A 72,089-nucleotide genomic window follows, 5' to 3' on the forward strand; every position below is an offset into this window, starting at 1 on the left:
GGTGCCTTTAGAATCCTCTCTTTATCTTTAACCCTCGCCATTTTTATTATAATATGTCTTGGTGCAGGCCTGTTAGGGTTCAACTTGTTTGGGGCCCTCTGTGCCTCCTGTACCTTGATGTCAGTTTCCTTTAGATTTGGAAAGTTTTCAGCCATAATTTCTTCAAATATATTTTCAATCCCCTTTCCTTTTTCTTTTCCTTCTGGAATTCCTCTTATGCATAGATTGGTGTGCTTTATATGATCCCATAGGTCTCTTATATTGTTTTTCCATTTAGTTTTCTGTCTGCTGTCCTGATTGGGTGATTTCCATTTTTCTATCTTCTACATCACTCATTCCTTCCTTTGCATTATTCATTCTGGTCTTTATTGCCTTTTGCTCGGTTTGTATATCTGCAAATAAAATTTTCTGGGTTATTTTTGGCTCCTCCTTTTATTTTCCAGTTCCTTTCCGAGGGAATCTGCATTACTGTTCATATCCTCCCTTAATTCCTTCAGTATTTTCACAATCTCCCTTTTGAACTCAAAGTCTGTAAGACCACACAGGTCTGTTTTATTGTTGACTGCTTTAGGTGAGTTCTCTTGTTGCTTTAACTGGGAATGGTTTCTGAGCTTCTTCATCTTGCTTATGTTTTTCTTTTTCATAGTGGTGGTGCACTCCCCTTTGCTGGGCAGGCTTTGCCCTGGCACTGCTGTGGAGTGCTTCCTGAGGGCATTGGTGTTGGCCAGACTGCAATGAAGCAGTGGGACTTTTCCCAAGGGTGGGCAGCCCTAGCTGTGTCACTCCACAACAGAGGGTGCTTCCTGAGGGTGGGCAGGGCTACCAGCACTCTGAGGCAAAGGAGCACTTCTTGAAGGAGGGTGTTGCTTTGCTCCCCTGGAGTGGGGCGGTTCCCAAGGGTAGGCAGAGCTAGCTGGCTCATTCCAGGGCATAGAAGCACTTCCCAAGGGTGGGAGGGACTGGCAGGTGTGCACTGAGGTGGAGGTGCACTTACCATGGCTGGGCAAGGCTTACCCTGGTTCTCCTGGGACACAGAGCTCTTCCCAAAGGTGGGTTGTGCTAGGTGACTTGCTCTGCAGCAGTGGGGCATTTCCTGTGTGTGGGCAGGCTGGGCTAGTGAAAGCCATGTTGATGTTTGGTTTCCCACATGTAGTGAGGCCAATTTTCAGGATGGCAGGTGGCTTCTGGCCAGGTGTGTGTGGGGTGGGAGAGGGAGGATGTCCTAAGAAGCTCTGCTCTCTGTCAGCTGGCAGGCAAACTCCCACACTGGGGTGAAAGGAGTATTGTATGGTGGCCTGCCCCTCCTTCTCTCCCCTCCCCAAAACTAGTACCTTGTCTCTCCTGTGGGTCCAGACCTTCTCCCAGGTTCATTCAGTTGTGGCTTTCCACTCCCCAGTCCTTAGCCTATTGCTCCCTCCACCCACAACACACCACTTCCTACTCCCTCAGGCTGTTTCCACACCACCAACCCCAGCCTACTCCAAGGGACTAACCTCTGGAGCCTAGGTCTCAGTGTGCAGCCCCCACCTGAGCATCTCGGTTTTTGGTGTCTGTGCCAGTGGTTCAGATGATCTGTGTGGCTCTTACTCTGCTTTTCAGATCTCAGACCCACTGCTGAACTTTTCTCAGCATCTGGAGATCCTTCCTACTCAGTTGATTTTTCCATTGGTTAGGTGACTTTCCAGGGTGTGGGTTCCCTTTCTCCTTCACAGTTCCCACTCAGGAGTGCCAGTCCTGTCCTGATTCCCTTTCTCTCTCTCTCCTCTTTTCTCTTCTTTTACCCAGTTATGTCAAAAGGTTCTTGCTGTTTTTGGAGGTTTAAGTTCTTCTGCCAGCATTCAGTTGCTGTTCTGTGTGAGTCATTTTATGTGTAGATGTGTTTTTTGGTTGTGTTTGTGGGAGAGGGCAAGTGCATCCCCCTAATCTTTGGCCATCTTGCCTCCTCTCAAGAGTAAATAATTTTGTCATTTCTTAAAATTGGCTGATTTCTGCAAGACTGGCATATTTCTGATAGGGTTATTTTTTCAGAATTCCAAGATTTCTATTAAATTTTCCTTCTAGACATTAATGTCACCCCAAAGGCACAAAAATTTACCAAGAATAGAGTCAAACCTTTTATAAAACAAAAAAAAGTTACACAAGTAGAATATAGCAAATGTTCAATAAATGTTCATTATAAGCATATTCTATTATATGGAAATATTCTTAATAAATAAAGAGAATTACCCAAATTTTCTTGACATGAACCATCACTTTCTGTTAATTTGTTTATTCTACCCATCCATCTACCCACCCTATTCCAAATAATTCTATAGGGGAGGCAGTAGTGGAATTCCAGTGTAGAAAATACCTCAGTTTAACCTCCTATTAGAGAGAAAATACTGTGCATGGGAGAATAGCCTATATTATTTTATATTAGGTCTGGTATTAAACTAATAAGTAGAAAACAGACCCATTTCTACCAATATATGTCACTGTATTGAAAATAAAAAACAAATAAGTTACCTGAAGTACATCTATTTATCCTTGTCAATGACCAAAAAAGTCAGCATATTTTAACTATATTAACAATAAATTATGAATGTTTGTCAATTATAACTTTCATGTCCTTATCGGGAAGTTGGCATTTCATTTAGAATATCCTTGAGAATGAAAGTAAAAATGAATGGATTAACACCAAATTGCCTATATTTTAAAAACAGACACTATTCACCCTTCTTTATTAGAGATAACTCATCATAGGTTAAATTAACTATTACATTGTGAAAAAAGCAATAAGTACAAATATACTTTCTTTTTTTTAATAATCTTTAAATGGAATAGTCTGATTTACTATTGGAAAGAAAAACAATGGGCAACTAAACCTGATTCATTTCTTCTTCTTTTCTTAATGGCACTCTCAGCTTCTCCTCTCAGAAAGGCTAAAATAAAAAACTATTAATACTTGAACTGCAACCACAAATTTATAAGCAAGAATCTCTATCATATGGAAAACACAAAACTGAAGTAAATATCAGGTTAACAAAGTGTCTGCCAACTGGTCTTATATTTTTAAAGTTTGTTGAATAGATTAAACCTCCAGTGTTGAGTAGATTACATTAGGAGTATGAATGCTTTGATATTTGGAAAGCAGAACTGGAATTGAATATTCTAGGTAATATACCTGTAGATGTTTACTGCCTTAGGAAGGTTTCCCCCACAAAACATTATAAATCCAAAAATGTCAAATACTCTATGTCATTATGTCAATTAATATGGCTTACCCAAACCACAGATATGACATGGTTTCGGAGTTTCTTAAGGCAATATAGTAAAAAGATCTCATGTCTAAAATCTGTCCAGAAATTAATGTTTCATGAACTTATGAATGAGAAAATCTCCCTTGGAGGCAACTCTTCTGTATAATCTTTGTTACTGGAGGATGATGAGGCTTGAGGGTTCTAGTGAGGAAGCACAAGTTCATAATCATTCTCAGGGGTATAGGAAGAAAAACTTGGAGTGTAAGTCGTCCTGAGAAGGGCATATTCTGTTTCTGACCCTCCTCTTAATGGTCTCACTCTCTTTGTGACGTTCTCATAACCATCATCATTGGAGCTCAGGGAGGGTCTCCGATAGGGCCTGTGACTAATGACAGTGTAGCACACTTCTTCAGATCCACTGCCATTCTCATTTTCCTGTCAAGCACAAAGAAAATAGAAATCAAGGATCCAGGCTCAATCATCAAATTTGAGCTCTGTGACCCACCCCTTCTTTCTTCTTGTCTAATGATGATCTTACACCTCAGGTATTCAAAGTCCTTTCTCCAAGTCCTGATGTCTTAGAGATTACATTTTATTGACATTAACTCTGCTTCCAACTACTACTCATTCTGCTTTCATTTCATTTAATATAATAAAAGAGGAAGGAAAGACAATCTCATCTCCCTGAATATCTGGAGAAAAGCAATTGTATACTTTATGTAATACATTATGTGATGCAATGTATGCATCAGACCTCAATAAATAATTAACCAAGTTACAAAATAATAAATCTTCATAGGGTAAAATGCAATTAATAAAATTTATAGTTTAAGTAAACTTTCAATTGTATAGACAAAAAAATTAAAACATTGAAATACTGCATACTAAGTCCATAAAATGGTTGTAATGTACTATTAAAAAAATAAAGTTTTTGTCATATGTTTATTGATACCCACCATGTTTATAAATATAAATGCTAAGTCTTAGACAACAATTTTAAAATAATGCAGAAAACTGAAAAGAACTGATGCTTTATGGTGGTTAAATTTTAGCTGAACTTGATTTCACTTATTTTTGTTATAATAACTTTGAAAATTAAAACAATAGACTTCGGTACACTTGGGGAAGCAATAAAATCTTACCAATCACTTAAATCTGTTAAAATATTTTGATTTTTAAATTTCTTTCCACTTCTGCATTAAAATTGCCAAGAGTAAAATTTAAAACATGAAAGACTTTGATAAGTGTATTGAGAAGTTACAAGTAAAGGAAAACCCACAACTAGATTATATGAAATTTTATTTTGACATTTTCAGACAAATGCAATAATTTTGTGTTACCTGATTAGAAGTGGATGCATCATCTTTACCTGGAGGATAAAAATAAAAAGAAAGCAACCTAAGAGTTTTGGAAAATCATAAATTGGGAGTAAGGAGATGATGAAAAAGATAGAAAGCAATGCTAAAACTTCGGAGAGGCACACCATCTAAACATCTGACATTATTCTATGTTATTATTGAGGTTCTCAAGGCTGTATGGCAAGATCAGGGAAGAATATATATTCTGAGGCATCATCAATACTACATTTCTATGTAAATGATGCATACCAAGGCTAGTGAATAAAACTGAATTTTGGAATTGGTTAATAGAATTTTGTCCATAAACATGCTATGGCAATAGAGTATGGCAAGTATTTAAAAGGAATGATTATGTTTATAAATTTAAGATAAATTCTATAAAATTATAACAGGAAATTCATATAATTCTTAAGATAAGCATTTTAGAGATAGGTGCTAAAATTTAAAAAATAACTTGCAGGAGTTCCCATCATGGTTCAGTGGTTAATGAACCAGAGTAGCATCCCCAAGGACACGGGTTCAATCTCTGGCCTCATTCATTGGGTTAGGGCTCCGGCATTGTCACAAGCTCTGGTGTAGGTCACAGATGTGGCTTGGATCCCACAGTGCCACAGTTTTGGCATAGGCCAGAGGCTACAGCTCTGATTAGACCCCTAGCCTGAGAACCTCCACATGCCATGGCTGCAGCTCCAGAAAGACAAAAATGCAAAAAAAATTACATATACAGGTTGATTACAGCTATGAATACTGAAGCAAATTATACATGTGTTAATCACTACTAATATTTTTAATAAAGAAGTTAGAATTAGAGAGGTTGCAGAACCCTAAATACAGTTAAATCCCAATTTATAAAAGGAACATTGACTGATTCTTAAATCTACAACCTAATAAGTTTGAAAGTGATTCTGAGAAAAATCTTAGAATATGTTAAACAAGTTAAACAGACTCTGTATAACAGCAGTATGTTAATATTTAATACCTTTGTTCTTCACAAAAATGCCATGTTCAATGCACTAATTTAAAATATAAAATGTTATGTTTATTCATATGTCTTTATAACTATAACCATTTGTAATGACAGTTAAAATATATGTTTTAAAATTAATATTTTATAATCATAAACATAGAATTTGTAGCCTGAGAAGAAGTCAAGTATAGCATTAGAGATAATGATTTGGAGAATCAAATGTCATGATGGAGGATATAAAGAAATCAAACACCAGTGGGTGAGGAGGTCACAGTTTTTGATTCTGGAAATGTTAAAATATTTATGAACAAGTATATTTACTCTCAGACCAAAAATGTAAAATATTCCATCATCACACTAAAGGTCAGCTGAATTGATATCCTGAGTAGACTTGTTATTAGAAGTTAGGGCACTGATTGATTGGGAAAAAAATAGTAGCCTTAGAACCAGAATGGGAATATTGGAGAAAATTTCTGATGACTTTAACCTGAATTCCAAGCTGCAACAAGTGAGACTCTTCTGTGTGAGGAGGTATTCCCTCTGGTCCTGGAATATGGGACTCTTCCTTAATTGATTGGAAACCCTGAGTAAAATCATCTAGCAAAGGAAAGCCAGCCAATATCCTTCACAAGATCACGTCTGAAAGTAAAAATCAGACCTAAGCATGCCCTTTAAATGGAGTATATAATAACAGAAAGAGAATGTTTTCTTTTTTATTTGTTTTTCTAATATTTATTTTGAATTCAGCAGCATGGTGTTGCTATTGAATTGATTCTGTGAGTCCTGGATTATGAAAGAAAACACAAATATGTTATGGGAATGAATGGATGCCTGTGCACCAATAGGTACACCTTCCAGAAGATCTGGACTCCATACAGCAGCATAAAGAGTTGAGAGCACTTCTAATTATTAATTAGGGTCTCTACCTAGGAATTGATCTCAGTAATGGTCTATATAAGATAGCATTGCTGTTTCAGATTGTTTGTCTTATACTGCTGCTATTAACATAAAACTGATATTTTTTTTTAAAGTTCATTGCGATTTTTATTAGGACTGCATTGAATCTGCAGATCAATCTGGAAAAAAACTGACATACTAACAATGTATTTTCTGGTCCATGAAGATGTTATATTTCTCCAGAATATGTGGTAGTTTTTAATCTACAAGTTGTAGACATATTTTTTTAGTTGTGTAATGATAACAATTATGATCATAACAATTATGATCATTACACAACTAAAGAAAAAATGATGTCTTAAAACAAGGCCAGTATGTTATCTTGCACTTCAGGATGTCAAAATTCTTAAATAAGTCTCACTGGGCTAAAATCAAGATTGACCAGGTTGCATTCTTTTCTGGAGGCTCTAGAGGATACCCTAATTCTTTGCCTTTTCCAGCTTCTAGAGGCTTCCCTTATACCCTTGGTATGAATGCTCTCTCCAGTGCTTCAAACAGCAATGGCCGTTTTAGTTTTTCTCACTGTGACACTGCCCTTTCTGCTTTTCTCTTCTACATTTTAAGAAACTTTGTGTTTACATTGTGTTCACTTTGACAATCCAGGATACTCTCCCACCTCAAGGCCTTTAATCACCTCTACAAATTCCCTTTTGACATTAAAAAAAATTCAAACCTATATGGGGCCTATATTCTACTTACCACACTTGTATTCCTCATTATAAAGAAAAAAAAATGAAAATATCTAAATATTTAAGAACATAAGAATATTTAAGTAAATATATTAACATAACCTTCTCATCCTTGCCCCAGACATCCAGAAAATGGCAAATAAAACCTTCTTTTCTGCAAGTCCATGAGACAACATATGGTGAGTATTGCATTGTTTTCTGAAATGCAAATTTTTCTTGCTGTTTGTTTGGTAAATCTGGTAGCACCTTTTAATGATCTATAAGCCACTTGTACACTGTCATATCTTTTCTGAAATCCAATCCAATAATTATGACCAAACAGCAACTGTTGGTACCAGGAATGGTTAAAGCAACAAACACCCAAGGGTATGAGAATCTGGGCTTAGTTACATCACCTGGTTTAGCTTAGAAGCAGAATGGATCCCATGAGTACTAAAAAAATCAGATACAAGTGATACATTCATTGTACATGTGGCAAAAGACATAATAAAGTTTATCTGTGGTCACCTGAGTGGAAGACATTAGCCTAAATGACTGTTTTAACAGAACTTTAGGAAAAGACTAAGGAATATAAAGACTGATCCATGATCTTATTTTTTTCTGAAGCACATAAACAAAGAATATGACACAATCATCCTGTTAGATTTGTGGTTCAAGAGTTCATCAAAGAACCAAGGAAACTGTCCTGAAAGAATCTTCTTTATACCTTAGTTCACTAATTGGGGAAGGGTTTGTTTTTTAACTCTATCTATATCATAGTGTGCTGAAAGTGTCCATAAACACATACTATGAATTTCACCATGACTTGAAAACATTGGTGAAAAGAGGTATGTTACCCACTTGCAGCATCATCACATAGATTATCCTAACCTGTCAAGGGGGCATGGTCCAAATGGAAAGTAAACTCGAGAACTAACAGCAATACAACTTCCTTAAGGAAATCAGGAAATTATTGATTTGAATATCAAAAAATGCAGAGGTGGTCATTTTGATCACCTTTTCATTTAATTTCCCTTTATGACCTTATGAAAGGATGGCTGGGTCCTAGATATTTTCATAACTGCAACTAAGAGCTCTTGTGCAGCACATCCTGAGGGAGCTAAGCAGTATGAGGTGGTTTACAGTGGTGGGGAGAACCACCACACTTATCTCTAGCTCCAGTGGTGGCAGTATCCTGATACCAATAGGGGTCAGTGAACAGACACCACTTGCAGCCCCAATCACCTCAAGGGCATCACAGGTCTTTGCTTCTGTTGAGAACCCAATGACCAGGCAGTGATTGTTGGCATTACCCATTCCCTCTTTCTCCCTGACAACACACTGAGTATCCTGGGGTAACAACCTGCTGACACCAAAGAAAGAGACATCAAAGATCCAAACTACCACACCAAAAAAAAAGAGTAACCCCCTAAAAAAATAAAAAGGGGTATTATTGCATAGAAATAGATTTACAAGACTACAGTTTGGCTTCCCCAAACTCACAGAAAAAAAACACAAGCAAGGTGAAGAAGCTCAGAAACCATTCCCAGTTAAAGCAACAAGAGAACTCACCTAAAGCAGTCAACAATAAAACAGACCTGTTGCAGTCTTACAGACTTTGAGTTCAAAAGGGAGATTGTGAAAATACTGAAGGAATTAAGGGAGGATATGAACAGTAATGCAGATTCCCTCGGAAAGGAACTGGAAAATAAAAGGAGGAGCCAAAAATAACCCAGAAAATTTTATTTGCAGATATACAAACCGAGCAAAAGGCAATAAAGACCAGAATGAATAATGCAAAGGAAGGAATGAGTGATGTAGAAGATAGAAAAATGGAAATCACCCAATCAGGACAGCAGACAGAAAACTAAATGGAAAAACAATATAAGAGACCTATGGGATCATATAAAGCACACCAATCTATGCATAAGAGGAATTCCAGAAGGAAAAGAAAAAGGAAAGGGGATTGAAAATATATTTGAAGAAATTATGGCTGAAAACTTTCCAAATCTAAAGGAAACTGACATCAAGGTACAGGAGGCACAGAGGGCCCCAAACAAGTTGAACCCTAACAGGCCTGCACCAAGACATATTATAATAAAAATGGCGAGGGTTAAAGATAAAGAGAGGATTCTAAAGGCACCAAGAGAAAAGCAAAGCATTAAATATAAGGGAACCCCAATAAGGGTATCAGCTGATTTCTCTACAGACATACTGCAGGCCAGAAGGGAGTGGCAAGATATACTTAAAACACTGAAAGGAAAAAAAATGTGCAACCTAGATTACACTATCCAGCAAGAATATCAATTAAAATAGAAGGGGAAATAAAGAATATCTCCAACAAACAAAAGCTAAAAGAATACATCAGTACAAAACCCATTCTAAGAGAAATAATGAAAGGGTTTCTCTAAATTAAAAAAAGAGAGAGAGAAAGATCTAGGATGGAGGGAAACACAACCGGAAAGCAATCGCTTAAATAAGCCAGCATATAGATCTAAACATGAAGATGTTAAAAAAAAAAAAAAGAGACATCAAAATCATAAAATGTGGGCAAGGGAAGTGAGAAAAATTAGATTCTTTTTCATTTTTTTAAGGATGTGTTTGACCTATATGTTTATCAGGGTAAAGCAAGCTGATATAGGAAGGGGTTAACATACTTAAAAAACAGGACAACTGCAAATCAAAACCAAACATTATATTCACAAAAAATGAAACGAAAAGAATTCAAGCATAAAATAATTGGAGACCATCCAACCCAAAAAATAAAGGAAGCAAAGAGAAATATAGAATCAATTGGAAAACAAGGTTAAAATGGCAATAAATGCATATCTATCAATAATCATCTTAAAACTCAATGACTGAATGCTCCAGTCAAAAGACACAGAGGGGCAGATTGGATACAAAAGCAAAAACCTTCAATCTGCTGCCTACAAGAGACTCGCCTTAGGGTAAAGGACACATATAGATTGAAAGTGAGGGGATGGGAAAATATATTTCATGCCAATGGACAAGAGAGGAAGGCAGCAGTTGCAATCCTCATATCAGACAAAATAGACTTTAAAACAAAGGCCACAAAGAAAGACAAAGGACACTATTTAATGGTTAAAGGATCCATTCAAGAAGAGGATATTACAATCATCAATATATAAGCCCCTAATACAGGAGCACCAATATACATACAACAAATACTGACAGACATAAAAGGAGAAGTTGAGGGAATACAATAATAGTAGGAGACTTTAACACCTCAATCACATCAATGGACAGATCTCTAGGAAGAAAATCAACAAAGTAACTTCTCTCCTAAAAACAACAAAATTCACAACTAAAGGCTGAGCACCCTTCACCAAAATGGACTGGAAACCTTAAAAAAGTCATCCTACTCCAGAAGAAAGAGAGGAGGGGCATCAAGAGGTAGGAGGGGCGATTTCATGATATAAACAACCACATACCTCCCAGGTGGGAAGCTCCACAGACTGAAAACTAACTGGTTCACAGAGACTCACCTACAGGAGTGAGAGTTCTGAGACCCACATCAAACCCTCACCTGTGGGGATCTGGCACTGGGAGAAAGAGCCCCTGGAGCATCTGGCATTGAAGGCCAGTGGGGCTTGTGTGCAGGAGCTCCACAGGACTAGGGGAAATGGAGACCCCCTTCTTAAAAGGTACACACGGACTTTCACGTGCACTGGGTCCCAGGGCAGAGGGAGGTCTCCATAAGAATCTGGGTCAAACCTGACTGCAGTTCTTAGAGGACATCCTGGGAAAACAGGAGTGAATGTGGCTTGTTGTGAGGGAAGGGCATTGAAGGAAAAGCTCTCAGGAATATTCAGCTGCAGCATGCCTTTCTCTGGAGGTGGCCATTTTGGGAAAATCTGGCCCCACCCATCAGTCAGCACAGACAAGCCCCAGGGCAAACAACAACCCAGATGGGATCACAGCCCTGCCCCTCAGTAAACAGGCTCCTTAGAGACCCCTCAGGCACACAGCCCCCTCTAATCCCATCCAGAGACTAAGCCCCACCCACCAGAGGGATTAGGATCGGCTCCACCTACCAGTGGGCAGGCATCAGCCCCTCCCATCAGGAAGCCCCCCACACCGACTTCAGCCACAGGGGGCAGACATCAGAAGTAAGAGAGGCTACAATTCTACTCTCTGTAAAAAGGTCACCACACCAAAAACCTATAAAAATGAAAAGACAAAGAACTATAACTCAGATGAGGGAGAAAGGGAAAACCCCAGAAAACTAGCTAAGTGATGAGGAGATTCTCAGCCTCCAGGAAGAAAGGCTTTAGACTGTCGATGCTGAAGATGATGCAAGACATTGGAAGTAAACTTACAGGAAACACTGACCAAAGAGATACAAGATATAAAACCTAAACAAGAAGAGATGCAAAATACAATAACGGAAATAAAAAATTCCCTGGAAGCAGCTAACAGCAGAATACAGGAGGCAGAAGAACGAATAAGCGAGGTGGAGGACAGTTCAGTGGAAATTATGGCTGCAGAAGAGAAAAGAGAAAAAAGACTTAAAAGAAATGAAGAGAGTCTCAGAGAACTCTGGGACAACATTAAACGCTCCAACATCCATATTATAGGGGTGCCAGAAGGAGAAGATAAAGAGAAGGGGACAGAAAAAATATTCCAAGAGATAATAGCCGAAAATTTCCCTAACATGGGAAAGGAACCACTCACTCCAATCCAGGAAGCACAACGAGTACCATATAAAATAAACCCAAGCAGGAATACACTGAGACACATATTAATCAAAATGACCAAAATTAAAGACAAAGAGAAAATCTTGAAAACAGATAGGGAAAAGAAACAAGTAACATACAAGGGAACCCCAATAAGGTTATTGGCAGATTGTTCAGCAGAAACTCTGCAAGCCAGAAGGGAGTGGCATGATATACTTAACGTGATGAAAGGAAAAAGCCGCCAACCAAGATTACTCTACCCAGCAAGCCTCTCACTCAGATTTGAAGGAGAAATCAAAACCTTCACAGATAAGCAAAAGCTGAGAGAATTCAGCAATGCTAAACCAGCCTTACAACAGATACTAAAGGAACTTCTCTAGGCAGAAAAGAAAACACAGCAACAGGAAACAAAAATTCCACAAATGACAAGGCTCACCAGGAAAGGTCTATATGCAGTAAAGATACGAAATCATCCATGCACAATTATACCACCAAAATCAGAAATCATGAGAAGAGGTGGGTACAAATGCGGGACACTGGAGATGAACTTGCAGTTAAGAGAACAACAACTTAAAACAATCTCATATACATATAGACTCTTCTATCAAAACTTCAGAATAACTGCAATCCAAAAATCTACAATTGATACACAAACAAGGAATCTCTGAAGAAGAAATATATCTCATAGTAAATAAGTGCATAATCCACCATGAAGGGGGTCATTGACATCATTCTTGGAAGGCTAAAGTCTTCTTAGAAATGATTCTGATTTCCTCTCCATCAAAGAATTTATGATAATTATAATTAAACAATGCCACTGTACAATTAAATAATACAGTTCTACAATTGTATTATCAATAACCATTTCTCTCCATGGTACAATGTAAGGTCTGTAATGTCTTGTTTATCACATCACCTGGAATGGTGTAATGCCTATGTGGAAGAATCAATAAGATGTAACAAATTGTGAGGACAGATTTATATAGTTACATTGTTTTTTAACCAATTTATGCATTTTATATTTTACTTATTTTCAGAGGGTGTATTATTTTTGTTATTCTTACCAGTTAAGTTATTCTTTTTATTATGCTATATAAAATATTTAATGGTATATAAGGCTTTCTTCTTTATAAATTTTAGTTGCATAATATACACAATTTTAATACAATGCTAATTTTTAAAGAAAAATTGAAATGTAATAGATAATACTAAGTAGTAAAGATGAAAGCCATAAAAAAAATGGGGTAAAGTATAGAATAAATTTCCTGTTTGTCTAAGCATATTTTCCATTCCACTTCTCCAGTGGGAGTCACTTAATCTGTTTCTTAAGATCCATGATATAATAATCTGTTTGAATGTAATTGTGTTTAAATGTATGTATTTTATTCTGCAAAAAATAAAAACAAAATTTCAAAAATAAAAAAATAAAAATGTGTTTCCATTTGTAGAAAAAAAGGAAAGAAAAGAAAATTAACAAAGCAACAGAGATCCTAAAGGAAACAATAGAAAATTAGACAATATTTTCAGGACATTACATGCATAAAATTCAAATTACATATTTTTCCCAAATGCACATGAAACATTCTCAAGAACTGATCACAGAGCTAACCTCCACAAATTTAAGAGTACAGAAATTATTTCAATTATCTTCTCTGACCACAATGGCATGAAACTAGAAATCAACCATGGGGAAAAAAAAATGAGAAAAAACCGACAACATGGAGACTAAACAACATGCTACCAAAAAAACAATGGTTTTTGAGGGAATCAAGAAGGAAATTAAAAAATACCTTGAGACAAATGATAATGAAGGCACAGACTCTCAAAATCTATGGGATGCCACAAAAGAGGTGCTCAGAAAGAAGTTCATAGCAATACAGACCTTCCTCAAAAAAGAAGAAAGATCTAAAATCAACAACTTAACCCACCACCTGAATGAATTAGAAAAACAAGAACAAACAAAACCTAAAGTCAGCATAAGGAAGGAATACCTAAAGATCAAAGAGGAAATCAATAAAATAGGGATTCAAAAAACAATAGGCAAAATCAATCAAACCAAGAGCTGGTTCTTTGAAAAGGTAAACAAAATTGACAAACCTATGGCTAGACTCACCAAGAAGAGGAGAGGAAAAAACCAAAATAAACAAAATAAGAAATGAAAAAGGAGAAGTCAAAACAGAAACTACATAAATACATAAAACCATAAGAGAATACTATCAACAATTGTATGCCAACAAAATTGACAATCTAGAAGAAATGGACAACTTTCTAGAGTCTTAAAGCCTGCCAAAACAGAATCATGAATAAATAGATCACCTGAGTAGACTGATCACTAGAAATGAAATGCAATATGTCACAAAAGCACTCTCTACAAATAAAAGTCACAGACCAGATGGCTTCACAGGTGAATTCTAGCAAACATACAAAGAGGAAATTATACCCATCCTCCTTAAATTTCTTCAAAATGTTTCAGAAAATGGAACACACCTAAAGACATTCTATGACACCACCATCACCCTAATTCCAAAAGCAGATAAAGATACCACAAAAAAAAGCCAATAACTTCAATGATTTTAGATGCAAAAATTCTCAACAAAATTTTAGCCAACAGAATCCAACAACATATCAAAAAGATTGTACAACACAACCACATGGGATTCATCCCAGATGCACAAGGATGGTTCACTATTCACAAATCAATCAACATCATAAACCACATTAGCTAAAGAAAAGTTAAAAACCACATACTCATCTCAATAGATGCAGAAAAAGCATTTGACAATGTCCAACATCCATTCATGATCAAAACTCTCACCAAAGTGGGTATAGAGGGAACATTCCTAAACATAATCACAGCCATTTATGACAAACCCACAGCAAATATAATACTCAATGGAGAAAAGCTGAAAGCCTTCCCACTAAAATCTGCAACAAGACAAGAATGCCTACTGTCACAACTATTATTCAGCACAGTATTGGAAGTCCTAGCCACAGCAATCAGACAAACAAAAAGAATAAAAGGCATCCAAATAGGAAGAGCAGAGGTAAAACTGTCACTATATACAGATGAAATGATACTATATATAGAAAACCCTAAGGACTCAACCCAAAAACTACATGAACTGATCAAAAACTTCAGCAAAGTAGCAGGATATAAGATTAACATTCAGAAATCGGTTGCATTTCTGTATACTAACAATGAAATATTAGACAAGGAATACAAAAATACAATACCTTTAAAATTGCACCCAGAAAAAAATCAAATACCTGGGAATACACCTGACCAAGGAGGCAAAGGCCCTATGTGTTGAGAACTATAAAACCTTAATCAAGGAAATTAAAGAAGGTGTAAAGAAATGAAAAGATATTCCATGCTCCTGGGATGGAAACATTAATATTGTAAAAATGGCCATACTACCCAAAGCAATCTACAGATTCAATGCAATCCCTATCCAATTACCCAGGACATTTTTCACAGAACTGGAACAGATAATCCAAAAATTTATATGGGACCTCAAAAGACCCAGAATTGCCAAAAAAAATTCTGAAGAACAAAAACCAAGCAGGAGGCATAATTCTTCCAGTCTTCAAGCAATATTACAAAGCCACAGTCATCAAGACAGTGTGTTACTGGTACCAAAACCGACAGACTGACCAATGGAACAGAATAGAGAACCCAGAAATAAACACAGACACCTATGGCCAATTAATCTTTGACATAGGCAAGAATATAAAATGAGAAAAAGACAGACTTTGCAGCAAGAATTCCTGAGAAACCTGGACAGCTACATACAAATCAATGAAACTAGAAAACACCCTCACACCATGCATGAAAATAAACTCAAAATGGCTGAAAGACTTAAATATAGGAGAAGACACCATCAAACTCCTGGAAGAGAACATAGGCAAAACATTCACTGACATCAACCTTATGAATATTTTCTCAGGTCTGTCACCCAAAGCAACAGAAATAAGAGCAAAAATAAACCAATGGGACCTTATCAAACTGACAAGCTTTTGCACAGCAAAAGAAAGAAAAAATAAACAAAAATACAACTTATAGAATGGGAGAAAATAGTTTCAAATGATACAACTGACAAAGGGTTAATCTCTAGAATATACAAACGACTTACACAACTCAACAGCAAAAAAAGCCAACAACCCAGTGGAAGAATGGGCAAAAGACCTGAATAGACATTTTCCAACAGATACAGATACAGATGGCCAACAAGCACTCAAAACAATGCTCAACATTCCTGATAGTTAGAGAAATGCAACTCAAAACTACCACAAGATACCACCTCGCACCAGTCAGAATGGCCATCATTAATCAGTCCACAAATAACAAATGCTGGAGGGGGTGTGGAGAAAAGGGGATCCCCCTGCACTCTTAGTGGGAACATAAGCTGGTACAGCCACTATGGAGAATGGTATGGAGGTACCTTAGAAAACTATACATAGAACGACCATATGACCCAGCGATCCCACTCTTGGGCATACATCTGGACAAAGCTCTCCTTAAAAAATACACATGCATGTGCATGTTCATTGCAGCACTGTTCACAATAGCCGAGACAAGGAAACAACTCAAATGTCCATCAACAGACAGTTGGATTAGGAAGATGTGTTATATATACACAATGGAATACTACTCAGCCATAAAAAAGAACAAAACATACCATTTGCAGCAACATGATGGAACTAGAGACTCTCATCCTGAGTGAAGTAAATCAGAAAGAGAAAGACAAATATCGTATGATATCACATATCTGGAATATAATACACAGAACAAATGAACCTTTCCACAGAAAATAAATCATGGACTTGGAGAATAGACTTGTTGTTGCCAAGGGGGAGGGGGAGGGAGTGGGAGGACCTGGGAGCTTGGGGTAAATAGATTCAGAATGTTGCCTTCAGGATGGATTAGCAATGGGATTCTGCTGTGTAGCACTGGGAACTCTGTCTAGTCACTTAATGGAACATGTAGTGTGAGAAAAAAAGAATGTATACATGTAAGTGTAACTGGGTTACCATACTGTACAGTAGAAAAAAATTTATGTAAATAAAAGACTAAAAAAGATACATGCACCCCTATGTTAATAGCAGCACAATTCAAAACAACCAAGCCATGGAAACACTGAAAATGTCCATTCACAGATGAATGGATTAAGATATGGTACATATACATAATGGAATATTACTCAGCCATAAAAATTAATGAAATAATGTCATTTGCAGCAACATTGATGGAAGTAGAGATTCTCATAGTGAATGAAGTAAATCAGAAAGAGAAAGACAATTACAATATGATATCACCTATACATAGAATCTAAAATATGGCACTAATAAACCTATCTACAAAGCAAAATAGAGTCACAGACACAGCAGAATTGTGGTTGCCAAGGGAGAGGTGTGATGGAGTGGGATACACCAAAAATTTGGGGTTAATAGATTCAAATTATTACATTTAGAATGGAGAGTCAATGAGGCCCCACTGAATAGCACAGGGAACTTTGTCCATTCTCTTGGACTAGAACATTATGGAGGACCACATGAGAAAAAGAATGTATATATATTCATTATAAATGACTAGGTCATTTTGCTGTACACAGAGATTGATATAATAATGTAAATCAACTATACTTTAATAAAAAGTGAAGAAAATATGAAATTTTATTCCATAAGAATATTTTTGAAATAAATGAATTTTAGTAAAAGTTATTGACCAAATAGTAGATAGAAAGGGTTCTCTCTTGCTCTTTCTCTCCCCAGCCCCTTCAATAGCAATGTTAGGAATAAAAAAGAGGGCATCACTATAGATCCTGAAAACATTAACCCTAGACAAGGATGTGATTAACAATTTTAAGTTTAGCACCTTGGAATCTTAATAGAAAAGGACAAATTTTATGAGAAATGTAACGTGATCTGAAAAGACGAAACATAATACATAAATAGTATAACTACAAAAGCATTTGAATCTGCGTGTAAGAAAAGTTATTTACTGTGAGCTTGGGGCGGGGGGCAGGTGGGGAAGAATTGCCACCAAGATCTGGTGACAAGCCTCATGTGCCCACCATTGCCCTGGCTCCTGGCTCCCACACAGTGGTCCTGGCTCACCCATGATCAAGTTGTGCCTCATCTTTAATAACCATGGGAAGCTGAAATTCTCCAAGTTCTACCAGCCCTACAGTGAAGATACACAACAACAAATCATCAGGGAGACATTCCATTTTTTTATCTATGAGAAATGAGAATGTTTGTAATTTCCTGGAAGGAAGATTAATAATTGGATCATCTGACAACAAGCTGACTTATAAACATTATGCTACATAATATTTTGTTTTCTGTGTGTATTCTTTAGAACGTGAACTTGGCATTTTGGATCTAATTCAAGTATTTGTGGAAACATTAGACAAGTGTTTTGAAAATGTCTGCTTGGATTTAACTTGCCATGTAGATAAGGTCACAATGTTCTTGAAGAAATGGTGACGGGAGGAATGGTATTGGAGACCAACATGAATGAGATTGTTACACAAACTGAAGCACAAAATAAACTGGAGAAATCTGAGGCTAGCTTAGAAGGAGCACCAGCCTGTTCTGTATCAGCTATAAAGAATATGAATCTTCCTGAGATCCCAAGAAACAGTAACATTTATACTGACATCATTATACCCTCTTTTAAGTAAAAAATTTAAAAGGTCATTCCCAGGTAAAAATCTAGGTGGAAAAGTCCTTTAAGTTTTCTTTGCATTTGTTTACCAAAAATAGAGGAGGAGAGTTTTAACTCTTGCTCTTGGATTTAAATTAAGGTACTATATGGAACTTATGTAAAATCTGTATGGAAATTCAGCATAGCTTTTCTTGCTCAGTGATTTTGAAGAAATTGAGTAGTTCAAAGTGTTATTTTTTTTCTTTCTTTTCTAAACTGTATTCCTATGGCCACATAAGGCATGCCTTTATGTATTGGCTACTATGGTATTTTGAAGTGTGTGAGAAATTTATTTTAATTATGTACAACCAAAAATACTGGTGTTTTGTATAGATCACAAGGGCAGCTTTCCTTCATTCTTTCTGTCGTTTGTCACAATTGTTGTTTAAAGAACCAAGTATGTATTACAAGAAAATATGATGACCTTTTTCTTTTAGTTTAAATAAACTCCAAGGTAACTGGACTTCTAAAAAAAGTTATTTACAATAAATATAATATCCCATGGATGTCTTTCCCCATAAAATTGTACCAAGGCTTAGAAGAAATAAAATTAATCATACACAAACACTTCATAGATTAAAAAGTCTCTAAGTTTGGATCAATAAAAGCACCAGCATTTTAGAAATACTGGATGAAAAGTAGTATCAGATAGAAGAGGGGTGTTCAGTGATTGAGGATGCAAACATAGGGTGTAGCATCAAAGGGAGGAAGGAAGAATTTCAGGAGTGAGATGTTAAGCAACATTTGTAAATTCTAGATATAGAGTGATTGAGATTAAGATTAAAAAACTGTCCTTTAGAGTCTGCACAATTTTTTGACAGAGGCATTCAACTTTTTAAACATGACACATAGCTAGAAATATATTTTATACCTTGGTTTAGTGCAAAATAGCAAATAAAATTTTAAATAATTATTTTAATACAAATGCAATGATTTTATGTGCACTGCATTATGATGATTTTTTAAATATGTTATTCTAGTTATGACTGTGATGGTGTTTGGTAAAATGCATTATTTGTAGCCCATTGAATGTGTTCAGTGGAGTGGTAGTACCAGAAGGAAGCAACTGTAAGCTTAGAGGTGATTGATAAATGCAATGTTCCAAAAAATGAGGCTAGATGATTCTTTAAAGAAGCTTGCAATATTGGAGACAAGATAAAGGAGTATGGCTTGAGGTCACCTATTCTCACTAAAATACAAAAATCACAACACTTCTGAACATCCATCAACAAAAAAAGACTGGAACCTACCAAAAAATATATATATATTTATACCCAAAGACAAAGAGGCTACAATGAGATGGTAGAAGGGGAGATTTCACAAGATAATCAACACATATCTGGTGGGTGGGAAACTCACAAACTAGAAAATAATTATGTCACAGAGTTTCTTCAGAAGGAATGAGAGTTCTGAGTTCCACATCAGGTTCCCCAGATTGGAGGGGTTAGCATTAATAGGAGGAGACACAGAACATTTGCTTCTGAAGAAAAGCAGGACTGGGGAAAATAGAGAATTTCCCCGTGGAAGGCACACACAAGGTGTCATGTGCACTGGGACCCAGAGCAAAGCAATGATCCACAGAAGCCTGGACCAGACATACTTGTGGGTCTTGGAGGGCCTCCTTAGGAAGCAGGGCTCGGCCCTGGCTCGCTGTGGAACAAGGACACTGGTCATGGTGGACCCAGGGAAATTTCATCAGTGTGAGCTTTCCAATAGATCATCTTTTGACACTGAGACCTGGCCTCACCCAAAAACCTGAAAGCTCCAGTGCCATGAAGCCTCAGGCCAAACAACCAACAAAGTGGGAACATAGACCAGTTCCTCAGAAGACAGGTTGCCTAAAGTTTTACTGAGCCCACAACCACCTTATCTCTACATACAATTTCACATAGTCCTACACACCAGAGGAACCCAGACCCATATCCACAGATCACTGGGCAGGCAAGAGGTCCTCCAACCAAGGAGCCTACACAAGTCCCTGTATAAAGCTCAACCACCAGAGGGCAGACACTAGAAGAAAGAATAACTATATTCCTGAAGCCTGTGAAATGGAAACCAAAAACACAGAAAGTTGGTCAAGTGAGATGGCAGAGAAATATGTTCCAGATGAAAGAATAATATAAAACTTAGAAGAACAACTAGGTGAGGTGGAGATAGGTAATCCAATTGAAAAAGAATTTAGAATAATGATAGTAAAGATGGTCCAAGGTCTCAGAAAGAGAATGGAGACACAGACCAAAAAGATAAAAGAAATTTTTAACAAAGTTCAAGAATATGAAGAACAAGTAAACAGCAGTAAATAAAACAATAACTGAAATGAAATATAACCAGAAGGAATCAATAGTAGAATAAGTGAGTCAGAAAAATGAATGAGTGGAAGACAGACTGGTGGAAATCACTGCCATTGAACATAATAAGGAAAAAAGAATGAAATGAAATGAGGACAGTCTAAGAGATCTCTGGGACAACATTTAATACCCCAACGTTTACATTATAGGGGTGCTGGAAGGAGAAGAGGCCAAGAAAAGGCCTGAGAAAATATTGTAAGAGATAATGGCCAAAACTTCCCTATCATAGAAAAGGAAACACTCAGGTTGAAGAGACACAAAGAGTCCCATACAGGATAGACCAAGAAAAAAAAATGGCAAGATACATATTTATCAAACTAACAAAAGTTAATGCAGAGAGAAAAGACTAAAAGCAACAAGGGAAAGCCACAAATAACATACAAGGGAATCCCCATAAAATTACCATCTGATGTTTCAACAGAAATTCTGCAGGCCAGAAGGGAGTAGCATATTATATTTAAAGTGATGAGAGGGGAAAACTTCCAGCCAAGAATATTATGCCCAGTAAGGCTCTCATTCAGATTTAAAAGAGAAATCAAAATCTCTAAAAACAAGCAAAAGCTAAGAGAATTCAGCACCACAAAACCGGCTTTACAACAATCCTACACGAACTTCCACAGGTGGAAAAGAAAAAGCCACAGCTAGAAACAAGAAAATTATGAATGTGAAAGCTCACTGGTAAAGGCAAACAAACAGTAAACATAGGAAAACATCCACATATAAATATAATATAAAAACCACAATCATGAGAAGAGAGTATAAATGCAGAATATTGGAAAGGCGTTAGAAATTGAGACCAGCAATTTTAAAAAACCTTGTGTGTGTATGGCTATGTCAAAACCTCATGATAAACACAAACTAAAAATCTACAATGGATACACACAAAAAAAGGAAAAGCAATCCAAACACAAAACTAAATATAGTCATCAAATCACAAGAAAAGAGGACACAAGCAGAAAGGAAGAAAAAAGACCTACAAAAACAAAACCAAAACATTAACAAAATGGCAATAAGCATATAAATATCAATAATTACCTTAGCAAATGGATTAATGCTCAATTAAAAGACAAGGCCTGGCTGAATGGATATAAACATAAGACCTGTATACATGCTTTCTACAAGATACTTACTTCAGATTAGAGGATGGAATAAGCTATTCCATGTAAATGGAAATAAAAAGAAAGCAGGAGTAGCAATACTCATGTCAGAAAAATGGACTTTAAAATAAAGACTGTTACAAGAGAAAATAAAAGGACACTACATAATGATTGGGGGTCAATCCAAGAAGATATATCAATTATAAATATATATGCACTCAACATATAAGGTAAATGCTAACAGCCATAAAAGGAGAAATTGACAATAACACAATAATAGTGGGAACATTAACACCCCACTTAAATCAACGGACATATCATCTAAACACAAAATCAATAAGGAAACACAAGTCTTAAATGACAGATAGACCAGATGGACTTAAATGATGGTTATAGAACATTCCATCCCAATCAGTATGATAGACATCTTCTCATGTGCACATGGAATATTCACCATGATAAATTGCATACTGGGCTAAAAAGCAAGCCTTGATAAATTTAAGAAAATTTAAATCATATCAAGCATCTTCTCTGACCACAATGCTATAAGACTAGAAATTAAGTATAAGAAAAAACAACCTGAAAAAAACACAAGTAAGTGGAATCTAAAATTACATGCTACTAGAAATAAATAAATAAAAATTTAAAAACTAACTAGGTAAATAAATGAATAAATTACATGCTACTAAATAAATAAATTAGATGCTACTAAACAACAAATGAATCAATGAAGAAATCAAAGAGGAAATCAAAAATACTTAGAGACAAATGATAATGAAAACACAACATTCCAAAGACTAGGGGACTCACAGAAAGCATTTCTGTATTGTTTATAGCAATATAACCTTGCATCAGGAAACAAGAAAAAAATCTCAAGCAATCTAACCTTACACCTAAAGCAACTAGAGAGAAAAGAACAAACAAGACCCCAAATTAATAGAATAAAATAAAGCTTAAAGATCAGAGCAGAAATAAGTAAAATAGAGATGAAGAAAATAATAGAAAAGTTCAATGAAACTAAAAGTTGGTTCTCTGAAAAGATAAACAAAATCATTAAACCTTAAGCAAAACACTTCAAGGAAAAAAAGGGCTCAAATCAATAAATTAGAAATTAATGGAGAAGTCACAACTGATACCAGAAATGCAAAGGATCATGAGGTTACTATAAACAACTATATGCCAATAAAATGGACAACTTAGAATTGGACAGATTCATAGTAACCACAAACTAAAAAAATCTACAATAAACACACACACACACACCACACACACACAAAGAAAAAGCAATCCAAACACAAAACTAAAGATAGTCATCAAATCACAAGAAAAGAGGATACAAGAAGAAGGGAAGAAAAAAGCCCTAAAAAACACATCAAAACAATAACAAAATGGCAAAATCATGTACATATCAATTAATCTTTCAAGACTGACCAAGGAAAAAACAGAAAATATGAATGCATCGATAAGAAGTATTGAAATAAAAACAATGGTTTAAAACCTGCCAAAAACAAAGGTCCAGGACCAGATGGCTTCACAGGTGAATTCTATCAAACATTCAAAAAGAGTTTAGATCTATCATTCATAAACTATTCCAAAAGATTCCAGAGAAGAGACACTACCAAACTCATTCTATGAGTCCTCCATCATTCTGAAACAAAAACCAAAGATAACGCAAAAAAGAAAATTACAGACCAATCCTACTGATGAATATAGAACAAAAATCCTCAACAAAATGCAAGCATTCTGAAGGCAACATTAAAATGATTATACACAATGAACAAGTGGGATGCATCTCAGGGTTTAAGGATTTTTCAATATCCAGAAATCAACTAGCATGATAAGCCACATTAACAAATTGAAGAATAAAAACCATGTAATCATCTCAATATATGCAGGAAAAACTTTTGACAAAATTTGATACACATTCATGATTAAAAAATAAGCTGTCAGAAAGTGGGGGTCAAGGGAACATACCTCAACATAATAAAGGCTATATATGACAAACACACAGGTATTATACTGAATGTTGAAACTTTAAGATTAGAAATAAGACAAGGACATTCACTCTTGACACTATTATTCAACACAGTTTTGGAAGTCCTACCCATGGCAATTATAGAAGAGAAAGAAATAAAATTTCTCAAACTGGAAAAGAAAAAGACTTTCACTGTTTGAAAATGACTATATATATATATACACTAGAAAAATATATATATACTAATATATATAGTCCATGGACTTGTTGTCCATCTGTATCTGCACAACAGGTGGACCACAAGAAAATGATCCTAAAGATGCTACCTGCAAACTACTAAAGCTCATTAATGAATTTGGCAAAGTTACAGGATACAAAATTACTATATAGGAATCTGTTGTATTTCTATAGGCTAAAAATAAAAGATCAGAAATAGACATTAAAAAACAATAACATTTACCATCACATCAAAAAGAATAAAATACCTAGGATTAAACCTACAGAGTAGGTGAAAGACATTTTATCTGTAAACTATAAGACACTGATGAAAGAAATTGAAGATGACAAAAACAAATGGAAAGATATACCATGCTCTTGGAATAGAAAAATCAATAGCATCAAAATAATTATACCAGCCAAGGCAATTTACAGATTCAATGCAATCCTTATCAAATTATCAATGGCATTTTTCACAGAACTAAAACAAACATTTTTAAATTTATATAGAATACAAAGGACATTGAATAGCCAAAGCCATCCTAAGAAAAATGGGCCCAGAGAATGCAGGATCCCTGGCTTCAGACTATACTACAAAGCTACAGTCATCAAAATAATATGGGATTGGCACAAAAACAGAAATATTAAGCAATGGAATTGCATAGAAAGCCCAGAAATAAACCCAAGCACCTATGGTCAACTAATCTGTGACAAAGGAAACAAGAATATACCGTGGAGGAAAGATAGTATCTTCAGTAAGTGGTGCTGGGAAAACTGGACTAGCTGTCCATGCAAAATAATAAAATATCACTCTTTAAACACCACACACAAACATAAACTTGAAATGGATTAAATACCTAAATGTAAGAGCAGATACTATAAAACCCTTAGAGGAAATCATAGGCAGAACACAATTTGACATAAATTGCATTATTGCCTTTTTGGATCTGCCTCCTAGAGTAATGAAAATAAAAGCAATAATAAACAAATTAGACCTAATTAAACTTAAAAGCTTTTGCACAGCAAAAAAATAAATAAATAAATAAACAAAACAAAACACCAAATGGGAGAAAATATTTGCAAACAGAGTGACTGACAAAGTATTAATCTCCAAAATATACAAAAATCTTATGTAACTCTATATCATAAAATAACCTGGTTAAAAAAAATGGGCAGAACATCTAAATAGACATTTCTCCACATAAGAGATACAGATGGACAACAAGCACATGAAAATATGCTCAACATCACTAACTATTAGAGAAATACAAATCAAAAATACAATGAGGTATCACCTCACACAGGTCATAATGCCCATCATCAAAAAGTCTACAAACAATAAATTCTGGAGAGGGTGTAGAGAAAATGGAACCCCCTTACACTGTTGGTGGGAATGTAAATTGGTACAACCACTATGGAAAGCAGTATGGATTTTCCTCAAAAAACTAAAAAATAGAACTACCATATGATCCCGTAATCCCATTCCTGGACATTTATTCAGATAAACCTATAATTTAAAAACATACATGCATCCCAATGTCCATTGCAGCACTATTTACAATAGCCAAGACATGGAAACATGGAAGTTTTGGATTGGCATATGCACACTGATGTATATGGAATGATTTGCCAACAAGAAGCTGCTATATATCAGAGGTAACTTGACCCAATATTCTGTGATAATCTATGTGTGAAAAGAATCTGAAATAGAAAGGATGTGTGTACATGTATAACTGAATCATTGTGTTGTACAGCAGAAATTATCACAAACTTTAAATCAACTATGTTTCAATAAAATAAAAAAATGAAAAAAAAGATGCATGCACCCCAATGTTCATTTTAGTGCTATTTACAATAGCTGAGACAAGGAAGAAACTTAAATGTCCATCAACAGAGAAACAGATAAAGAAGATGTGGTACATATATATACAATGGAATATTACTCAGCCATAAAAAATGAAATTTGCAGCAATATGGATGGATCTAGAGAGCATCATACTATGTTAACTAAGTTAGAGAAAGACAAACATCATATGATATCAATCATAGGTGGAATCCTAAAAAAAAAAAAAAAAGAAGAAGATCTAAATGAACTTATTTGCAGAATGGAAACGGACTCACAGAGTTAAAAAACAAACTTGTTACCAAAGGGGAAATGTGGGGTTAGGGATAAATTAGGAATTTGAGATTAACATATACACACTACTATATATAAAATAGGTAAGTAACAAGGACCTACTACATAGCACAGGGAACTCTTCATTATTCTGTAATAACCTATATGGGAAAAGAATCTGAAAAAATGTATATATATATATATATACATGTATATATATATATAACCGAATCATTTTACTGTGCACCTGAAACAGAGCATTGTAAGTCAGCTTTAATCCAATAAAATGAAAATGAAATTAAATTGGAAAAACAAGCTTGACTGTAGAGGGTGAGAAGCAATAGTGATAAGAAAAGGTGAGTTTCGGAGTTCCCTTCATGGCGCAGTGGTTAACGAATCTGACTAGGAACCATGAGGTTGCGGGTTTGATCCCTGCCCTTGCTCAGTGGGTTAATGATCCGGCGTTGCTGTGAGCTGTGGTGTAGGTCGCAGACACGGCTTGGATCCTGCGTTGCTGTGGCTCTGGCGTAGACTGGCGGCTACAGCTCCGATTAGACCCCTAGCCTGGGAACCTCCATATGCCGCTGGAGTGGCCCAAGAAGTGGCAAAAAGACCAAAAAAAGAAAGAAAGAAAAGGTGAGTTTCTTTCGTAATTGTCCATTTTAAGTAATTACATGATTACTACACCTACATATGTCAAACAGCAAATGTTTGAGAAAAAAAAATACTCAGTACCAATTAATATTCAAAATGGTGCTATTTAAAAATACCATTATAAAAATTAAAATTCATAATTTTGGGTTAAATTCTTCCCATAGTAGTCTATGAGGCGTTAGAAATAAACCTTATGCAAGTATTCCTATAATACAAAGAATAAAGGGAGAAGTTTTTGAGACAAAAAAGTGAAGAACTAACAAAGGACTCTTAGTGACATTTCTTCTAGCTGTATCATGGTATCAGAATGTCATCTAATTTGTATTTTAAATTTACAACATACCTAGTATGGAAAATATTATGAAGCAATGACTTACTTTTCTTATCTTGACCTTGATTTTCTTTCTCAGATGTAGTCATTTCCTGCCTACAAAGGAAAAAGATAACAACATCAGACAATCCATTTCTCTGAAACTAAAATTTCACTTGAAAGAAATGTTTCATTGTCCTAAACCTAAGGTCATTGCTAGATTTACAATTCAAAGTTAAGTAAAATTGAAATCCTTCTTACTCTATCCCCTTCTGAAAAATCTTGAAATACAGTTCATAACACTGTATTGAATAATTGACATAGGCTAAGAGAGCAGAACTGAAAGGCTCTCACATTGAAAAAAAAGGAAATATGTGAAGTAATAGATGTGAAAATTATCTCTGTGGGGCAACCTTTCAAAATATGCACATATACCAAGTCATCCTATACACTTTAAATATCTTAAAGTTTTATTTGTTAATTATACTTCAATAAAGCTGAAAAAAATCTCAAAAACATCTAAGGAAAGAATGAAAATGAAGAACAAATTCCATATTTTAGGAATTTGTTGAAGTTAGGAATTACTAAATTATTAAACCATGTATATTTTATGTTGTCACATGAATGGAAAACACATGAGGAATGTAGTGAAATTGGGAAAGCTTCAAAAGAGAATATTTTAATTCTGTTTATATCTCTGCTGTTCTTGATGATGGAGAACATATTTTTAAAGATAAATGTGAAGTCTTAGAAATTCTAACTACAAACTGACAGTGATAGACTTTAATAAGGGTGAGCTAGTGATGAGAGGACTAGAGATTAACTCTCTAGGGACACAATTCTACACCACAATAGGAAAGACGAAGAGGGAATGGAGTTGCCAACGCATCACTTTTCTTTTTTTCTGTTTCCCAGATTCCTAAACTTGAGGGAAAATATGGAAGTAACAAAGAATACAACCTGTAATGACCTGCCAACCTCAAAGAGGGTAATACACACAGAACAGAGGTATGCCAGTGCAGAAGGAAGAGAATATTTGGTGAGGAGGCAGTCTGAGACAACATATTGAAATCAAAGACCGTATCTTAGTTTTCTGCTCTCTCCCAAAACAAATGCACAAATGTACACACACATTACTTTATCTCATGAATGATCTGCTTGCATTCAAAGTACTAAGTATGAAGTTTCAAGCATGAACTGAATAACAAAAGTGATTGCAAAAAAGAAATTGCAGAAACAATGAATTAAAGGCAGATAAACAGTAATTAACTTAATAATTATTGTTGATAATAACAATAAATGGAGTGGGAAAGTGAACATCATAAATCAGGAAAACAATTGAAAGAAAAGGCAAAAATTTTATAACATTGAAAGAAAATGGTAGAAAATGGTGAGAAAGAGTGGTTAGAGAAAGAATGGTAATTATGGGAAAAAATATGCCTAATATAATCATAACTGTTATTTCTGAAGATGAGAACCAGAAACAATAACGAATGCATATAAAGATATAATAATTTTTTAAAATCCTGGAATAAGAAATACTTGAATATGAAAATTGATTTTACAGGATAATAAAAACCACAAATTATATGGAATATTAATATGCAATAGCTTATGAACCTCAGCAATAAATAATGAATCCTAGAATATCTATGGGGAAAAAATTGCAGATGTAGAGTACAATCAGAACCTTGGTTCAGTAGCATCATGACATATTTGTTATCTCCTCTCCATCTGCAAAATGTAAAGGGAAATTGTAAAGAATCACAGTGCAGGCATAGACACTCTATGATTTCTACCTTTTCCTTTGTATCGAGAAAGCATGGATGAAAACTTCCTTTGGAAATGATTGACTCCTGCAAAAATTATTTAATATAACCAATCAATATCTAGGCCTTTGTCTCAATCCCCCATACTTTTACATATTTGTAAGAGCAGAAATGGACTTCTCAGAGATATAAAGCCAGCCCCTGAGATGAAATGATTAGAAAAGAGGTTGAACATAAAGATATGAACAACACATGATTAACAAACAAGTCAGAGCGTTTCTGTTAATCTAAGCCAGGGCAAGATATCAGTGTCCCAATATAGATTGGTTTTTTGTTGTTGTTGTCACTCAGTTTTTGGTTTTTTTTTTCTTTTTTCCTTTGAGGGTCTTTTAAGAGTTGGTCATTAAATAGGCCCTAGCAAGTCAAGCAGTGGTCACAGTCATGATGAACACATGGTATATAGAGGGAGATGGACTGTAAAAATCTAAACTATCTGATGATGGTCTTATCGCTGGTGTAATGTGGTACCTCATTGTAGTTTTGGTTTGCATTTCTGTAATAATTAGTGATGTTGAGCATCTTTTCATGTGTTTTTTGGCCATCTTATAGTAAGAGTGCAAAGAAAAGGAAACCCTCTAACACTGTTAGTACAGTATTGGTGGGAATGCAAATTGGTGCAATTACTGTGGAAAACAGTATAGAAGTTCCTCAAAAACTAAAAATATAACTATCATATGATCCAGTAATTTCACTCCTGGACACCTATCCATAGAAAATCCCATAATTCAAAAAGATACATTCACTGCAATGTTCATTGCAGCACTATTTACAGAAGCCAAGACATGGACGCAACCTAAATGTACACAAATAGAGGAGGAGATAAAGATGTGGTACATATATACAATACAATGTTATTCAGACATAGAATGAAATAATGCCATTTTCAGCAACATGGATGGACCTAGAGATTATCATACTAAGTGAAGTTAGTGAAAGACAAAAAACATGTTATTTCTTATATGTGGAATATTTTAAAAAGAACAAAAATGAACTTATTTGCAGAACAGAAACAGACTCAGACTTTGAAAAACTTATGCTTACCAAAGGGGATAGCTGCGGGGAGTGGAATAGGGGTTTGGTATTGACATATGCACACTGAGTATATGGAATAATTGGCCAATGGTTACCTGCTATATAGCACAGAAAACTCTACCAAATATTCTGTGATAATCTATGTTGGCAAAAATCTGAAAGAGAATGGATGTGTATGTATATATAACTGAATATCTTTGTTGTACAGAAGAAATTATCACAACTTTGTAGATCAAATATACTTCAATAAAGCTTAAAAAAACTAAACTAACAATATAAAGCTATAAGTTAAGGGCAGGCATGGCAAGTATATGTAGGGGGCAGTGTAGGAAATCCATGAGGTGTGGAAACATTCATATATAATCTAGTTGGGGAGGATTTCAGAAAAATCATAAAAGCCAACATCTCCAAAAGAGATGTTATCAAGCACAAGTAAGGAAAATAAAAACCACATTCACTAACAGAGAGGCAGGTACCAGAGCCCTGAGGTGAAGACGATTGATTGCTTGAAGATCATAACTCCTTAGGAAGTAGTGTGTGAGCATGGAGGGCGAGAAATGAGATTGGAGAGATACACAAGGATCAATCCTTATTTGGCTGTAGCCTGTAGAGATGAGTTTGGATTTTACTCTGAATGCAATAGAGAACTATTGAGGCATGTTAAGGAAAAGCCATGGTTAGACTTATATTTACCAAGGATTATTCTGGCTGAGCATGAGGACTAGGTTGGAAGTACAGTTGTTGCAAATAGCCAACCAAAACCAAACAATTTTATTTAGCTATACATGTCAACTATGCATTTGCTTTATAGAACTATTAAGAAATGAAACATGTGCACTAATACCCCATCTTTCATATTTAGGTAAAGTCTCCATCTAACATTCTACCAAGTCTTAGAGGCAACCACCAAAGTATTCTATCATTGTGGCTGTAAGAGGTCTAAGATAAGATCTTAGCTCTCATTGGACAGAGATTCTGGAAGTCAATCTCAGAGAAAAAATACTCTGATATGCTGTGTACTTACCGTTTTCTCTTCACTTCTGGGTTTACCTTCTCAAGCTGATTTTGATTGTCTTTCAGGCAACTAGATGAAAACACAAATTAAAAAAGAGAGTGTTACCTCCATGTATATGTTTTCGTCTCCTTTTCTAGCTTACTTTACTATTAAAAACAAGCAAGCCTGCCTTTCCTTTTTTCCAAACCTCTCTTCCTTTTGAAATTGCCAGTCACTTGGAGTTCCTGCTGTGGCTCAGTGGAAATGAATCTGACTAGCATCCATGAGTATGCAGGTTCAATACTTGGCCTCACTCAGTGGGTTAAGGATCTGGTGTTTCCATGAGCTATTTTGTAGGTCACAGAGGTGGCTTGGATCTGACATTGTTGTGGCTGTGGCATAGGCCAGTGGCTACAGCTCTTACTCAACTCCTACCCTGATAACATCCATATGCTATGGGTGTGGCCCTAAAAAGCCAAAAAAAGAAAACAAAAGAAATTAGCAGTCACAAGTACAGAATGCAATTTGGAATTGACCACAAAGTCAGGCTTATTATTGGATAAAATATCTCTGATCTTCGATTCTCTCGGTCTTGTTTCTAATAATCAGGAAAGTTCCAGGGCTGGGATCATGATCAGGCATAAAAATTTCCTGAGTCTCCAGAAGAGAAAGGAGGATACAAGAAGACAGAAGGACCCTAAAAATGGGGAGGTGCAGCTTCTCCAGTGAGTCCATAGAGAATCAGCATTTTATAAGTGTCCAAGGGGAGTACTAGAACTATTCACCCTGGCTCTCTAAGCTGCCAGAGTCTCCAAACACTGCTGTTTTGCCATCCATGTAAACAGAGGGCAATACAATCTTTACCTACATTTAGGGAATTTTATGCTGTCCATATTACTTTTAGGGTTTTCCTATCAATTATAACCATTGTTATGAGAAATCAAGCAAACACTGAATGATGAAGTCAAGACCAGAGAAGCCAGTAATCTGTGTGATTACACAGTGTTTATATGATATTTAGCAACAGAATCAAGCCAGTGTCAGTCAATTTCTTCACTACACCCATTATAAAAACATAATATTTATTTGAATGGTCCTTTCCCATTGATAATAGTGGGAAATCCCCCAAACTGGTCTATTTTCTTGTTTCTATAATGGCTGTATGTAAAATACTTCAGACTATAAACCTCACATTTGCTTACTGGAATTATCCAGAAAAGTCATTTCCTCAGTATTGGTGTTTAAAGTTTAAGAAATACAGTTATATTTTGACATATAGGAAAGAAGGGAATTTGTTAAATATAAAATAAATCAGATTTGCAAAGGAATGGACCTTTTTCTTTAACAGAATATGCTCTAATCTAGAGCTTTCTGGATAATATTTTAAAATAGTCAAATTTGGATGTAATGTTATTAAGTAGTATATATTGTAAATCAGACAAAATTGAATCAGTATCCCCTGTTCTGTTCTCCTAGAGTCCAGTTTTCTCATGATTTCATTTTCCTAAACTGGCCAATGAATAAAGAATCTGCTAAAATAATTCTCCTTGAAGATATTAATGATTAAATAATTTATATGATAAGGAATGTTTGTGTTTTAAAGTTTTTTTTAAAAAAAGAAGCATAAAGTTCTTAACTTAGGAAACTAAATGGAATTCCATGTCATTAATACTACTGAACATAACTTTGAATTAAATTCTGTTGTAAATAAAGTAAAAGACTTTTTTAATCAAGTAAGATTCAAATAATATCAGGCATCGTGATATACAAAGATTTGTTGACTTGAACTAGTAAATTATCAATATTCTATCATTAAGAGAGCATAATGTTGTTAGGCTTAAAAATATAATTGTGTGAGAAAATTATGTACATATATATATGTTTATATAGGACTGGGTCACTATGCTGTACAACAGAAATTGTCACAACACTGCAAATCAACTATAAAAAATAAATAAATAAACATATAATAAAAATCTGTGTTGGCCAAAGTCCTGAGAAAATGTCTGATTTCCCATATTTTATGGGCTTTTCTTCCTTTCTTTTTCTTAATGTCTGAAAGATTGACATTAACTTCATTAGACATCATAGCTCCATAAAAGAAATCTAAACAAACACCAAAAAGAAATCAATAATTTGTACAGCATTTCTCCATCTTATTGAGATTTTTCCTTTTCTATAGGTTTTAGAAAAGACTCTTCAAAATTTCTGTTAGGGTAAATTTAATATTGATGAATTCTTTTAGTTTTTGCTTGTCTGAGAATATCTTTAGCTTACTTCCTATTAAATAAAATTCTTGCTTGATAGAGTATCCTAGGTGCTAGCCAATATCTTAGAGGCATATAGATGCAAAAATTCTCAACAAAATATTGGCAAGCCAAACCCAACAATATATAGAAGGGATCATACGCCATGATTAAGATGGATTTATTCCAGGGACACATGGATGGTTCAACATTTGCAAATCAACCAGTGCAACACACCATATTACCAAAAGGAAGGATAAAAATCACACAACCATCTCAATAGATTAAGAAAGTGCACTGACAAAAATTAACATTCATTCATGGTATAAACTTTCATCAAAGTGGGTACAGATGGAATTTACCCAAACACAAGAAAGTCCATTTATGAGAAATCCACAGATAGCATCATAATCAATGGTGAAAACATGGAAGTCTTTCTCTAAATTTAGGAACAAGACAAAGACTGATTCTCACCACTTGTATTTGGAAGATGTGGTATATATACACAATGGAATACTACCGAGACATAAAAAAGGACAAAGTAGTGCCATTTGCAGCAACATGGATGGAACTAGAGACTCTCATCCTGGATGAAATAAGTCAGAAAGAGAAAGACAAATACCTTATGATATCACTTATATCTGGAATATAATATATGGCACAAATGAACCTTTCCACAGAAAATAAAATTATGGGCTTGGAGAATAGACTTGTGATTGCCAAGGGGGGGGGGTGGTTGGGAGCTTGGGGTTAATAGATACAGTCCACTGCCTTTGGAATGGATTAACTATGAGATCCTGCTGTGTAACACTGGGAGCTATGTCTGGTAATTTATGATGGAACATGATAATGTGAGAAAAAAGAAATATACATGTGTGTGTAACTGGGTCACCATGCTGTACAGTAGAAAAAAAAATGTATTGGGAAAATAACAATTTAAAAAAATGTGAAGAAAACACATAGTATTGGGAGTACTATCCTCAACAATCATACAATAAAAAGAAATATAATCCATCCAATATTGGAAGGGAAGAAGTAAAACTGTCCCTGTTTGCAGGTACTTTACATAGAAAAGCCTAATGTTCCCACCAAAAACTATTATAATAAAAAATCAACAAAATTTCAGGGGATACAAGATTAATATTCAGAAATGCATTGTATTTCTATATACTAAATATAAAATTTCTCAGAAAGATAATATTTTTTAAATATCTCTTTTAAAATTACATCAAAAATGTATTTCCCATTGTGGTTCAGCAGAAAAAAAAGAACTAGTATACTTGAGGATGCGGGTTTTATCTCTGGCCTTGCTCAGTAGGTTAAAGGATCTTGTATTGCCGAGAGCTGTGGTGTAGGTCACAGAAGTAGGTTGGATCCAGCATTGCTGTGACCATGGCAAATACTGGCAGCTGTAACTTCATGTTGACCCCTAGCCTGGGAACTTCCATATGCTGCAGGTGTGGTTGTAAATTAACTAATTAATTAATAACAAATTTAATTAAGGTTTGGAGGCTCTTTGGAAAACTAATAACACACCTACCATATGATCCAGTAATCCCACTGCTGGGCATACATCCAGAAAAAAAAATAATTCAAAAAGATACATGAATGTTGCTGTTGGCCATTTGCATAACTTCTTTTGAAAAATGTCTATTTAGGTCTTCTGTACTTTTTTAATTGGATTGTTTGTTTTTTTGATGTTGAGTTATATGAGTTTGTATATTCTGCAGATTAAGCCCTTGTCCATTGAATTGCTTACAATGATTTTCTCCAATTCCACAGGTTGTGTTTCTTATGGTCTTTGATGTGCAAAAGCTTGTAAGTTTGATTATGGGCTATTTGGTTTATTTTTGTTTAGTTCTGTCACCTTGGGAGTCTGACTTAAGAAAACATTTGTACAGTTGATGTCAGAAAATGTTTTTCCTATGTTCTCTTCCAATAGTTTTATAGTTTTATTTCTTATGTTCAAGTCTTTGAACCATTTTGAGTTTATTTTTTTGCATTGTGTGAGGGGGTATTCTAGTTTCATTGATTTACATGCAGCTGTCCAGCTTTCCCAGAACTACTTGCTGAAAAGGCTATCTTTTCCCATGTGGTATTTTTGTCATCTTTGCTGATGATTAATTGACCATAGTTATCTGGGATGACTTCTGATTTCTCTATTCTGTTTTATTGGTCTGTATATATGTTTTTTTTTTTTGTACCAGTACCACACTGTCTTGATTCCTGTAGCTTTGTAATATTGCCTAAGGTCTGAGAGAGTTATGTCTCCCACTTGTTTCCTTTTTTTTCTTTCAGGATTGCTTTGGCAATCCTGGGTCTTTTGTGATGCTGTATAACTTTTTGGATTGTATGTTCTAGTTGTGTGAAAAATGTACTGGGTAATTTGATAGGGATTGCATTAAATCTGCATATTTCTTTGGATGTTATGGCCATTTTAATGATATTAATTCTTTCAATCCAGAAACATGGGATATCTTTCCATTTCTTTGAGTGATCTTTAATTTCCTTGAATAATGTTTTACAGTTATCAGCATACACATCTTTCACATCCTTATTCAGGTTTAATCCTAGGTATTTAATTTTGGGGGTGTGACTTTAAAGGTATTTTATTTTTATATTCCTCTTCTAGTATTTGATTTTTGGAATACAGAAATGCAACCAATTTATGAATGATAATCTTGAATCCTGCTACACTGCTAAATTCATTGATCAGTTCAAGTAATTTTTGTGTGGAATCCTTAGGATTTTCTATATATAGTATCATATCATCTGTGTAGAGTAAAAATTTTACTTCTTCTCCTGTGATTAAGATACCTTTTATTTATTTTTTTGTTTGTCTGATTGCTGTGGCTAGAACTTCCATTCTATATTTAATAAAAGTGGCGAGAGTGGGCATCCCTGTCTTGTTCCATAGTTTCATGGGAAGGCATTCAGCTTTTCTCCACTGAGTAGTGTATGAGTTTTTGGTAAATGGATTTTATTATGTTAAGGTATTCTGCCTCTATATCATTTTGGTAAGAGTTTTTAACATGAATGGATGTTGGATTTTATCAAATGATTTTTCCACATCTATCGAGATGGTCATGGTTTTTTGTTTTTTTTTTTTTTTACTTTTGTTGACATGGTGTACGACATTGATTTTTGTATGTTGAACCATCCTTGTGAATTTGGGATGGATCTCACTTGGTCGTGGAGTATGACCTTTTTTATGTGTTGTTGGATTCAGATATATAATACTACTTAGCCATAAAAAAGAACAAAATAATACAATCTGCAGCAACATGGATGGATTCACATATGAACTGAAGTAATTTGGAAAGAGAAAGAAAATGCCTTATGATACGACTTATATTTGTAATCTAATATATGGTAAAAATGAACCTATATACAAAACAGAAACAAATGCATGGATAGAGAACACACCTATGGTTGCCATGAAGGAAAGGGAGTGGGACAGACTCTGAGTTTGGGATTAGTAGATGCAAACTATTGCATTTGGAATGGATAAGATATTATGTCCTGCTGTATAGCACAGGGAACTATATCCAATCACTTGTGATGGAACATGATGGAAAATGTTATGATAAAAAATGTATATATATGCATAACTGGGTCACTTTTCTATACAGCAGAAATTTACAGAACTTTGTATGTCAACTGTAATAAAAAAAAGTTTAATGATACATACATGTGCTCCTATATTCATTGCAGTGCTATTCACAATAACCAAGGCAAGGAAATAATCTAAATGTCAATCAATAGATAAATGGATTATGAATATGTTGTGCATGTAAACAATGTAATACTACTCAGCCATTGAAAAAATAAAATAATTTCATTTTCCAGCAACATGGATGCAATTATAAATTATCATACTAAGTGAAGTGAGTCAGAAAGAGAAAAACAAATACTATATGATATCACTTATACAGGGAATCTAAAATATGATGCAATTGAACTTATATACAAAACAAAAATAGACTCATGGACATAGAAAACAGACTTATTGTTGCCAGGGTGGTGGGGTAGTGGGATGGATGGGAGTTTGGGGCTACTAGATGCAAACTATTACATTTAGAATAGATAAGCAATGAGGTCCCACTGTATAGCACAGGCAACTCTATCCAGTCTTTTGGGATAGACCATGATGGAAGATAATACAAGAAAAGGAATACACACACACACACACACACACACACACACACACACACACACACACGCACATATAACGACTGGGTCACTTTGCTGTACCACAGAAATTGGCACAACATTGTAAATCAACTATAATTTTAAAAAATAAAGAAAGACCTATAGTATGAAAACTATACCATATTGATGAAGGATGTTGAAGATGACACAAAGAAATGGAAATGTATCCTGTGCTTTTGGATCAAAAGAAATAATATAGTTTAAAAAAATATTACCCAAAATAATCTACACGTATTAATTGCTTAATTGAATTAAGGAATATCTATCAAAATATCCACAATTTTTTCACAGAACTAGAGCAAATAACCCTAAAATTTGTATGGAACCACAAAAGACCTCAAATTTTGAAAGCAATTTTGATAAAAAATAAAAAAATCTGGAGATATCAGCTTCCCAGATTTCAGATTATACTACTTACCCACAGTAATCAAAACAGCAAGGTACTGGCACAAAAACAGAAACATGGGTCAATGAAACAAAAAAGAGAACTTATAAATAAATTCATGCACCTATAGTCAGTAAATAACTGAAAACAGAGGCAGGTATATTCATGAAGAAAAAGTCTCTTCTACAAATTATGTTGGTAAAACTGGACAACTACGTGTAAAACAATGAGATTAGAATTTTTTTAATATGGTATAGCAAAATAAACTCAAAATTATTTAAAGAATTAAATAAAAGACTTGTACCCATGCAATTCCTAGAAAATAATATGGGCAGAACACTCGACATAAACCACATAAATATTTTATTTTTGGATTAGTCTCCCAAAGCAAAAAAAAATGAAAATAAAACAAAACAAAAACCAAATTGGATCTGACTAAACTAAAATATTTTGCACAGCAGAGGAAATTGTTGATAAAATGGAAAGACAACATATGCAATGGGAAAAATATTTGCAAATAGTGTGACCAAGAAGATGTTAATATACAAAATATATAAACATCTCATAGAACTCAATACCAAAAAAAAGTCAAACAAACAACCCAATCAAGAAACGGACAAAGTAAAGGATCAAGATGGTGGAGGAGAGAGATGTGTCACTCACCTTCTCCCACTAGCACATTGAAAAAACATCTACATGTAGAAAAATTCACACAGAAAATTGAATTGATGCTGGAAGAAGACCTTAAACATCCAAAAAAGGGCAAGAAACTCTCAACATAACTGGATAGAACAAAAGGGAAAATAAGAGACATACAGAGAGAGAAAAGGAATCAGGATGGGACTAGCACTACTGAGAGGGAGCTGTGAAAGAGGAAAGGAACCCACACACCCTGGGAAGCCACCTAACTGACGGGGAGATCAGCTGAGACAGAGGAACTCAATATCTCAGAGAAAAGTGCAGCAACTGGACTGAGGAGGGAAAAGCAGAGAGAGAGACACTCAGGCAATTGGTACCACCTCCCAGTACACCACAGCCTGAGATGCTCAGGCAGGGTTTTGGTGCTGAGATTCAGGCTCTGAAGCTCAGTTCTGGAAAAGGGAGTAGGGTTGGCTGTGTGGAGACAGCCTGAGGGGATAAGGAGAGGTGGACCATGGGCTGAGGAGGAGAGAACCACAAGAAAGGAAACTGGGGAGGATGTCTGGGCCAACAGGAGAAGCAAGGTGCCATTGCTGGTGAAAACAAGGGGAGGAAGGGTGGACTGCCATAAAAATATCTTTCCCTGCACATGCACAAACTCTCAGAGGGTGGGGAAGCTCTGGCACAGGCTACTGGTGGTGAGGAGCTTTTTGCACAGGCCACAAGCAATGGGACACCTCTTGTATTGGCTATGGGTGTCCAGGCACTTCTTGCATGGACTAAGGGCAGTAGGTCACACCCTGCACAGTTAAGCACAATGTGGCACATGGTCTACAGGAAGTAAGGGCAAACTAGAGGAGTCATCTCAGACACCAGAGATGGGAATGGCCTGCCACCACTAGGGGTAAAAGAACAGGCACAACCTGTGGCCCCAGTCAACTCAGAGATCAGCACAGAAGAGGACGCTACAACTGATCACCACCCATTGTTGCTCTCACTCCCCTGAGAACGTACACATCCTGCTGCTGTCACTGCCAAACCCTCTGGGCACTGCCTACACCTACCTGAGCCACTTCAGAGGGCCCAGCAACTAAGAGCAGCATGTACCACCTATGCTTGGGTCCATGCCACTGTCAAGGACCCAGAAACCAGGCATTGTCTACAAGCCCTGCCCATTGCCTCCATCTCCCTGGAAGCACACACAGTATCCTTTTAAGGGGATGACAGTTTGCACACACAAGGAAAGAGACACCAAAGCAGCCCTCACACCAAAACAAAAAAAAATATAGTAAGCCCTTACAAAATTCCCATGGGTGTTCTCACAATATAAATAGCACTACAAGATGACATCAGTTGATTTCCCTAAACTCGCAGAAAAGGAAAAATATAGGCTAAATGAGGAAGCTTGGGAACCATTCTGGTTAAAAAATGGGAGAATTCACCTGAAGGAGCAAACAAGGAAACAGACCTTTGCAGTCTAAGATTCTAAGTTCAAAAAGGAAATAGTGAAAATACTGAAGGAATTAAGATTAACTATGCAGGAATTATAGAGGATATGAAAAGTAATGCACATTACTTCAGAAAGGAACTAGAAAATACAAGGAGGAGCCAAGAAAAATTAGAAAATTCATTTTCAGTGGCACAAGCTGTGTTAGGGGCACTGAAGAGCAGAAGTAATAATGCAGAGGAACAAATTAGTGACTTGGAAGACAGAATAATGGAAGTCATGCAAGCAGGAGAGCAGAGAAGACAGAAAACCAAATAAAAAAATATGAAAGCAGTATAAGAGATCTATGGGGTACTATAAACCAAAAAAAATCTATGCATAATAGTGATTCCAAAAGGAGAAGAAAAAGAAATGAGGACTGAAAATATATTTGAAGAAATGGATAAAAACTTTCCAAACCTAAAGTAAAGAGATATAAAGGTACAGGAAGTATAGAAGGCCCAAAAACCTTTCAACCCAAACAGAACCATAGCAAGACATATTGTGATAAAAATGACAAAACTTAATTATAAGAATAGGATTCTAAAGGAAGCAAGAGAAACACAAAAAGTTAATTATAAGGGAACCTCCATAAGGCTATCTGTTGATTTCTCTACAGAAACACCACAAGCCAAAAGAGTGGCAATATATATTCAAAGTTCTAAAAGGGAAAGTTTTGCAGTGTAGAATACTCTACCCAACAAGAATATCATGTTAAAACAGAAGGATAAATAAAGAATTCCACAAGCAAACAAAAGGTAAAAGAATACATCAATATTAAATCCATTCTAAAAGAAATACTGAAAGGGCTCCTCTAAATAAAAAAGAAGTAAGAAGATACAGGATGGAGGAAATAATAGGTGGAAAACAATCACTTAAATAAGCCACTATACAGATTTAAAGGGGGAAAAAAAACTACTGTAAAAGCAATGATAAACCCAAGGAACAGTAAAAGAACAAATATGAAGACGTTTAAAAAGGACATCAAAATCATAGAATGTGGGGAAGGAAAGTAAGAAAATCTAGACTGCTTTTTTATAGGATTCATTTGAGCTTATATGTCTATCAGGATAAATCATCAGATATGGGAAAGGGTTAACAAACTTGAAAAACAAGGCAACAACAAATCAAAAGCAAACAATACATTCACAAAAACTAAAAAAAGGAGGACACAGGTGTAAAATAAAAGGAAATCATCCAACCAAAAAAAGGAAGGAACAAAAAAGAAACAATGAATCAACTAGAAAAAAAAAGTTTAAAATGGCAATAAATACATATTTATCAATAATTACCATAATTGTCTATGGATTGAATTCTCCCATCAAAAGATATAGAGTGGAAGACTGAGTAAAATAAACAAGACCCAATAATATTTTGCCTACAAGAGACTCAACTTTGGGAGAAGGACACATATAAATTGAAAGTGAGGAGACAGTAAAGATACTTCATGCGAAAGGAAAAGACCAGAAAGCAGGAGTTGTAATACTCATATCATACAAAATAGACTTTAAAATTAAGGCCATAAAGAAAGACAAAGAAAGAAACTATTTAATAATAAAAGGATCCATTCAAGAAGAGGATAGGAGTTCCTGTTGTGGCGCAGTGGTTAACGAATCCGACTAGGAACCATGAGGTTGCGGGTTCGGTCCCTGCCCTTGCTCAGTGGGTTAACGATCCGGCGTTGCCGTGAGCTGTGGTGTAGGTTGCAGACGCGGCTCGGATCCTGCGTTGCTGTGGCTCTGGCGTAGGCTGGTGGCTACAGCTCCGATTCAACCCCTAGCCTGGGAATCTCCATATGCCCCGGGAGCGGCCCAAGAAATAGCAACAACAACAACAACAAAAAAGACAAAAGACAAAAAAAAAAAGAAGAGGATATTACAGTCATCAAAATACATGTCCCTAATATAGAAGCACCCAAATACATACAACAAACACTAACAGACATAAAAGGAGAAATCGATGGTAATACAATTATATTAGGAGACTTAACACTCCACTCAGAGCAAATAATAATAGGAGACTTAATGCTCCACTCAGAGCAAAGGTGAGAACCTCTAGAGAGAAAATCAATAAAGCAACAGAGACCCTAAATGATACAGTAGAAAAGTGTGCCTTCATTGACATTTTCAGGACATAATATCCAAAAACATTAGAATATACATTCTTGTCAAGTACACATGGAATATTATCAATAATTGACCACATACTGGGGCATAACACTAACTTCAACAAATTTAAGAGTATAGAAATTATTTCAAGTATCTTCTCTGATCACAAAGGCATGAAACTAGAAATCAACCACAGGAAGAGAAATGAGAAAAAACTGACTACATGGAGATGAAACAACATGCTATTAAAAAACAAATTGGTCAACTGGAACAGCTTAAAAAACAATTACACCCATTGGATTTTTGGTAGCATGTTGTTTCATCTCCATGTAGTCAGTTTTCTCTCATAACAAAGCCACAGTCATCAAGACAGTGTTGTACTGGTACCAAAACAGACATACAGACCCATGGAACAGAACAGAGAACCCTGAAATAAACCCAGACACCTATGGTCAATTAATCTCTGACAAAGGAGGCAAGAACATAAAGTGGGAAAAATACAATCTTTTCAGCAAGTATTGCTGGGAAACCTGGACAACTTCATGCTAATCAATGAAACTAGAACACAGCCTTATACCATGCACAAAAATGAACTCAAAATGGCTGAAAGACTTAAATATAAAGACAAGATGCCATCAAACTCCTGGAAGAGAACACAGGCAAAACATTCTCTGACATCAACCTGACAAATGTTTTCTCAGGTCAATCTCCCAAAGCAACAGAAAGAAAAGCAAAAATAAACCAATGGGACCTAGTCAAACTGAAAAGCTTTTGCACAGCAAAGGAAACCCAAAAGAAAACAAAAAGTCAAATTATAGAATGGGAGAAAATAGTTCCAAATGATGCAACTGACAAGGACCTAATCTCTAGAATACACAAACAATTTATACAACTGAACAGCAAAAAAGCCAACCACCCAATGGGAAAATGGGAAAAAGATCTGAATAGACATTTCTCAAAGATATACAGATGCCCAATAAGCACATGAAAAAATGCTCAACATCCCTGATTATTAGAGAAATGCAAATCAAAACTACCATGAGATACCACCTAACATCAGTCAGAATGGCCATCATTAGCAAGTCAACAAATAACAAATGCCAGAGGGGGTGTGGAAAAAAGGGAACATTCCTGCACTATTGGTGGAAATGTAAGCTAGTACAACCACTATGGAAAACAGTCTGGAGATACCTTAGAAATCTATACATAGAACTACCCTATGACCCAGCAGTCCCACTCCTGGGCATTTATTTGGACAAAGATTTCCTTGAAAAAGACATATGCATGAGTATGTTCATTACAGCAGTATTCACAACAGCCAAGACAAGGAAACAACCCAAATGTCCATCAACAGACTGTTGGATTAGGAAAATGTGTTATATATATACACAATGGAATACTACTCATCCATAAAAAAGAAGGAAATAATGCCATTTGAAGCAACGTGGATGGAATTAGACTCCTATCCTGAGTGAAGTAAGTCAGAAAGAGAAATACAAATACCATATGATATCAGATATCTGGAATCTGATATAAGGCACAAATGAACCTTTCCACAGAAAGGAAAATCAGGGACTTGAAGAATAGACTTGTGGTTTCCAAAGGGGAGGGGGAAGGAGTGGGGTGGTTGGGGAGCTTGGGGTTAATAGATACAAACTATTCCCTTTGGAATGGATTAGCAATGAGATCCTGCTGTGTAGCCCTGGGCACTATGTTTAGTCATTTATAATGGAGCATGATAATGTGATAAAAAAAGAATGCATACATGTATGTGTAACTGGGTCACCATGCTATACAGTGTAAAATTGACAGAACACTGTATACTAGCTACAATTGGAAAAAATAAAAATCATTAAAAATTGAAATAATAAATAAAATTAAAAAACCAATGGATTAACTAGGAAATCAAATGAGAAATTAAAAAGTACCTTGAGCCAAAGGGTAATGGAAACACAACCATTCAAAATCTATGGGATGCTGCCAAAGCCATTCTTAGAGGGAAATTCATAACAATACAGGCCTTCCTCAGAAAAGAAGAAAAATCTCAAATTGACAACATAACCTACCACCTAAAAGACTGAGAAAAAGAGAACAAACAAAACCAAAAGTCAGCAGACAAAAGGAAGTCATAACTATCACAGAGGAAATCAATAAAATAGAGTTTGAAAAAAAACAATAGAAAAATCAATAAAAGCAAGAGCTAGTTTTCTGAAAGGGTAAACAAAATTGACAAACCCCTGGCCATACTCACCAAGATGAGAAGAGGCATGACTCAAATTTAAAAAAAAATAAGGAATGAAAAAGGAGAAATCTCAATGGACACTGCAGAAATACAAAAAAAAAGAGAATACTATGACCAATTATATGCCAACAAATTTGACAATCTAGAAGAAATAGATAACTTTTCAGACATACAGCCTGCCAATACTGAGTCAAGAAGAAATAGATAGCTTCACAGGAGAATTCTACTAAACCTACATAGAAGAAATTATGCCAAACTTTCTTAAACTTTCCAAAAGATTAAAGAAAAAGGAATAACCCCAAAGACATTCTATGAAACCACCATCACCCTAATACCAAAACCGGACAAAAATATTACCAAAAAAGAAAATTATAGGCAAATATCTTTGATGAATATAGACATGAAAATTCTCAACAAACATTGAGCCAACCTAATCCAACTACCTATAAAAAAGATCATGCACCACGTGGGATTCATCCCACATTAACATAGCCTTGTTCAACATAAGCAAATCAATGTCATACACCACATTAACAAAAGTCAAAAGCCACAAGATCATCTCAATAGATGCAGAAAAATCATTTGACAAAATCCAACATCCATAAATGATAAAACTCTTACCAAAGTGGGTATAGAGGGAACATACCTTAACATAATAAAAGCTATTTATGACAAACCCAGAGCCAATATCATAATCAATGCAGAAAAGCTAAAAAACTCCCATTAAAATCTGGATCAAGACAAGGATGCTCACTCTCACCACTTTTATTCAACGTAGTTTTGGAAGTCTTAGCCACATCAATCAGATAAACAAAAGAAATAAATGTATTCAAATAGGAAGAGAAGAGGAAAAATTGTCACTCTATGCAGATGACATGATACCACATATTAAAAAAAAAAAACCCTAAGGACACAACACAAAAACTACACAAACTAAACAATGAATTCAGCAAAGTAGCAGGATACAGGATTGAAATTCAGAAATCAGGTGTATTTCTGTATACTAACAACGAAATACTGGAAAAGGAATATAAAAATGTAATACCTTTTAAAATTGCACCTCAAAAATTAAATACCTAGGAATAAACTTGACCACAGAGGTGAAAGACTTATATGAAGAGAACTATAAAGCATTAATCAAGGAAATTAAAGAGGATTCAAAGACATGAAAGATATTCCATGCTCCTGAATTGGAACAATTAATGTTTTTTAAATGGCCATACTACCCAAAGCAATCTACAGATTCAATCCAAACCACCTCAAATTACACATGACATTTTTCACAAAAATAGAACAAACAATCCAAAAATGTCATGTGGAAACATAAAAGATCCAGAATTGCTAAATAATCCTGAGGGAAAAAAAAACAGTAGCAGGAACAAAAACTCTCCCAGACTTCAGACAATATTACAAAGCCACAGCAATCAAGACAGTGTGGCACTTATACAAAAACAGACATAAAGACCAAAAGAACAGAATAGAGAAGCCAGATATAAACTCGGACTCCTGTGGTCAATTAATCTTAAACAAATGAGGCAAGAATATAAAATGGGGAAAACAGTCTCTTCAGGAAGTAGTGCTGGAAAAGCTAGACAGCTACATGTAAATCTATGAAACTAGAACACACCCTCACAACACGCACAAAAATAAACTCAATATGGCTTAAAAACTTAATCACAAAACAAGACACTATAAAACTCCTGGCAGAGAACATAGGCAAAACATTTTCTGACATCAAATGCACAAATGGTTTCTTAGGTCAGTCTCCCTAGGCAATAGAAATAAAAATAAAAATAAACCAATAGGACTTAATCAAACCTAAAATTTTTGGCATAAAAAAACATAAAAAAATTACAGCCTACGGAATGACAGAAAATTGTTGCAAACAATGCATCTGACATGCTTTTAATCTCCAAAACATACAAACAACTTATACAACTCAACAGAAAAAAAAAACCAAAACCAAATTGAAAAATGAGCACAAAGCTTGAATAGACATTCCTCCAAAGAAGGTATACAGATGGCCAATAGGCACATTAAAAATACTCAAAATCACTATTAGAGAAATGCATCCCCAAACTACTATGAGGTAACACCTCACACTGGTCAGAGTCTACAAATATTAAGTCTACAAAATAAGTCTACAAATAGCAAATGCTGGAGAGGGAGTGGAGTAAAGGGAACACTTCAACACTGTTGGTGGGGATGTAAATTGGTACAACCACTATGGAAAACAGAACGGAGGTACCTCAGAAAACTAAATATAGAACTAATGTATGATCCAACAATCCCACTTCTGGCCATATATCTGAAGAAATTTCATTCAAAAATATACACACACACCTATGTTCATCGCAGCACTATTCACAATGGTCAAGACACGGAAACAACATAAACATCCATTGACAGATGAATGGATTAAGAAGATGTGGTACATATATACAACAGAATACTACTCAGCCATAAAAAAGAAAAATTAATCCCATTTGCAGCAACATGGATATAACTAGAAATTTTCATATGAAATGAAGTCAGAAGGAGAAAAACAAATCCCATATGATACCACATATCTGTAATCTAATGCATGGCACAAATAAACTTGTCCACAGAAAAGAAACAAATTCATAGACATGGAGAATAGGCTTGTGGTTGCCAAGGGTGAAGGGGAGGGAGTAGGATGGACTGGGAGTTTGGTGTTAGTAGATGCTAACTATTGCATTTGGAGTGGATTAGCAATGAAACCATGCCCTATAGTATAGGAAACTATATCTAGTCACTTGTAAAGGAACATGATGGAGGATATATGTGAGAAAGCAACCTATGTGACCATCAGCAGATGAATGGATACAGAATATGTTAGATATATATGGACATAGATAGAGATATATTTAATTGAATATTAATTATATTAAAGAATCAATTTCTGCCATTTGCAGCCACATGGATGGACCTAGAGAATGTTATGTTTAGTGAAATAAGCCAAACAGAAAGACAACATATGATTTCACATGTGGAATCTAAAAATAACCAACACATAATAGACACAGAGAACAGATTGGTGGCTACCAAAAATGAGGGGAGGGAAGTTGAAAAAATATATGAAGGTGGTCAAAAGGTACAATTTCTGCTTATAAAGTAAATAAGTCTTGGGAATGTAATGTACAGCATGATAGCTATCATACATGATGGCTATTGTATTGCAGATTGGAAAATTGCTAAGAGAGAAAAATCTTAAAAGTTCTCACCACACACAAAAAATTGTATGTGTGTGAGGTGATAGATGTTAACTAAACTTATTGTAGTAAATATTTTGCAATATATACAAATATTGAATCATTATATTGTACACCCAAATTCAATATGATGTTCTGTCAATTGCATCTCAATAAATAGAAGAAAGTAATAAATAATAATAAAGTAAATAAGAATTCTGTAGTATGATTAATTTGATAATCTAAAATTTTAAAAATAAGCAGGTGAATCTCTGGACAGAGATTTAAACCCAGGCTGCATCATATTTATACCTTATACCTATCTTCAGTTTCCCTCTTAGTGATGATTTTCTTGTTCCTTTCTTAACTTTTAAAGTATTTGCAACTTCATTAGAAATTTAATGAACTCCTTGAGGAAAACAGGCATAACACACTTTGACAGGAATTGCAACAATATCCTGTTTGATATACCTCCTAGAGTAATGAAAATAAAAATAAAAATAAACCAATGGGACCCAATTAGACTTACGCTTTTTTATTTTTCCTTTTAGGGCCACACTTGAAGCATATGGAAGTTCCCAAGCTAGGGGCCACATTGGAGCTGCATCTGCCAGGCTATGCCACAGACACAGCAACATCAGATCCAAGCCATGTCTGCAACCCACACCACAGATCACAGCAATGCAGATCCTTAACCTACCAAGCAGGGCCAGGGATCAAACCCATATACTAGTTGGGTTTGTTACCACTAAGCCACAGTGGGAACTCCCAGACTTAAGCTTTTGCACAGCAAAGGAAAACAGTAAAAAAAAAAAAAGAAAAGAAAAGAAAACCCACATAGTGGGGAAAAAAAATCTTTGCAAATGCAAAACTGACAAGGGATTAAGTTCTAAAATATACAAACATCTCATGTAGTTTTATATAAAAAAACAAAAAAAAAGTGGGCAGAAGATCTAAGTAGACATTTCTCCAAAGAAGACATATGGATGGCCAAAAAACACATGAAAAAAAAAATTCTCAACATCACTAATCATTATAGAAATGCAAATCAAAGCAAGGTGATATATCACCTCATACCAGTCAGAGTGGCCATCATCAAAAATCTACAAACAGTAAATACTGGAGAGGATGTGGAGAACCCTCCTATACTCCTGGTGAGAAAGTAAATTTGTACAACCAGAAATGGGAATCCTCCTAATACTGCTGATGATAAGGTAAATTGGGACAACCACTATGGAAAACAGTATGGAGCTACCTCAGAAAACTAAACATAGAACTACCATATGATCTAGCAATCCCACTTCTGGTAATATATCTGGACAAAACTTTCATTCAAAAAGATACATTCACCCCTATGTTCATTGAAGCACTATTTACAATAGCCAAGACATGAAACAACCAAAATGTCCATTGACAGATTAATGGCTTAAGAAGATGTAGTACAAAATAAATAAGAAAGAAAGAAAGAAAGAAAGAAAGAAAGAAAGAAAGAAAGAAAGAAAGAAAGAAAGAAAGAAAGAAAGAAAGAAAGGAAGAAAGAATGTAGTACATATACACAATGGAATATTACTCAGCCATAAAAAGAGCAAAATAATACCATTCGCAGCAACATGGATGGAACTATAGATTCTCATACAAAGTGAAGTTGTCAGAAAGACAAATATCATCTGATATCACTTACATGTGGAATATAAAATATGTCAAAAATGAATCTATCTAAAGAACAAAAACAAACTCATGGACATAGAGAACATACTTATGTTTGCTGTGGTATTGAGGGAGTAGAATGGATAGAAAGTTTGGGGTTAGTAGATGCCAACTATTGTATTTGGAGTGGATAAATAATTAGATCCTGTTGTATATCACAGAATTATACGCAATCATTTTTGATGGAAGATAATAGAAGATAATATGAGAAAAAGAATGTATGTATATATGTCATTTTGTCACTTTGCTTTACAGCAGAATTAACAGAAAATTGTTAAATCAACTATATCTTTTAAATCTAAATATAGAACTGGTATATGATCTAGCAATCCCTCTCTTGTGTATATATCCCAAAAAAATGATAATACAAAATTTGCAATCACCCCAATGTTCACACCAGCACTATTTACAATAGCCAGGACATGGAAGCAATCTAAATGTCCACCAACAGAGGAATGGATAAAGAAGATGTGGTGCATCTATACAATGGAATATTATTCATCCATAAAAAAGAGTTAAATAATGCCATTTGCAGCAACATGGATAGATTTATAGATTATCACACTGATTGAAGCCAGTCAGACAGAGAAAGCCAAGTATCATATAATATCACTTTTATACTGAATCCTTTTAAGGAAACAAAATAAGTATTTATAAAATAGAAACAAATTCACAGATTTCATAACCAATCTTATGGCTATCATAGGAGGAAGGGAGGAATTAGGAGGATCAGAATAATATATACACAACTATGTTATAAAATAGATGATTAATAAGAAACCTACTGTATAACACAGGAAAGTCTACTCAATAGTTTGTAATAATCCATGTGGGAAAAAATGGATATATTTATATATTTGTATTTATATGTTTGACATTCACTCTGCCATACATCTAAAACAAATACAACATTATTAGTCAACTATACTCCAATATATTTTTTAAAAGAAATTGAGTGAAAGTGGAAATGCAAAATATCTTTCAATGGTCACAAAGAGTGGTTACTTTTGAAAATTTACATCCCATTTTTTCTTTCTGCCTTTTGGAAGGTAAAATGGCACCACCCAAAAGCTTTATATCCTACCATAGTTTAACTATTATATAGTAATAATAAAGAGCGTAAAGCTAGCTATGTTATCATCTACACATGGAATAGTCACTTGATTCAGCCTTGGTACTTTGCCTCAGATGCTCTAGTCTCTGATGTCTGGCCAAGCACTTTTTTGGTCCTGAATACAACTTTTATAGTAATGGAAGAATGATGAGATGGGAATAAATTTCCTCTTAAGGCCCATTTGCTTTTTCTTTGTTTTGTTTACTCTTTCCTTTTTGCTAAAGTCAGAGGCACACAAAAACTTTGTTCTCTGGGGGAATATCAAAGTTTTAATTTGATTATTTTAGCCCTGAGCAGGAACACATGGCTTCTTTATGAACAGTTATGGGGATTTAGTTACGAAGTTTTCTCCAAAAAATAAGTTCTAAACCCATGTTTCCCAAGGAAATTTAGACTGGGTCAAATTCCATGGGAGGCAGTATATATTTTCTGTTACTAAATCTTCCTTTAAACTATCATCAATGAAAGGATGTGTCATACAAAAATCATAAGGTATTCAAGATTATAAAGAACAATAAAAACATTAATCTATTCTTCTGAAATATTTGTGCCATTATTAATAAATTGCCCTATTATTTTTAGTCACTCAGAGCTTGTTTGCTTGGTGTACGCATATATACATACAAACTTCAGATAGTTAGATAGATAGATGATAGATAGATAGATAGATAGATAGATAGATAGATAGATAGATAGATAGATAGATAGATCAGTCGATCTCTGGGTCTAAAAATTAAACTGGCATAAAACAGACTAGCATAAGAAAAGCATAAAAATTCATTGAATTTTTACATATACATGGGAGCCTTCACAGGAGAATGAAGACCAGAAGAAATGCTCAGGACAGAAAGCTTTTATGCCTTTTAGACAAAGAAACAATAAATTTGTAAAGGAAAAAAAGTAAAAAGGCAGAGGGATTTGAGCAATGGCTGGTAAGTGGTGAAGATGTAACTAGGTTTGTTTATATAGTTATCTTGACCCTAAATTCCTCATCTCTGATTATAGGAATGTCTCCCTTTCTACTGGTACAGGGAGACCATCTTTCACATGAGAGGTTTATCTGCTGCTTTTAGGAAATAAAGGCAAATGTGAGGAGATAAGAAAAACCATCCTGCTACTGCTGTTTCTTCAAACCCCTTTAGCCTAAGATAGTCATTATACTACAGTGCCAGAGTTTTAAGTAGTGCATCCTAAACTCTATCATTGGTGGAGAGAAGATTCATGCATTCCTCATGTCATGCAGATGTCAGCTGTAGATTTCCAGAAGAAGTAAAGAGTTCTTATGTAGTAAATGTTGAACCCTAAAGATGAGCAGGAGGCAGAAGGCTGCACAGCATGTCCTCATTCTCCTGAGAACCTCCAGCAGGCTTCACACCCTCCCATGTTCCAAAAGCCTGGAGTACAGCCTGGGTTCACCCTCTCCTTGGAAAGAAGTATTCTAGAAGGTCTTTCTCAAGTAATCAGATGGGGCTTGAAGGATATGGAAACTTTCTGTATTCATATCTAAAGACTTAACCACTTCTTCTAACTGTGAGACTGAAACTGTGGTCTCCTAAATGTGAAAATTTATAAATATGGAGATAATAATGTCTCCTTCATGGTATCACTAAGAGGATTTAACCCAACTCCACAATATCTTTGGCACTCTTCAGTTGCTTAATAAATGTCATTTCTCTTTCCTCTCAGCACCATTGGATTAGAGAGTCTGATAATTAAAACTGGAAAATCTTTAATACAAGTCTCACTGCCTTTCATTATGTGAATCACCATGCAGAAGCACAGGGTTAATGGTTGTATATGGAAAAAGTTAAAAAATATTATCAAAGAGAAAGGAAAAGGGGTGAGAAGAGTCTGATTCTTATCTTTTCTGTTTCCTCTATGTGGTAGATTTGATGTGGATTTGTTTGACAGCTGCAGGAGGAAGTTGCGTATCTCCAGTACCCCTTCGCCTAAGAGCCATTACTACTCTCCCTGTTTCTGTGTCTCCTCCATTTCCAAATATGTACAGTGTATTCCAAGATTCTTTAATGACAGAGAGGTTCCCAGAAGAGGCCAGGAGTAGATCTAAACTTCATTGGGGGGAATAGTTTTATCCTTCTTCCATACCATATTTGTAAACTAAATGACACTTAAATGAATCCCTGGAAATGGATTTACTTTCACAAAAATTCTTTTTTCATTTTGGTTATTTTCCTGAATTTCAGCTCTTCATTTCCTCTTAACTGGTAAATTTTAAGAATAGAATGGATAAGCAATGAGGTCCTACTTACAGCACAGGAAATTATATCCAATCTCTTGGGATAAAACATGGTGGAAGATAGTATGAGAAAAAAAATGTATACATGTGTATGACTGGGTCACCATTCTGTACAGGAGAAAAAAAATGTATTGAGGAAATAAAAAAAAGACAGAAATGGCAGAAAAGTATTTTTTTTACTAACCTAAGTTATATATTCTTTAGATTCTTATTTTGCTTTGGGGGGTATTAGGGGCTGCAAAAATATATTCAAATAACAGTTGCCTTTGAAAGAAGCCCTATTAGGTAGGAATTGCTTATTAAACTTGAGTTGCTAAGCAAGACAATGGAAGAAATGCCCAAAGTGAGATGAGAACCAGAAGGATGGAGTCATTAAAACAGAATATACAAGAACTTATTTTTGTTTTTTCGCTTTTTTTGGTTTTTAGGGCCACATGTGATCTACATGGAAGTTTCCAGTCTAGGGGTCAAATCAAAGATGCAGCTGCTGACATCTGCAACTTACACCACAGCGCACAGAAATGCTGGATCCTTAATTTACTGAGCAAAGACCAGGGATCAAACCCACATCCTCATGGATACTAGTCAGGTTTGTTACTGCTGAGCCACAATGGGAACTCCCATAATATACAAAACTTTAAATTACAAAATGAGCAGTCTACACTTTAGAGGTTAGCTAGTGGGAAATGGATATAGCCATTGGAACACAGGAGTAATATGATTAGAGTGTCTTGTGGCAAGATCAATCCAGTTGTATGAAAGAACACATCCAAATGACCAACAGGTTTATGAAAAAGTGCTTAACATCACTATCAGGGAAATTCAAATCAATCAAAACCACAATGAGATATTACATCACACCTATTAGTGTGGCTACTGTCAAAAGACAAGAGAAGGGGGAGAAAAATAAGACAAGATATATCAAGCGTTGGCAAGGATGTAGAGAAAAATAAATGCTTGTATGCTCTTGGCAGTTCAGTCACTACGGAAAATAATTTTAAAAATTAAATATAGAATCACAACATAGCACAAAGAAATCTGCCTGATTGTCTCTGATAATCTATATGGGAAAAGAATCTGAAGAATAATGGCTATGTCTATATGTGTAACCAAATCACTTTGTTGTACATCAGAAATTATCAAAATATTGTAAATCAACTATCCTTCAATAAAATTAAATAATGGGAAAAAAGAAAAAGAAAAAATGAGATCACCATATTATCCAGGACCATGTTATCCTACTTCTGCACGTATATACAAAAGAAGTAAAAACAGGATATCCAAAAGACATCTGAACTCCCATGTTTATTGTAGCATTGTTCACAATAATGAATAGATACTGAATACTACTCAGCCATGAGAAAGAAGAAAATCCTACCATTCATGAAAACACTATTGAACTTAAAGGCATTATGTTAAGTAAGTATGTCAGACAAAGAGAGGTAAAAACTGTGTGATCTGACTTATATGTGGAATCTTAAAAAACCAAAAGCCAAGTTTCATGGTGGCCTAGCAGGTTGTGGATCTGGCAGTGCCACTGCTGCTGCTCCGGTAATTTCTGTGGCGTAGGTTTTATTCCTGGCCCAGGAACTTATGCATGTAATGGATGTGACAGAAAAAAAAAATGAAAAATGCCAAACTCATAGAAATAGGGTAGAATGGTGATTACCAGGGGGAGGAGAGTAGGGGAATTGAGGAGATGTTGTTTAAGGGTACAAACTTACAACTAGAAAAATCAGTAAGTCCTGGATATTTAATACACAACATAGTGATCATAGTCAACAATACCATATTATAAACTTCAAAATTGCTACAAGACAGGAATTTCATTGTTCACAGCACCAAAAAAAATGATAATTAATGAGTAGAGGTGATAGAAGTGTGGGCTATGGTGGTAATTACATTGCAATATATAAATGCAACAAATGCATATTAAACTTAAAGTTATATTCATTTATTTGTCATTTAATAAAACTCTCTGGAAGGTGTTAGGGAGAGTGGATAGGGGAGTGGGGTGCTACAGAGGCAGTCCTTTAATATTAAGCAAGATGTAAAAAAAATAATGCCTATCATTCACATCTGTTCTAAAAATTCAAAAGCATTTGATGAGGATAGACATAAACATTACCCCAAAAGGCACTACTTAAATTAAAAATATTTGAGTGAATTATTTTGCTTCCACAATTTACAAGAACCTGTATGTTTAGTCTCATACTGATCCCATGAAGTTGATGAATGTGTGTATAAGCACTTTACCCAGATAAGGAAAGAGAGGTATAGAAAGATTCAAGTGGCCTTAGACCAAGGTTGCCAGATAAAATACAGGATGCACAGTTAAATGTAAATTGCAGATAAACAGGATTTGCTTAGCATAAATGTAACCAGGCAATAACACTCCAACTTTTTTTCCACTGTCTCAAAAATGTTTTTCTCTTTTATTTTCCCACATAGATTATCACAGAATATTGAGTAGAGTTCTCTGTGCTATACAGCAGGTCCCTGTTGGCCAGTCATTCCATATACCTCAGTGTAATGCTCCAAATATTACCTGGGGCAATACTGATTCTTAAAAAAGTATTTGTTTATATACAGTTCAAACTGACTGGCATTTTGGTACTTTCTTCTTCTAAATCTATCAGCCTACCATGATTCCAAAGTAAGGCAAGAGAAAGTGAAGTTGGAGGTCTCTGTTCTTTTAGAGGATGCTGTCTTCAAGTTCATCCTTCTTAAAGCATAGTTGCCCTTCTATTCCAAATGCATATACTTAGCCTTCTCTATGTTCTCCTTCTCCTTAGAAGGGCTGTTTCCAGAGTCAGAACTTACCTGAGTTCTCTCAGGAGATAATTTCCCATCCTCTCAGTGTAACTCTGTTTCTCAGATCCTTAGTTTTACTTCACTTTGAGTGTCTTGACCGAAGAAACAACGGCCACGATACAGGGCAGAACGTTGCATCTGACCACTGGCTTATGTTTTCACCAACCACAAGCTGCCAGGGGATGGGCCTGGGCATGGTAGGAAGGCAGGAACCATTCTGAAGGGGAGGGGAAAAGGAAAGGGTGTGTGTGTGTGTATTGTAGAAAAAAATCAGACTGAAACATGAGAAAATAAATCTAACACTCTGGGTGAATTTTGTTTTTCAAACAAATCCCAGGGTTTTAGGAATGTACAGGGCAGGGAATTCTGAAATCTTGAGACTCCCAATATGTTGTCCTCTTCCAAACACACAAAAAGAAACCCTCTTCCAAGAAAAAGAAGGAAAAAATTTAAAAATAAAATGTCTATTTGTGCTTCTATTTATAATAATTAAATAAAATGTAAATGTCTTTCTTCAGTTGCTTGATAATTTAAAAGACAAGACTGCGAAAAAAAGAGAAGACTATTAAAATGGAAGGCCCTGGACATTATTCAATGTAGGTGGAAAATATTTTTTTTCTTCCTGTGGTTCCAAGGCTAACGTTGCAAGGGGGAAGGAGACAGGGCCTAACATACCCATCTCCACCATCTGGTCCTCTACTTCCTCCCCTACATGCCCCATCGGAGCCACAAAGCTAAAGCTGGCCACAGTGATAATTTCAAGTCAGTAGATTAGCAGACTGCTGCCTCTGAGCCATTGCTGTTGGGAGAGTGAAATAGCTTATTCATTATGTTTCTCACCCAATGGGGAGCAAAACAGGTAGCCAGTTTTCCTCAGTTTCCATCCAACATGAAATTGATTTGTTAAATTCAGAAAGTATATGCTTATCTATGCAATCTTTTTTTCCAAATAAAGATGCCAAGGCTGAGAATGATTAAGTTACTGCTACCCATCCACAAAGCACAACTTATAATCATTTCGAAATTTTGTTCTAGTTTATGTTTCCATCATAAGTATGAGAAAAAATATATTTGAAGCAGGATGGTCACATATCCCATTCTGGGTTTATGGTTGACCTAATTCATTTTTGAGAACCTATGTACTAAAGCCCTGCTTCCCAAACTTTCACATCTATAGCAATCATCTGGTGATCCTGTAAATGCAGATTATGATTCTGCCAAGCTGGAGTCAACATTCTGCTTTTCCAAGATGCTCCTGTGGTGATGCCACTTCCGATGGTCCTTTAAGGAGCAAGGTGCCAGACCAGAGATTATAAAAGCATGGTCCCAGACCAAGAGCATCATTATCATCTGTGAACTTAGAAATATAAATCTCTGGGCCCAGATCACATAGTTGCTCTTTAGCAATCAGAAACTCTTTGGATGTGTTCCTCCATTGCCTGATAAGATTTGAGAATCAGTGCAATGAACCATTTATTAATCACAGATAAATTTATCAATCCACGAGTGCTCAATTAAGTAAATCCCTCTTGGGCTCCAGACACTTAATGACAGAGATGTGGTAACACCAAACGTCTCTATTTCCATAAGCTTCTTTAACTTCCCTTTTGCTCACACTAGCTTGAATCAGCCTGGGAATGGACAAGACTTTAATTCTACTACCAAAGGCTAAACAGTGAACCTCCTGGATCATGTATTCTATATCTATAAAGCAGATAGTACATAAGCAAAAGTGAGTTTTAGTAAACTATAAAGTATTCTGCAATGATGATGGCTTTGACTGTTGACTTAGCACAACACGCATGCTATTGAAACTTCATTTAGGACTCTCAGTGCTTTGTAGAAGAAGTACTAGTCCATTTAATTTTAATTTTTTATTAAAGTTGATTCACAATGTTTCTTCAATTTCTGTTGTACAACAAAGTGACCCAATCACACACGATTCCCTGTGCTGTATATTAGAACCCCATTGTCCATCCATTCCAAATGTAACAGTTTGCATCCATTAACCCCAAACTCTCTGTCCATGCCACTCCCTTCTTCCTCCCCTTGGCAACTACAAGTCTGCTCTCCATGTCCTTCGTATGTTTCTGTTTTGTAGATAGGATCATCTGTGCCATATTTTAGTTTCCACAAATAAGTGATACATATGGTATTTGTCTTTCTCTTTCTGAATTACTTCACTTAGTATGAGAGCCAGTGCCTCAACTTGCCCACCTGATACGGGTCATTTCTATCCTCTACCAGAGTTCTCCCTGTCAGTATTCTCTTCTTGTTTGTTCTCCTTACTTGGGCTCCTGCCTAGAAATGACTTCGGTTTTCATTTATTTGGAAAGGACACAAAATGCCTTCTATTTACCCTGATAGGGAATTAGCATCTCACTTTGTGTTATCAAAGTTGGACATTTAATAACATGGATTTTTCTTATTATTACATTATTATTTGTTTGGCATAGAAAAATATAGAAAGTATAAATAAGAAAAAATAAAAACATTGAGCCTACTGCCCAGAAACTATCCCCATGTATATTTTAAGGTATATTTGTAGTCTTTGCTCTGTGAATACACACACACATCCACTGTCTTAAAAAAAAATTACAAAAAAAAGACATCATTTGCCTGTCTTTCTGTGCCATTAAGTAGGTTTTTCAAAGACCATTTTCTTTTTTTCCAGCTTTTTTGAGGAATAATCGGTATGCAAAATATATATATATATAATTAACATATACAATTTAGTGATTTTAGACCACTGAAATACCATCACCACAATCAAGGTAATAAATATTTTCATCACCTCTGAAATTTCCCTATGTTCTTTTGGGTTGTGCATGAGTGTGTGTGTGTGTGTACATGAGATCTATCCTTTTAGCAAATTTTAAGGTGTACAATACCTTTTTGTTAACTATAGGCTTTAAGTTATAACATCAACAGAGGGAAAAGACTACCTACAGAATAGGACAAGAAGTTTTCAAACTATGCAACTGATAATGGGTTAGTTTCCAAAATATACAAAGAATATTTAAAAATCAATAGCAAAAATAATAAAGATAAAATAGGAATTCCTATTACAGCTTAATGGGTTATGAACCTGACTAGTAGCCATGAGGTTGTGGTTTCAACCCCTGGTCTCCCTCAGTGGATTAAGGATCTGGCAATGCTGTGACTGTGGCATAGGCTGGTAGCTGAAGCTCCAATTAAACCCCTAGTCTGGGAACTTCCATATGCCATAGGTGCAGCCCTAAAAAGCAAAAACAATAATAATAAAAAAATAAATAACCTGATTTAAAAATGGTCAGACTTTTGAGTAGACTTTTTTCCAAAGATGACTTATAAATTGGCCAACAAATATATGAAAATATGCTAAAAATCACTGCTAATCATGGAAATGATAATCAAAACCATAAGGAGATTTTACTTCATACCAGTTAGGATGGCTATTATTGCATGTTCATAATATCATTACTAATAAAAGCAAACTATCCCACTATATAATCACATAAATGATTGTTTTCAGTCTTTATTTTTGGTTAATTCAATGTTTCTATTATAACCAAAAAGTCTTGATATAGCATTGCTGACAATTTTTAAGATTTCTAATCCTAGCTAGAAATTTCCCTCTATGAAAATAATATATATAGGTAACATTAAATTACATCACCTTATCTAAGATATGGGAGATTTTATCTTAGTTGCTTCTGTAAGACTTGAAGCTAGACCAAGCATGTGAGATCAAACAAGATTCTTATCTGTTAACAGCTAGTCCCTGCTTATTCGCAGATAATATTGGAACAAAACCATTTCCTTCCAAAGCACTGGGTATAGAAACTGACTCTCAAATCTGACGCAATTATTTTGTTTGGAAGGGAAGACAAATAAGATGAGAATTAACTACTGGAAAAGTTAGCATGCCAACAAATCAGACAGTTGGCTTAAACTATTTTCAATGTCATTAATTGACTAAATTTAAATTTTGTTATATTTATGATATGAAAAATGAAATTGTATCAAATTTAAGGAAAGGTAAAATGATGATTGTATAGGAGATCAAAATATGCCACAAAATATGCTACTTTGGAATAATGAAGTCATTTGATAGTCAACAAATACAAGATGAAGCTTTCTTTGAACTTTTCTTATATGCTTAAAAACAGATCTTCCAAGGAGTCCCCTGTTGGTTCAGTGGGTTTAGGATCTAGCATTGCCACTGCTGTGGTTCAGATCACTGCTATGATGCAGGTTCAGTTCCTGGCCCGTGAAGCATGCCATAGGCAAGCTCCCCCCCAAAAAGAAATCCTCTTAAAAAAATAACTCAATTGTCATAAATCTCTTCCCTGGGAGTTTTAATACAGGGAAGATTGACTCTTATCACAGGAAAGGAGATGAGAAATCAGCACCACATCCAGACAGACATTGTCACCACATATTATACCTCCCCTTATTCTCCTAAGAACCTAAAATAAAATTGCTTTCTCATAAATGGCCTTTGCCCCTCCCTTTCTCCTATTAAGATGATATGTAAGCTCTCCTTTCTCACTGTTTCTTTGCATACTTACCTTCCAAAATGTGGAAATAAGGTTAAATGGACATAAGATTAAAAAGTAAGGAGTTCCCATTGTGGCTCGGTAGAAACCAATCTATCATCCATGAGAACGCAGGTTTGATCCCTGCCCTCAGTCAGTGGGATAAGGATCTTGTGTTGCCATAAGTTGTGGTGTAGGTCACAGATGTGGTTCGGATCTGGCATGGCCGTGATTGTGGCATAGGCTGGCAGCTTCAGCACAAATTAGACCCCTAGCCACAGGTGCAGCCCTAAAAAGACATAATAATAATAAAATATATTTTAAAATAAACAAATAAATAAATAAAATGTAGTAATTCCCTCAACTTTCTTCTATTAATCTATTGTCAGTTTAATTAACAGGGCCCCAGTCACTAAGATTAAGAGGGAGAGACAGAAAAAAAGAGATTCCTCCCCTACAATTGCCTCATTGATGATGATGATGTTGATGATGATGATGATGATGATGATGATGACTTCATGCTAAATAATGTTATAATTATCTTAATTGATCTTCATCCAGAACTTATGGGGAATATACATTTGCTGCCATATTTTCAAATGTAGAAGGAAAATTTTCCTTAATGACACCCTTTAGCTAAATATATCATAACTGAGTGTTGTTTCCTCCTATGTTGCTATCCAGAAATGAACAGAGACTTTGAATGATAAAAGCCAGAGCTAACAGTGTTAAAGAACTTGAGGAGGTCATTTTGGGATCAAGACCTAATTGAAAATATTTTCCTGACCCATGAATGATGTCAATTGGTTTAGCAAATTGTACAGATTTTTGGACTCATTCAGTCCATCCAGAAGGCAAGTGTTCAACATTTCATTAGCATTCTCATCGTGAATGCTCTTTCTATCACATACCAGGAACTTTCCCCTCAGAAAACTGCATGGTGCATTTTTCCCTAGCATATATTTCTTTACCTAGCAGTTAATAAATTCAGCTTTCTTGAATGGCATGGCTGTCCTTGACACTAAGACTTAGCAAGTCTTGAAGTCTCTGATGTTTACAACCTAGTAAGATTAGAGATTATGTTGAAGAAACGGATGACATTATGGATTTATAGCTGGCAGAGAAGTCGATGGTTTAGATTTATTATAAGTATAAAGTTAAACATACTTAGTTTAGCAATCTTAATTTTAGCATTGTTTCTGAAATAACTATAAAAATCCCTGTTATTCAAATTTTCTTTGAACCATGCTTGTTAATAACTTTCAACATTCTGTTCTTATGTTTCTCATTGAAAGACACATCATACTAAAGATAATTACCTAGTTTATATGGTTAAATCCCACACACATGAGCATATCTTTCCCATTTTTTAAAGTTATATCAGAAGCTTTATTTTTTCTTGTTATCAATATATAATTTACATATAAAATGCTAATTTAAGGTCTGTTGATTTGATATGGTTATGCATTATTATGTATTAAACATTACTTATGTATTGCAATATGATTCCCACCATAGATGACACCTCCATCACATCACATAATTACTATCTCTTTCCTTTACATGTAAGACAATTTAAGATTAAGTCTTCTGGCAAATATCAAGTATATAATTTGATATTGTTAACTATAATCACAATGTTGTGCATTTGGTCCCCAGAACTTATTCATCTTCTAACTTCAAATCTGTACCCTTCCATTAACATCTCTCCAACTTTCAAGGGCACTAATTCTAGCCATGAAGCTGAGTAAATTCAGACTGGCACTCATTGTTGATTATATCCTGAGACTACAGAGGCCAGGCACAGATATTAGCTGTAGAATATGAGCTTAACTACTCTGGTATGCAACAGTAATCAGTAATTACCTAGAAAGCAAAAGCTATTCTTTGGAAATACAGTCTTTGTATCCAGTATCTTTTATCTAAGCCTTGTTTATAATAAATATTTTAATTGCATTAAATTAGCATTTTGATTCTGTTTTTCAAATATGTGATTATTAATTAGGCAAAATAACAGTATGACTCACTGCTATAAGACCAAGAGGCATCCATCTCTCATTAGAAATTCGAATTTTAGGAGTTCCCATCATGGCACACCAGAAACAAATCTGACTAGGAACCATTAGGTTGCAGGTTTGATCCCTGGTCTTTCTCAGTGGGTTAAGGATCTGGCATTGCCATGATCTGTGGTGTAGGTTGCAGATGTGGCTTGGATCTGGCATTGCTGTGGCTCTGGCATAGGCCAGCAGCAACAGCTCTGATTTAGACCCTAGCCTGGGAACTTCCATATGCCATGGGTGTGGCCCTAAAAAGGACAAAAGACAAAAAAAGAGAAAAAAAATCTAGTTTTAGTAAATGGACATGGCACTGTGGACAGAAATCCCTTAATATCTGATTAAATAAACTAACATCACAAATTTGGCTCACTTCTGAAAGAATGGAAAATTCTAATTGAGATTCTAGATGTTATAACAATTCTACCTCAAGCAACTCCAATCTGTAAAATCCACAATTTTTAAAAGAACAACCTAAATGTCCATCAACAGCTGAATGGATTAAGGTATGGTATATATATGTGATGGAATAATACTCAGCCATAAAAAATGACACAGTAATGCCATTTACAGCAACACGGATGCAACTAGAGATTCTTGTATCATGTGAAGTAAGTCAGAAAGAGAAAGACAAATACCACATACCACTTCTATAGGGAATTTAAAATATAGCATGAACAAACCCATCTACAAAACAGAAACAAACTCACAGACATAGAGAACATGCTTGTGGTTCCCAAAGTGGTGGGGGGGTGGTATCAACTGGGATTTGGGGGTTCATAGATGCAAACTGTTACATTTAGAATGGATAAGATATGAGGTCCTAGTGTAAAGCACAGGGAACTCTATCCAATCTCCTGGGATAGAATACAATGGAAGATAGTATGAGAAAAATAATGTTTTTATATGTGCATGACTGGATCTCTTTGCTGTGCAGCAGAAATTGATACAATGTTGTAAATCAATTATACTTTAAGAAAAACAAAAAATAGAAAAGTACCATGGCTGAAATGAAAAAAATAATTAACAATAAAAGTCCTAAAATAAAAAAGAATAGTATCCAAAATATTATTTCTGATGCTTCACTCTGAAATCCTACACAATTGTAATTGCAAATGTTTCCCAAGGATCCCTATGCTTTCATCATCTCATGCTCTGACCCAGGGTGAACATTTAGGAACAGAGTGAAAACACAAGTGGAAGAGATTTTCACAATCCCCCTCCCCATGAGTCCCTAGGCCCATTATAAGTCATGCCAAATGGGAACCTCACACAGGTGGGGATCTGAGTCTTGCCTTGTCCTGGAGAAAGAGAATAAAACTCGGGAGGTGGGCATTATTAAAGATGCTGATTTAAGCATCTTGTTTCAGGCAGTAGATCCAGGATATTGGAAAGAGAAAGAGCTGAGTATGTGAAGAATATTATGCTTACAGTGATAGTCACAGTTGCTCTGTGATTTGTTGAGATGAACTTGGATGAAAATATTTTGGAGAGAAAGATGCAGCACTGGCTTCATAGAGAATGTAGTGTCCTCATACATCTCCCTGGACCAAAGATCAATGTTTCTGTATTATTATTACTATTATTTATTTATTTTGTTTATTTTTAGATTTGAAAAATAAAATTGTATATACTTAAATTGTTCAGTGTGATAATTGGATACATTGTGAAGTGATCACAGGAATCAATTTAATTATCACATTCATCACCTCATATAGTTACATTTTATGTGGCAAAAACACTTAAGATGTATATTGATCAAATTTCAAGTATATAATAGAGTATTCAGAATAATCATGATGCTGAGAGTTCCTGCTATGGCCTAACAAGATTGGCTGTGTCCATGCAGCACCAGGGACAAGGGTTTGATCCCCAGTTGGCACAGTGGGTTAAAGGATCTGGCATGGCCACAACTGAAGCTTGGATCTGACCTGTGGCCCAGGAATTCAATATACCATCAAGCAGCCAAAAAAGAGGAAAAAATTGTCACAATGCTGCACCTCAGAGATTAATCTTTTTATGATTAAAACTTTGTAATTTTTGATCTTGCCATTTCAATTTCTCCCCATGTCCTGGCAACCACCATTCTGCTCTGTTTCTATGAGTCATACAATATTTGTCTTTCTCTCTCTGGCTTATTTCACACAGCAGAATGCCTCAGGTTCATCCATGTTTCCACAAATGGCAGAATTTCTTTCTTTTTATATTGGCTGATTAATATTCTATTAGATATGTTTAGGTACCACCTTTTCTTTATCCATACATTCTTTGAAAGAAACTGATGTTGTATCCGTATCTTGGCTATTGTGAATAATGGTACAATGAACGTGGGGATATATATACTAGCTGACAGTACATGGAAAGATGCTCAACATCACCAATCATCACCAATGAATAGGAAAATGCAAGTTAAAACCATAATGATATATCATCTCACATCTGTTAAGATGGCTAATAGAAAGAAGACAGGAGATAACAAATGCTGGTTAGGATATGCAGAAAAGGGAACCCTGTGCACTATTGGTGGGAATGTGAATTTGTACAGTCTTTTTGGACAACTGTGTGGTGGTGGAGTTCCCACTGTGACATGGTGGATTAAGAACCCAACTGCAGCAATTCAGGCTGCTGCAGAGGTTCAGGTTCAATCCCTGGCCTGGCACCATGGTTGAGTTGCCAGAGCTGTGGCATAGATCACAGCTGTGGCTTGGATTCCACCCCTGGCACAGGAACTTCCATATGCCTTAATTTTTTTTAAAAAAAAAAGGAGAAAATAGTATGAACTCTTCTCAGCATTTTTACTTGAAAACTCAATTAATCCAATAAGAACTTCATCACTAAGTAATCAGATAATTGAGTCAAGTGGTATCTGGCTTTTGCTTTTTCTTTTCCCAAAGTACCTAGATTCTCTGATATGGTTTTTTGCATCAAAAATTGTTTTTTGGAATTCTTTAGGCAGACCGAATCATAGTCAAGTACTAAACTGTGTATTTTAGCAAAGGTTCTGAGCCAATATAACAAAGGTGTTCATAGGTGTATATGAATGTGTGCATTTGTGCACACAGATATTATGCATCTATGTCTACTGTGTATAGAAGGAATGTAAGAGGTGTCACATCAGCCTAAGAGGTGGCCTCTGTGACATACTCATTTCTGAATTGCTCATATAAATAGGAGGCATAAATCTTGCCAGAAGTAACTGTATGGTAAAGGTACAAGTTTTCAGACATAAGATGAATGAGTTCTCAAAAACATAATGGACAGAAAGGTAAATACAATTATTAGTACTATGTTGAATACTCGAAATCTGCTGAAGGAGTAGGTCTTTGATGTCCTCACCATGCATACACACACACAAACAAAACATACATAAACACAAGGTATATATGTGAGGTGATAGATGGGTTTATTAGCTTGATTGAAAGCATCATTTTACAATGTGTGCCTATATAAAAACATAACACACAAACTGAGTAAAGAGACAAAAATAATCCAAATCAAATGTTACCCTCATATCAAAAATAAATAGGAAACCCCCACAAAATACCCAGGGGAAATTTCACATGTAAACATCCCTCCAAGACTATAGTAGTTATAGTCACCAAACTCACAGATTAAGAAAATTATATGCAAAATGTAAAAACGCAGGAACCATTCTCAGTTAAAAGAAAAGGAAAATTCCCCTGAAACAGCAAAAAATGAAATTGACTTCTGGAGTCTAGCAGAGAGTGATTTCAAAAAGTTTATGAAAATCCTGAAGAAATGAATCTGAGCAGCATCCATGAACATGCAGCTTCAATCCCTGGCCTCACTCAGTGGGTTAAGGATCCAGCATTGGCTTGAGCTGTGGTGTAGGTCTCAGACATGGCTCGGATCTGGCATTGCTGTGGCTGTGGCATAGGTCAGTGTCACAGCTCTGATTCAGACCCTAGCCTGTGAACCTCCATATGCCATGGGTGAGGCCCTAAAAAAGACCAAAAAAATCTATGGGGTGCCCCCAAAGTAGTTCTTAGAGGGAAGTCTTCTTCAGAAAAGAAAGAAAATTTCAAATTGACAGCTTTACCTACCACCTCAAGGAATGAGAAAAAGAAGAACAAACAAAACCTAAAGTCAGCAGAAGGAAGGAAATCATAAAAATCATAGAGGATATCAATAAAATAGAGATTCAAAAACAAAAGAAAAAATCAATAAAATCAAAAGCAGTGTTCTTTGAAAAGGTAAACAATATTGACAAACCTCTGTCCAGACTCCAACAAGAGAAAAATAACTCAAATAAACAAAAGAAATGAAAAAAATGAGAAACCTCAAAGGATATCAAAGAAGTGCAAAAGAAAAGTAGGAGAATACTGTGAGCAATTATACACCAACAAATTTGACAACCTAGAAGAAAAGGATAAGTTTCTAGTCCGACAAAACAGAATCAAGAAGAAATAGACTAACTGGACAGAAAAATCACTAGAAACAAAATTGGATATGTATTAAAAACACCCCACAAACAAAAGTTTAGGACCAAATGGCTTCAAAGGCAAATTCTACCAAACATAAAAAGAAAGATATGAACCCATTTTTCTTAAACTTTTCCAAATTTTTGAAGAAAAAATTCAGTCCCAAAGACATTCTATGAAGCCACCATCACCATAATACCAAAACCAAAGATACAACCAAAAGAAGAAAATTATAGGTCAATATCTTTGATGAATGTAGAAGCAAATTTTCTCAACAAAAATTGAGCCAGTAGAATCCAACAACATATAAAAAAGATAATACACCATGACCAGGTTGGATTAACCCAATGTTCAAAAGGATAGTTCAACATACACAAATCAATCAATTACATATACATTAGCAAAGGCAAACATCAGATGATCATCTCAATAGATTCAGAAAAAGCATTTGACAAAGTCCAACATCCCTTCATTATAAAAACTCTTACCAATTTGGGTGTAGAGGGAACATATTCTAACATAATAAAACCCATTTATGACAAACCCACAGACAATATCATAATCAGTGGAGAAAAGCTGAAAGCCTTCCTGCTAAAATCTGTAACAACAAAACGATGCCCATTCTCACCACTTTTGTTCAACGTACTATTGGAAGTTCTAGCCAGAGTATTTGATATTTTGAGGTGCAATTTTAAAAGGTATTGTATTTTCATATTCCTTTTCTAAAATTTCATTGTTAGTATACAGAGATATGCCTGATTTCTGAATGTTAATCTTATATGCTGCTATTTTTTTGATCAGTTCAAGTAGTTTTTGGGTCGAGTCCTTAGGGTTTTCTATACATACTATCATGTCATCTGCACACAGTGACAGTTTAACCTCTTTTCTTCATATTTGAATGCCTTTTATTTCTTTTGTTTGTATGATTACTGTGGCTAGGACTTCCAATACTATGTTGAATAACAGTGGTGAGAGTGGGTATCCCTGTCATGTTCCAGATTTTAACGGAAAGGCTTTCAGCTTTTCTCCATTAAGGATTATATTTGCTGTGGGTTTGTCATAAATGCCTTTCATTATGTTCAGGAATGGTCCCTCTATCCCCACTTTGGTAATAGTTTTTAATCATGAATGGATGTTGGACATTGTCAAATGCTTTTTATGCATCCATTGAAATGATCATGTGGTTTTTGACTTTTTTTAATGTGGTTTATGATGTTGATTGATTTGTGTATGTTGAGCCATCCTTCTGCTCCTGTCATGAATCCTACCTGATCATGGTGTATAATCTTTTTGATATGTTTTTGGATTCTGTTGGATAAAATTTTGTTGAGAATTTTTGCATCTATATTCATCAAAGATATTGGCCTATAGTTTTCATAATTGGTGAGATCTTTGGTTTTAGAATTAGAGTGATGGTGGCATCATAGAATGTCTGTGGGAGTGTTCCTTCTTCTTCAACGTTTTGAAAAAGTTTAAGGAGGTTGGGTATAAATTCCTCTTTGTATGTTTAGTAGAATTCGCCTGTGAAGCCATCTTGTCCTGGACTTTTATTTGCAGGGAGTGTTTTTATGACATATTCAATTTCATTTATAGTGATCTGTCTGTTCAGGTGATCTATTTCTTCTTGGTTCAGTTTTGGCAGGCTGTAAGTCTCTAGAAAGATATCCATTTTTTCTAGGTTGTCAACTTTGGTGGCATATAATTGTTCATAGTATTCTCTCATGGTTTTTTGTATTTCTGTAGTATCCACTGTGACTTCTCCTTTTACATTTCTGATTTTGTTTACTTGGGTTTTCTCTCTCCTCTTCTTGGTGAGTCTAGCCAGAGGTGTGTCACTTTTGTTTAGCTTTTCAAATAACCAGCTCTTGGTTTGCTTGATTTTGTCTATTGTTTTTTTCAATCCCTATTTTATTGATTTTCTCTTTGATCTTTATAATGTCCTTCCTTATGCTGACTTTAGGTTTTGTTTGTTCTTCTTTTCCTAATTCATTCAGGTGGTGGGTTAAGTTGTTTTTAGATCTTTCCTCTTTTTTGAGGAAGGCCTGTATTGCTATGAACTTCCCTTTGAGCTCTGCTTTTGCAGCATGCCATAGATTTTGAGTGGTTTTATCTTCTTTATCATTTGTCTTGAGGTATTTTTTAATTTCCGTCTTGATTTCCTCATTGACCTATTTGTTCTTTAGTAGCATGTTGTTTAGTCCCCACATAGTCAGCTTTTTTCTCACTTCTTTTCCTGTGGTTGATTTTTAGTTTCATGCCATTGTGGTCAGAGAAGAGGTTTGAAAGAATTTCTATACTCTTAAATTTGTGGAGGTTAGCTTTGTGCCCCAGTATGTGATCAATTTTTGAGAATGTTCCATGTGCACTTGAGAAGAATGTCTATTCTGATTTTTTGGGATGTAATGTCCTAAAATGTTAAGTCTAGCTTATCTAATATTTCCTTTAGGATCTCTGTTGCCTTATCGATTTTCTGTCTAGAGGATCTCTCCGTTGGTATGAATGGGGTCTTAAAGTCTCCTATTATGAGTGTATTCCCATCAGTTTCTCCTTTTGTGTCTGTTAGTATTTGTTGGAGGTGTCTGAGAGCTCCAATATTAGGGACATATATATCGACGATTGTAATATCATCTTCCTGAATGGATCCTTTAACCATTACATAGTGTCCTTCTTTGTCTTTCTTTATGGCCTTCATTTTAAAGTCTACGTTGTCTGATAAGAGTATTGAAACTCCTGGTTTCCTGTCTTGTCCATTGGCATGAAATATCTTTTCCCATCCCCTCACTTTCAATCTATATGTGTCCTTTGCCCTAAGGTGAGTCTCTTGTAGGCAGCAGATGGAAGGTTTTTGCTTTTGTATCCAATCTGCCCCTCTGTGTCTTTTGATTGGAGCATTCAGTCCATTGACATTTAAGGTGGTTATTGATAGATATGTATTTATTACCATTTTAAACCTGTTTTCCAGTTGGATCTATGTTTATCTTTTTTTCTTTTCTCTTTTGGGTTGGATGATTTCCATTTATTTTATGCTCTAGTACTTTTCAGTTTTGTGAATGTAATGTCCAAATTCAGCAAAATAGCAGAATATAAGATTAACATTCAGAAATGAGTTGCATTTCTTTATACTAACAATGAAATTTTAGAAAAAGAATACAAAAATATAATACCTTTCAAAATTGCACCCAGGAAAATATCAAACACCTGGGAACACACCTGACCAAGGAGGCAAAGGCCCTATGTGTTGAGAACTATAAAACCTTAATCAAGGAAATTAAAGAAGATGTAAAGAAATGGAAAGATATTCCATGTTCCTGGGTTGGAAAAAGTAATATTGTAAAAATGGCCATCCTACCCAAAGCAATCTACAGATTCAATACAATCCCTATCCAATTACCCATGACATTTTTCACAGAACTAGAACAAACAATCCAAAAATTTAAATGGACCACAAAAGACCCAGAATTGCCCAAGCAATTCTGAGGAACAAAAACCAAGAAGGAGGCATCTCTCTCCCAGACTTCAGGCAATATTACAAAGCCACATTCATCACGACATTGTGGTACTAGTACCAAAACAGACATACTGACCAATGGAACAGAATGGAGAATTCAGAAATAAACCCAGACACCTGTGGTCAATTAATCTTTGACAATGTAGGGAAGAACATAAAATGGGAAAAGACAGTCTTTTTTTTTTTTTTTGATTGTGAGCGGGTTTATTGACCAACAGAGTGGCCTGAGGCACTGAGCAGAGAGAACTCAGGCTCCCCGCTATTGGGGCAAAAGCTTTTTTATAGTTAGGGTTTCCTGTGACATTTCATGTGGTCTCAAGGAGAAAGGGGAAGGGAGCTTGGTAAACAGGGAAAGAGCATCAAGTCATTAAGTGTGAATTTTAACATTTCTTATGGCTCTGTTTACTTTGATGTTTAAAAACTCCTTAAGTTGTCTTGGTCCTGGGGTCTTCATCCATGCTGGAGTCTGTTTTTCCAGTTGGTATGTTCAGCTGAAATTGTGTCTTGAGCCTGGAGGGGGTGGTTCTTGATGGTATGGTTGTGTCACATCCTGCATCTGGTCTCTTCCCTCCAGTTTATAGATACCACTTAACAATCACCTATTCAAAAATAGTTGAAAGTATCTTGGTAATAATTTCACTAATTCTGACTTTGCTTCTAGGGCAGGATCACAGCCAGGGTTCCCAAGTGGGTTTTCAGATGAGCTTTAAGGGGAGGGTCTGTGAACCTCAGGGAATTGTCTACATAGATGCGAATGCCTAGCCTAGTCAGGGGATGAGGTCCATCATTTTCATCAGATTCTCAGAGTGGTCCAGGATCTCCAGAAGGTTCATAATTGTTACTTTAGAGATGAGGCTTCACCCAGGACAAGCAGGATGAGTTTGTGTAGCTGAAAGCCCCAGTTATGACTCACTGGAGGACCCTTAGCAAATCATTTCAGTCTTGCTGGGTTTAGAAATTGATGTTGGGTGTCCTCAGAACTTGATGTTGATTGGCTTACTTTTTTTTCTTATTAAGATCATTGTATTTTAAAAGTTCTCAGGAGTTCCCATAATGGCAGAGTGGAAATAAATCCGACCAGGATCCATGAAGCTGAGGGTTCAATCCCTGGCCCTGTTCAGTGGGCCAAGGATCCAGGGTTGCCATGAGCTGTGGTGTAGGGCAGCAGCTACAGCCCCAACCAGACTCCCAGCCCAGGAACCTCCACATGCTGCAGGCATGGCCCCAAAAAGACCAAAGACAAACAAAATAAAATAATTTTAAAAAATAAAAAGTTTTCAAATAGCAAACTTGAAATAACTTTCCAGGCTATTGACCGCTTTAGTAGCTCCGGCTTGGTGTCTCAAGCTTAATTGTCCAACAGTGAGGGGAACATGGTGTAAAGGACCAAAGTGCACTGACTTTGGCATCAGATGAGAGTCCAGACCAAGGCCTGGAATTTCTCATTCTAAACTAATAGAAAAGAACAGACTGCTGACTCATTGACTCCAGAAAGGGCAACACCATCCTTTTACTTACTCAGTACCAAAGCCTCAGAATCCTCCTGTCTCCTTTCTCTCACTTCCAAAATTTAAATTGTTTAATTAATAAGTGGTAGAGCCACAATGTGAAGTTGCCAGAATGGCCACTGATGCAGAGGGAGGTATGGAAATTCAAGGTGGTTTGCCCAGGGACGAGCAGAGAGTAAATGCATACAACTAGGGTTTTAGCACTATGAATAGCCAAAGCGACATAACTAGAATTGTCAATAGCCTTACACAAATCACTGGTTATACCTGGAACAGTTATTGCTACAAGAAATGAAAACCCTCCAATGGTAATATTAGATTATATATTGAATTTCATAGTATATATATTGTATTACAGTATATATACCTTTACTGGTGGGCCTTGACATTTGTGGTATTTTTGTTTCTGGTTACAGCCTTTTCTTTTCTGCCTAGAGAAGTTCCTTTAGTATTTGTTGTAAAGCTGGTT

The 72,089-nt window shown here is 35.5% G+C and overlaps 1 protein-coding gene and 1 pseudogene across 1 annotated transcript; one reads left to right on the forward strand and one right to left on the reverse strand.

Moving 5' to 3' along the window:
• Window positions 1-630: 630 nt before the first annotated feature.
• GCSAML (germinal center associated signaling and motility like) lies at window positions 631-55,728 on the reverse strand. The gene is made up of 5 exons (XM_021083397.2): window positions 55,598-55,728; window positions 31,197-31,256; window positions 27,379-27,428; window positions 4,580-4,608; window positions 631-3,674 (listed from the first exon to the last, which is right to left on the reverse strand). Exons 1-5 carry the CDS (start codon window positions 55,624-55,626, stop codon window positions 3,441-3,443), a joined length of 402 nt encoding a protein of 133 aa, XP_020939056.1. The 5' UTR covers window positions 55,627-55,728; the 3' UTR covers window positions 631-3,440.
• Window positions 18,006-18,572, forward strand: LOC146405419 (AP-3 complex subunit sigma-1 pseudogene; annotated as a pseudogene).
• Window positions 55,729-72,089: the final 16,361 nt, after the last annotated feature.

The sequence above is a fragment of the Sus scrofa genome, chromosome 2, assembly GCF_054392235.1.
Source record: "Sus scrofa isolate SSC_HxYL_T2T_F1_AM1 chromosome 2, Sscrofa_HxYL_maternal_Yorkshire_Landrace_v2.0, whole genome shotgun sequence".
NCBI lineage: Eukaryota > Metazoa > Chordata > Mammalia > Artiodactyla > Suidae > Sus > Sus scrofa.

Bases quoted from the DNA above. Each gene is read 5' to 3' on its own strand.
- GCSAML (XM_021083397.2), bottom strand. From the start codon at position 55,626: ATGGGAAATTATCTCCTGAGAGAACTCAG. The intron at 31,257-55,597 runs GTAAGTTCTGAC...GTTTTCATCTAG, and splicing joins TATCTCCTGAGAGAACTCAG to TTGCCTGAAAGACAATCAAA. The intron at 4,609-27,378 runs GTAAGTCATTGC...TTTATCCTCCAG, and splicing joins TCAAGGTCAAGATAAGAAAA to GTAAAGATGATGCATCCACT.